Below are 70973 nucleotides of genomic sequence, written 5' to 3' on the forward strand. Positions count from 1 at the left end.
ACTAGCCTGGTCAGTAGCAACGGGGTCCTTTCACTCTCTGCTTCTTTGAGTTTGACGCTGTTTAAAGATTTCACATGTAAGTGTAATCATATAGCATACATCTGCATCTAGCTCATCTCACTACGCAAATTGTCTGCACATTCAACCAGCACAGCTGCAAGCAGCAGGTTTTTCAAAGTCTGGATAGCTTTTGGCTGTTTATGTACCACACTTTCTTTAACCATTGATCCATCCATCAACTCTGGGATGTTTCCGCATCTGAGTTATTGCGAATGCCTGAGTAGATGTGGGAGTGCAGATCTCTCCTCCTGATACTTCAGATGCATACCCAGAGGTAGGCGTGCTGGTTCATTTTGTTCTATTTTTTGTTTTTAAATCTTTGAGGACCCCTCTACGTTGTTTTCTATGATCGGTATACTAAGAAGAGTGCTGGCTAGTTTTATGTCAGCTTGACACAAGCAAGAGTTATCTGAAAGAAGGGAGCCTTAATTGAGAAAATATCACCATTAAGATAGGGCTTCAGGCAGCCTGTAGGGACATTTTCTTAATTAGTGACTGATAGGAGAGGGCACAGTCCACTGTGAGTGGTGCCACCCCAGGGATGGCTTCTTTCTGTAAGAAAGAAGGCAGAACAAGCCAAAAAGAGCAAGCCATTAAGCAGCACTCCTCCATGGCCTTTGGTTAGATCCTGCCTCCAGGTTTCTGCCCTGTTTGAGATCTTGTCCTGACTTCCTTCAATGATAGATTACAATGTAGAAGTATAAGCCAAAGAACCCTGCCCCCCCCCATTTGCTTTGGACCATGGTGCTTCATCTTGGTGATAGTAACCCTAACTTGGATCCCACCAGCATGATACAAGGCCAAACTTGTTTTCTTGTCTTTAGATTTTATTTTAAATGTGTATTTATCTGTATGCATATATGTGCATCTGTGTGAATCTATGTTCCACATCTATGGATGTTCACAAAGGCCAGAAGAGGGCATTGGATCCCCTGGAGCTGGAGTTATAGGCAGTTGTAAGCTTCCCAAAGTAGGTACCAGAAACAAAACATTGGTCCTCTGGAATAAAAGTAAGAGCTCTTCTTAACCCTGAGCCATCCCTCCAGCACTTTGTCTCTTTTAAAACAACAGTCATTCTAACAGGTGAGATTTCCACTTGCACTTTCCTAGTGAGTAGGATGGTTAGTGCCTTCACGTATATCCACGGCCATTGTACCTACCTTTTCTATGAAGAAAATTGTTTATCTAGACTCTTTAAAAAAAATCAATGTTTAATTTTTCTGTAGTTGTAGGAGTCCCTTATTCTGACACCAACTCTTTATCAGATATAGTTTCCTCGTCCTTTATCCCAATTTTGTTAGTTATTTCCATTGCTCTTTTTGGTTTACTGTAGCCAGTTTTGTTTGGTCTTTATTTTCCTACCTATGCGTTTGCTTTTGGTTGTTGTCAAGACTAACTCAGGTGCTCCCCTCCTTGTCTAAGCGTTTTCAGCCTTTGGCCCATTCTTCATTGGGTTTGGTGTCAGATAATGCTGTGAGATATATTGATATCTAGTTTTTCACTGACAGTTTTCTGAGGACTGATCTCATTGTGCATTTCTGGTGCTTGTATAAAACAAGGGCTTTCTAAAGTAACAGAACCGATAGGCTGAATATCAGTTCACGAGGCTGGATGTCTGAGCCGTCTCAACCTGCCCCTGAAGGAGGATTCCTCTGGTCTTCAGCCTAGGTTAGAAGCCAGCACAAGTTGTTTCTAATGTTGGTGAAGGAAGGATTTACCAGCAGTAGTGAAAGCAAACAGGCTGGACCCAGCTTTCTTACTTGTCTTTAGATCCCCTCTGCCACCAGAAGGCACCACCCACATTCAGGCTGGGGTTTTGTGCTTCAGGTTATCCAGTCCCATCCCTTACAGGATGCCGGATAAAAGCTCGTGCTTTCGTTGATTTTAAATGCAGTCAAGGATACAACCGAGCTTGGTTGTCACAGTATGGTTGTACATTTTAACTACCGGTGCTGTGTTCTATTTGTTTATGCCACTTCTGGGCTTTTATGACTTTTCTTTTTCCATATTTTTATCTTTCAGGTTTTTTTTTTTTTGTTTGTGTTTAAACACACTCAGGTGGCTGCGCTTTCTTACCTCCACCCCTGAGTGCAGGAAGAGGAGCATGCACCATTCCGCCCTGATGGTGATATTATTTGAAATCAGAATGTGTGATGTCATAGCTTTTATTTTATCCTAGGTTGCTTCAGCTATTTGGAGTCCCTTCTGGTTCCGTATGAATTTTAGGAATATTTTTCCTGTTTTTGTGATATGGTTTGCTTGGGATTTGTATGTTGTCTTTAGTAGCTCAGACATTTTAACAACAGAAATTCAGATCTTTATCCTTCTTGATTAAATTTCACTCCTAAGTACTTTATTCCTGTGGACACGATTGGGACTATTTCCTTTATTTTTTTTCTTGACTGTTGGTTGTTGGTGCCCAGAAATGCAGCTGAGTCTTTGAGTTAATTTATTAGTGTCAACAGTTTCTGTGGAAGACCGTGCCATCTACAAAGGGAGATAGCTCCACTCTTCCTTTGCTGACCTGGGTGCTTGTCTCACTTGCCACCTGCTCTGCTTAGAACTCCCACTCCTGTGTTGAGAAGTGAGGAGTATCAACAGGTTCTTCCTGACCCGAGAGATGCTGGCAGCTCTTCACCACTGAGCACACACTTAGCCGTGGAGCACCTCTCTTAAGTTATGTTCCTCCTACGCTTCTTGTGTTGAGACAATGTCTTGACATATAGCTCAAGACACCCCCAAGCTCCTTGTTTTCTTCTCTGCCTCTGGGTTTAGAGACAAGTAGTTTCAAAATAACTCCACTCATTTTATTTATAAAGATATTTTATTGTGCGCTTGTACGTGCATGGGGGTGTTGCATACACTATGCATATGCTTATACAAGAGCATGTATATGCATATGCACACCCATGTGAGTTAAATACCTTTAGAAGCCAGGAGAAGACATCAAATACCCTAGAGCTGAAATTAATTGGTGATTTGAGCCGCCCAATGTAGGTGATGGGAACATACCCTAGTATTCTGAAAGAGCAACCAGCACTCTTAACAACCAAACCATCTTTTCCCTTGAGAAATATTTTTAATACTGAAAGAATATGAAATTTTGTTCAATATTTTTGTTATATAAAAATGACCATAAGATCTTTGGCTTTCATTGTGCCGTGAGATATTCTATATGTGCTGGTTTACATATACTGAACAACTCTTACATACCTTGCATAAATCTCATTTCATTCTTGTATATCCAAAGACCCAAAGTCTCATCAAAGTGTAGTCTGGTCCCCAGTACATTAGCATGGACAGGTAATTCAGCCACAAAAGCTTGACCTCATCATCAGATCAACCCTCTGATTGACTTTATGGACTACTGAGAGCTGATCCAAATGGGAGGTGGGCTCCAGCTGAAGGCAGTGGTCCTCAGGGGATGTCCTTGCCCCTGAGCCCTTTGCTCTGTCCATCACATGCTCCTGCTCCTGACATTTTAACTCTCCAAAGACTAAAAGCAATGAGCCAAGAGATCATGAACCAAAGCCTTTGAAACTGTGAACCAAAATGAAACATTTTTTCTTTTTTTATTATTTATTTACTTATTATATATAAATACAGTGTAGCTGTCATCAGACACACCAGAAAAGGGCATCAGACCCCATTACAGATGGTTGTGAGCTCAGATTAGAATGTGGTTGCTGGGATTTGAACTCAGAACGTTTGGAAGAGCAGTCAGTGCTCTTAGGCACTGAGCCATCTCTCCAGCCTGCATTCTTTCTTTTATGTTGGTTCTCTTAGGTGTTTTGTCGCAGCAGTGGAAAGCCAGATAAACAACTAGGGTATAGGCTTCATCTACTGTGATATTGAATTAGGTCCATTAGTGTTTTATTTTACATATGTAGCCATGTATGGTATATATACATGCATGTGTAGGTAATGTGTGGACATGTGTGTGTGTGTGTGTGTGTGTGTATGTGCATATGTATATGTGTATGTATGTGGAGGACTAAAGTTGACATCAGACATCTTTCTTGATTGCCTTCTGTTTTATCTGATTGAAATAAGGCTTCTCTCTCTGAACCCAGAACTCAAGCATTCTGGCTAGGTTTGGCCTTGGCGTTAAGTGTGGCCTTGCTGTGGTAGGTGTGTCACTGTGGGCATGGGCTTTAATCTAGCTTTCTGGAAGACAGTCTTCTAGTGGTTTTGAGATGAAAATGTAGAACTCTCAGCTCCTCTTGCACCATGCCTGCCTGGACACTGCCTCTGGGATTATAGCTCTTGTAACTGAGTCTAGTTAGAGCTGGCACACGGGTACTACTTGGATTTATCATAATCTTCTGTGGATGCAGATCCTGTCTGACCCTCCCAAAGCTCTAAGTCAAATAACCCTTACGTTAGATATTATGTGTATTCTCTAATGGCAATGAAACAGACTGGTATAATGTTTGGATGAGGGGTTCTGTGTTTTATTTCACTCTGGCTTTTACAAAATCCTAGTCAAGTCAAGCCTGAGGCAAAAGCCGGCATCTGTAGTCCCTACCTGAGGAGCAGGTTATTTCTAACTAACTCCAGTAGAGCAAGTGGCCCAAGGCCCAGAAACAGGAGGACTCACTACCCAGGGCTCACAACTGAGCACAGGCCTGGGAGAAATTCAGCCATAGAAACAGCCCTGGCAACCGAAAGAAATCAGGGTCAATTCCATTCACCTTCTGGATCCCACTTTTATTACCTGAGAAACAGACGGATTATAACGTATGACTTCTGTAGTCCTATCTGCCCTAGCATTTAACATCTTTATGATTCTCTTGTCGATTCCAGCTCCCACGGCTCCTATTGTGTGGGGCTGGGCACTGAGGACTGCTGGGTTGTGAAGATGCTAAATTGGAGCAGCTTAGACAAGGCTTTTGCTTATCTTCTCTGCTATGAAGTTCATGAAATGAAAATACACACACACACACACACACACACACACACACACACACACACACACACACCCAATCACAGTCTATCCAAAGTCTGACAACCCAGCCCTCTGACTAGAAACATTAGGATTGCCAGGAACTGTCCTTGCCATCCTAGAAGCTATCTGATCCTTTCTTCCCAGAGTCTTCCTTAAGTGACAGTTTCAGGAGTAAAATTAATGCAATTGTGTGTAAACCCCACGTTTAAAAAATTGTTGTGTTTGTGTATATAAATATGTGCAGATGTACCTGTGGGTACAGTATGTATGGGGTAAACATCAGGTGTCTTTCTTCGATCTCTTTCTACCTTTGGGTTTTGCTGAATCTGAAGCTCATTGTTTAGGCTAGGCTGGTGGCCAGTGAGCTTCAAGGACTTCCCATCCCTGTCTTTCAGCATTGCGGTCACAGATGTGTGCCATCACACCTAGCCTGAGGTCCTCATGCTTTGTTTCAAAGACACATTGTCAACTGAGCCATCTACAGTTCATAAGCACTGCATCTTGGGGTGACTTGTTACACAGTTTCAACGACTGAAACACACAGCCAGCATTCTCCTCTCATTCATTAGTGAGCTAAGGCTGGTGTCACTCAAGGTAATCCATTAGTATGCAGCAGCATTGGGACTTAGATCCAGGCCTGTGTGAACCTTCCACAAGACTGTGATCACTCCACTTCCAGAAATCCTGGTTCTCAGAAAAGGACCTCAGCACATGGAAAGCTCAGAGATTTGGTTTGATACCAATTAGCCTGTCAGTCTTAGGCAAGTGATGAATTCTGATTTCTCCATCTATATAGTGGGTGAGAGTTGGTAATTAAGGGACCTAACAGGAGAGTATATCCAGTTAGCAGAGATGGAATTCATGAGCGCAGAACAGTTGACTGGGAGATACCTGTCTGTGAAGCCAAGCCCTGCACAGGATGAGAAGGGAAATGACAGGAATGGGCTAGCATGTTGAAAAATTACACTAACAGGAAATCGGATGTGTGCTGTGCTGGATGCAGCTTGCTCTTGGGGGCTTAATCAGCATGGGCAATACTGAACGGGTGTCAGAGTCTTTGATAAATATACAGTGGCATCAGCTGTCCTTGGAGATCCTAACATTCTGGCCTCCTGGTGTCCCTGTCTTCAAGTCACATTACATAGTGTATGTGCCTGGTATTCTGGCGTCTTAGGCCCGTTCTCCTTGGTGCTTGTCAGGGAAGAATTTCTGAACTCTTGGTGACCTAGACACTTGGTCAGAAGGCTGTTCTGCCCTAATTTGGTGTAGCTTTCTCATAAGGCCATGTCCCTAGAGCTGGGCACATTTAAGAAACTGTAAATGATGTACTGGAGCTGGGGGTGGGTGGGGAGGAAAATAGCTGTTCACTTGCTCTCAGAGCTGTGCCATTCCTTGCTGGCTGCCTGGCTGATGCCTGTGAATGGGGTTGCTATTTGTAAATACCCAAGTCCAGGCAGGCTGACAACCTAGTTTCTCTACCACTCTGAGGGAACAACACTCCCCACAACTAGGGAAGAGCAAGAACTGGTACCTGGAGACACCTGGTCATTACTAGAACAGTTTTTCATTTGCTATAATGAAACATCACATAGATAACATCACATAGATCCTTGAATATGTAGAGTCTAGATTTATGCATCACATGGAAGTAGAAAAGGTCCTATGTGAGAAGAAGTAGAGCTTTAATGGAAGGGAGGGGGGCAAAAGTGAAGAATGGGATATTTATGTCAGGAAAACAGAAGGGGGAACTTTTTGGTGGGGGCAGCAAGAAGTGGGGGAAAAGGAACAAAGGAAAAGAGGAAGCATGGGAAGGGGCACGCTGAATGTGGGTTAGGGTTCTGAACTGAATAAGAAGCAGAAGAGGAGGCAGTGATGTAAGTTCCAAAGCTCACCTCTCTGCTTCCTGACTGTGAAGAGCTAGACCGGCCACTCTGCGCTCTTGCTGCCTGGTGTCCCTCCATGCTGCCCCGTATGTCTCCTCAGAGTGTGAACCACAGTGAACCCAGCTTCCCTTATGTTTTGTCAAGTTACAACAATGAGAAAAGTAACACACACACACACACACACACACACACATGTATGTATGTATGTATGTATGAATGTATGTATGAAAACATCACAATAAAATTCATTTTGGGTATGTTAAACAAAAAAATAATGTAAAGGAAATCATTCTTTCCCATTATAAAAGTAATCTAGATTCCCATCAAACAATAAAAAATACAGATAATACAAATATTTAATCTAGAGATAATTGGATTAATTTGTAAAATCCTTTTTAGATCATTCTCTATGAATAGACATAAACTGTATCTATGTGTCTTATTCTATAGCTGCCTTCCTCCTTGCCCAGAACATAGACAGACAGACAAGTGCATGCACCTATATGCACACACATGTATATGAAAACAAGCTCAATCCATGTCAGCTCCCATGAATTTTCTTTCTACATGGTCTACATAGAGGACACTCATTTCTTATTCTTTCTCACTATTACTGAAAAATCTCGATCCTTTTCCATTTTCTATTTTTTTTGGCCTGATTTCCATTTTTGCCTGACTATTTTCTATTCTGTCATTAGAAGGTAAATATCACAAAGAATGCAGCCATTGCGGTGCAGATCACAGGCAGTCCTTGGGTGTGCTTCTGTCTGCAAGTGCCACATCCCCCAGTCCCTCCCTCCTTCATTCTCACCAGCTGGCAGGTAAAAATGCTATTTCAATTGTCTAAAATCCCCTCTCAGCACAGGGCTTTCACCTTCGCCCGCTGTCCAGACTGACTCTGTTACCGTGTGACCCGGGCTGTGCTTGGCACTGGGGATGTTTTATGTTGTGCTTGTTGCTTCCATAGTGTGTGTGCTTGTGTGAGTGTGCGTGCGCGTGTGTGCGCGCATGTCTGTACAAGCACTGCCTGATCCAAGAAAACTATAGAACATTAACACTAAAAAAAAAAAACTTTCGTTACATATCATATATTCTATATTATCATTTGAAGGAGGGGAAACTGAGGCACAGGATGATGCGAGGACACTTTCCCAGGGTGGAATTACAACTATGGAGGCAGGGTGTGAGACAGTGGACCATGCCAGGAAACTTGGTAAGGTTGAGTGGGTTCAGAGTCCCCAGCACCCAGACACCCACCTGAGACGGTAGGTGGCTCCCTGCTCCTTTCCAGATTCCTGGCCTGGAACACGTGTCTCACTTTCCACATAGGAAATGTGACCTGTGGTCATGTTGCCCAGTACAGAGTTCTCCATGCTAATGAGGTATCTAGAGGCCCTGAGGGTTTAGCCAATAAGCTTTCCTTCCCAGACATTCCTTCCTGCAAAAGGTATTTATTTTATCTCTGGTTTACCCTGAGGGGGGTAGTATGCGCCCATTTTCCTAAGTACTGTCTCTTTCATCAAGAACCTTTGTGGGGAGCATGGAGAAGGCCTTGGCCTACAGAGCCACACTGCCGAAGCCTCCCACAGAAGGGACATTTGTGTTCCCAACCACCACTAGACTAAGGAGTTCTCAGCTCTTCCACAACTTCCAGCAGTGTCTGGATGTCCAAGAGTCTGAGAACCCCCTATGCTGTGTTTTCCCACCCCCAGAGTGGTGTATGCCCAGTGCCAGACTGTGGCAGATCAAAGCTAAATGCAGTCTAATGTCTCTGTGTTCCACCTGTCCAAGTGGCTGTTGGTATACCCCAGAGGTGGGCTTTCTGATGGTTTTGGTTTTCATGGATACTGTGGATTGAACCTAGTTCAATGGGCTAGGCAAGCACAAACCACCAAGCCACATCACCGTGTTTCTTACCTAGCTTTAGAGCACTGGTTGGCCAAGTTCAATGCCAACGAGTGCTATAATTCAGGGGTAATTCTATTGAGTGCAGAATAAGTGTGTTGAACACATCTGTGGAACAGATGTTTATGCACGACAGTCAGAAAAATAAAACAAAACATTCTGTAAAGTCATGCTCTAGATCCCAGGAAGGCAGACATCGACAGGTGTCTATTTGGGGAGAAATATTTTTCTAAAACACGGACAGTTAGTGGGTTATGGGAGCCAGTGGAAGAGGGGAGCTAAGGTTGTCTGTTGCTGGAGACAGCATGTTTGGAACTGTCAGCCTGCAGGAATTCCCCACGAGCCTCTGCCTCCTCCCAGAGATGAGCAGATAAGCTGATGAGGAGGGGAGCTTTGTTTCTTTTGCATTCCTGGATGAATCAAGCCTGGCTGGGCCTCTGGTGGCTTCCAGGGAGTCTCTGAGTATTGCTGTCACTCCAGTGCCCATCACTCTATGTCCCCTGGTTCATTTGGTCCTAAAGAGTATTTACAGTTTTTAATCTCTAGAATAGTGTCAGTGCTCTGGGCCTTTCCTGACTCCATAGGTGGCTGGGTGGATAAAGCTTATGCTTGCAGCCTTGCTTCATTTCCAATGCCTGGGTAACATGGATAGGGGCCTACCCCGCCTGCCAATCACTGTACTGCTCTGCCCATACTAGCATCACTGTTGCCTGGGTGATAGGAGTAACTTCTTTTATTATTATTTTTTTGTAGTGTGTATGTACCTTACATGTATTTGTATGTGAATGAATGTGTGTGTGTGTGTGTGTGTGTGTGTGTGTGTTTAGGATAACACTGGTCTTATTTCTCAGTCACTGTCCCCTTTGACATGGGGTTTTTCACTGACCTGGAGCCCAACAATTTGGCTAGGCTGGATGGCCAGTAAGCCTCAGGAATAATCTTGTGTCTACCTGCTCAGCCCCGAGATTATAGGAGTACACCACCATGTGTAGCTTTTCACGTGGGTTCCAGGGGCCACAGTCAGGCCCTCAGTTTTGTGGAGAAAGTACTTTGGCCACCGAATTATGTCCTCAGCCTTGTGGCAGCTTTTGATTCTTCTGTGTCATTTGTCTCCTCCCAATCTGTGCCCCACTCTGGTGGAACACATCAACACAACCCCATCCTTTCTCCTCTTCATCCCCATCCCACAAAGCTTCCCAGGATTCTCAGAGAAGAGATCAAAGTCACTTGTCACATTGGCCTGGTACCTACTTATCTATGCTCTATGCCAGCCATGTTTGCTTTTCTGAGCCAGATGTGTGCCCTCGAGAAAGTGCCTTTCCATCTTTGAACCTTATTTTCCTCATCTGGAGGGCAGACATTGGAACCCCAAGCATCCTGCAGCTAATGAGGCCCTCAGCTGGGCCTATGCAGTTCTCACCTCTCCCAGCGTCTCCTCCTCCAAAGACAAACAGATTCCAAAGATCCTGATTCACAAGAAACCTTTTCTTCTGTGAAAGAACAGCCTGATTTTACTTTAAGCTCTCTGCTTCCCTAAGGAAGACTTCCTTTACCGCTTCTTCTCTGCTCTCTTAGACTGGGTCGCCATCGTCCACCTAGAGATGCACTCCTAAAGCCTCTTGTTAACGGGATTTGTGCTGTTACATCCAATGTGAAGCCTCCTGTCTTATCTCAGCCATCGGTTCCCCTTGGGAAGAATGGCACACACACACAAACGGCATCCTTTCTTACAAGGAGGCCTCCTTCAGCTTTGTTCCTGGAATCAAATTTCCAGGAAGCAAGGACCTGGCCCCAGTGGTTGATTTATTGAAGGATGTTCTCGGGAACCCACTGGTCCTTTTCTGGCCACATTTTTATTGATAGGCTCAGATGACGGGGAAAGTAATGGGGTCTATACAAAGGACAGGGAACTGGGACCAAATGGAGGCACTCATCAGCTGAATAGAGCATTCATGTTATAAGGAGAATCTGTGGCCACCTGCTGAGCCTCAGAAATTGGCATCTTCTCTGAGGGCTTAGGCGGTAAGGAAGGGCCCCCTTGAAGTGAGGGTTTGGTGTACCCAGCACACCAATTAGGTTAGAAGGAGCTACTGGCACAGTATTCCTCCGGCTCATATATTTTGTCACACTGAACTGAAAAGACATCTGAGCTCCATTGGCAATAAAGATGGAGGCTAATTTCTTGAGTATTTCCTCAGGGCATTCCTGGAGTTGGGATCTTCAGCATGGAGAATTCAAGTCACATAGGAATGTGGCCAGAAAATGACTGGTTCCCGAGAACATCTTTCAGTAAATCAACCACTGGGGCCAGGTCCTTGCTTCCTGGAAACTTGATTCCAGGAACAGAGCTGAAGGAAGCCTCCTAGTAAGACATTCCTCTTAGACACCAACTCTTGTTTGCTAGCACAGCCTCTGGAGGTCAACATTTGGGGAAACTGAGTCTTAGAGAGAGGTTCATTGAACTGGCAATTCACGCAAAAGGTGGTTAAACCTACAAAGTAATGCTTATCACTGTGAGTTCAGGGTTCTCTCTAATACAAAAGCATGTTTTTCTTTCTTCTTTCTTTTTTTTTTTCTTTTCTTTTCTTTTTTTTTTTTTTACACTCCAAGGAACACGGGAACGAAAACACAGGGCGAGGAGTCCAAAATGATGCTGGCTGGGAGAGTCATTCTAGTTACAGCTGCAAGCTGGCACCGGAACACAACCATCCCCTGAACATCACAGGCCAGGCTAGTCTACGTGTCCTGCTGTCCCTGGCCTCTTGCTGGCACTAGCAAATGAAGAAGGCGGAGGGCAAGGCTGCCAGCAGCAGGAAGATTGCAGCCAAGTGTTTACCACCACCCGGCTCGAGTGAATTACTGATCCCTCTCTCAAGCAGAAATGATGTCAGGGAGAGAAGGGACTGGAGACAGTGAGCACTCATTTCCTTACTGACTACAGAGAGACGAAATGTTCCGGAATGGGAAACCTACCAAGCTAGTAAACCCCAGGGATGCCTCAGGGGTCATTCTTCAGACAGATTGTCTGCCCTAGGTGGCGATCTTGCTCTCAGTCGAGTGGACCGACCATGGGAAATGCTTATTTCTCTTTCATTTCCTCCTCCACCACTCCATACTTAACAAGTGCACAGAGAGAGCCCACCCCGTTGTGTCCCGGGTGTTTCAGAGCACCAGTGTATGCCATACCCACCTTGCTCAGCCACCGAGGCAGGGGGGAGGTTTGCACAAGAGCCATGGTGAGATTTCTTGTGTGACATTTCGTTTTGGATCTCGGTTAACTGAGCCATGGTTGGAGGGCAGACATTATTCCGGATGCCTCTGTGGGAGTGAGAGAGTGTGTGTGGTTTGTTTTGTTTTGTCTTGGGATAAAATGAATACTTAAATTGAAAAATTTTTTGAGTGTAGTGGATTGCCTGATTGCTCCATAACAGGAATAAGCCTTGTTAAACCACTCGGGGGTCCTATGCTAACCCAAGCATGTCCTTCTTTGATCAAGAAGAAATTGTGCAGTAGATGCTTTTTGTCTTGATTGTAGCAGCATCTGTGCCCTTGAGTCCAGATGACCAACCAACCCTGCATATTTGGGGTTTGTCAGCCTCAACAACACAAAAGCCAATTCCTTAACTAAATAAGTTCCTTTGCACATATGGGTCTTACTCTTTTTTTAAACAGGGTTTTTACCATGTTGCTCTGGTTGACAAGGCTGGCCTTGAACTCCCAAAGATCTATCTGTTTATGCCTCCCAAGTACTGGGATTAAAGAATGTGTGTGTGTGTGTGTGTGTGTGTGTGTGTGTGTGTGTGTGTGTGTGTGTGTATGTGGGTACCCTAGTAGGCCAAAAGAGGGGATTTGATTTCCTGGAACTGAAGTTATAGAAGCTTGTAAGCACTCCATCATGGATGCAGGGAGTGGAACCTGTAGGAATACGAAAAGCTCTCAGCCACTGAGGCCTTCCCAGCCCTGCTTCTGTTTCTTCAGCAGACTCTGGTTGATGAACTTTCCAGTCTGGCCATCCCACACACACATGGGTGTAGCATCTGTCTGGGGCTACCAGAGACTTGATGCCAGTCTCTCCTGTTCCTTTTCTCTGTGGCTGTCCTCCTTCCATGCCTCCACCTGTTGTCCAGCCTCAGCTCCTCTTGCACCATCAGATTTGGGCTTCTATCATGGGATTGCTGCACACTAACTGACCTTGCCCCGGGAGCTCCTGGCTTGGTTTCTATCAGACTTTGTTCTTGTTGAGCCAAAAAGTGGGAGGCAGGAAAGAGAAAGAACTACATTTTCTGTCATTTTTAGTGTCACTCAGGGTTTACAAGTTGAGTGCCATCATGAAAGCATTTCCTCCAAGCTTGGGGAGACAGCTTTAGACCCTTCAGCATCATGTGTAGTTAGTGCTGGAGGTAGACCATGCTTCATCCCATTCACAAGGAATCACTAATGCTCATCCCACTCCACTGGTACTCAGGGAAGGGCGCCTGTCTTCTTTGATCCTGGGACAATGACTTCCTTGGTGAAACTGCCTGCTGAGAGCTCTCTAGGGCGAGTGCTTTGTCTATCTTCTGTTAGACTTCATCCTCACTACACTGAAAATAGACAAGCACCTATCTCTCTGGCTAGGGCTCAAGGATGCCAATGTGTGCCTTCCCCTTCACCAGGGACCTTCAGAGGGGGTCAATAGGTAAGCAGAGCCTCTCTTCATGGCTTGGTTTCCACACGTACTGAGAAAGAAAACAAAGAGGCTGTGAGTATCTCCCTGATGCGTTCGTTCAGATGCAGGCCAAGTTAGAGGACTTAGGTTTTGCCTGGGTTGAGTGGTCCTTAGCCACAAGGAGATAACATTATTTACTGCACAAGAGTACATGGGTCAGGGCCGGTAGGGAAGGGGAGCCAGTGCAGGCAAACTTGCCCTGGAACCCACTCTCGTCCAGGGGAAAAACAGGCTGCCTTCCACAAGCTCAATGCTTTCCTTCCAAGATGTCCTTCTCAGGGGCTCACCAGGCAGACCCCCGCCTCATCCAGCCACGGAGTGGAACAGGAATACTAGACCTGCTGGACTAACACCATACTCATTGCTCCTTAGGAAGAAATTGGGGCTGAGGGGATGGTTTGTGGGCAAAGTGAGTGGGTAACGTGAGAAGCCAAGTTCAAATCCCCAGCAACTATGTAAAAGCCAAGCCCGTTAGCCTCTTCCTGTCACCCCAGTGCCCCATGTGACAGGATGGGTGGCAGAGACAGGAGACTCTCCGGAAGCTTCCAGGCCAGCTAGCCTGGCGTGGGCAGCAGCAACCGACAATCTGTCTCAAACAAGGTGGAAAATTAAGACTAACCCTTGATACTCAGCCACCAGAAACAATGACTTAACCAAATTCTTAAGAAAATGGCTGCATCTAGAGAATATCATCCTGAGTGAGATAACCCAGTCACAAAAGAACAGACATAATATGCAGTCACTGATAGTGGGATGCTAACCCCAGAGGCTTGCACTCCCCCAGAGACAACTCACAGACTGTATGAAGTCCAAGAATTAAAGAAAACAAAAAAATATACATATATTTACAAAACAAGAAGACTTTGACTATTTCCATGTTGTGTTTTGTTTTGCATGTACTTTACGCTCATTGTAACTATTAAGTTTTCAATGCATACTGTCAAGCCCTTGAAAAAAATCAAGTACTGACTAAAAAAATATATTCACATGGTTTTATGTAAAAATTATTTTAATGTCTGAAAAAACAGTACTGACAAAAATGTATAATTTTAAGCAAAAAATGTTTAAAATCTGTACATTTATCTTTGTTTTGTAAAATAAAGTCGTTTAAAAAAAAAAAAAAAGACTAACCCTTGAGGGTGTGGCATGGCCTCCCAATGTGGGCATATGCCTCCCCTCCCCCACATATACCTGGAAAACAAGATGATGGGACCGGCCCCCTCATTTTACATATGGGGAGACTGGAGCCTCAAGTTTAGGCCTCTTCCGTCCTGAGCTTCTGTATCCTCAGGCTGACATTTTGTGACAGATACTTCTGGCGATACTGTGATACAATCCCAGAGCAAGAAGACAATAATAGCCTTTGCCTCCTGCCATTGACCAATGTTCAGGGAATCCCGAGCCACCTTGGCATGCTCTGGGGTAGAACCTGGGAGCAGAGCCCTGGAAGACTGTCCCCAGGAAATCTTGGCACAGCACCGTCACTGCGGATTGAGGAAACACTGTTCTTGGCTCACTTAAGTCTCTCCACATAATTGAAGAGGGAGAAATAAAATGTCAGTAGGAAATATGCATTTCATTCGTGTTAAAGAGCCCTGTTCATTTCTTGGTCTGGGCCCTATCTGCTCCTGCTTTGGTCCTTGGTCACTGTAAATCAGCTCAAAAAGTGATTTCAGAACAGAAGAGGACCAGGAAGTGGAGGGACAGCCCTTCACATTTACCCTTGCTCTGGCGCCAGTTAGAATTTTAATTTTGAAGTGTGGTAAGGAGGCAGAGGTGGCCTTTGACCCACTGAGAAGCAGAATAACCTTAAACACAGATGGATTGGAGGTGGGTTGGGGAAGGGATATAGGGTGTGTGTGTGTGTGTGTGTGTGTGTGTGTGTGTGTGTATGTGCGCGCGCGCGCTCGCGATTTCTATCCAAAACCACTTAAAGATTTATCTCAAGGCTGGTGGGAGGGGCAGACATCTCCAATTCCTTCTTAATGGGAATGTGAGCAAAGGCATTCCAAAGAATGAACTTAGCCAAGCTTTCTTAAAAAAGATGTAAAGAAAAAAAAAAAACGAAAAGGAAAAGGCAAAGAAATGCGAGTTTGTTAAAATTTACTCAGGGAAAAACAAACGTCACTATATCTCTGAGAACGTCAAGAGCCAAACCAAGAAGGAAAGGAGTTAGGTGGATTGTGAATTTTAAGCTACTATGAAATAAATCTGAACGTTTACCCGGCTCCCTGGGATCGCTGCGGACGGCTTGCTCTGCCCCCTAACGGACGTATATGGTGCCGCAGCTCCGGGAAAAGCTGGCCGCCTTCAGACAGCGCCACGTGCGGACGCGGTCGGCTCACAGCCTTGCTAGCGTTTTTCCCTCGCCTTCCTACCATCCAGACACGAGCAAAGCGGCGGGTTAGAGGATTGCAAAGAGGCCGAGATCTACCCGTGGTGGCACGGAGGGTGGCGCCAGCAGCTCTCCCATCCTGGTCGGAGAGTCCATGCATCTCTGAGGCCATCCACTGCGGTGCAACTTCCCCAGTGGCAAGCCAAATTTGGGCTAAGCTGCAGTCTCCCTTCAGGTGGCTGGGTCCTGCGCACTGTGGGGACAGGATGGCTAGGACCTACCTGTAGGCCCAGCAGGTTCGGAGGGAAGGATGTGGCTCGTCTCGCGCCTCTGGTTCCCGGAGGTGCTCAGGGTGTTCTGAGAGACTGAAAAGTGATAGCCAGGACGAAGATACAAAGTCCTTGACTGTCGGGGCTCCTGGACTGAGGGATTCCTGCGAAAGGCGTCCCCTGGGGTCTCTGTCATAGCAGTCTTGCGTTGCGCGGAGTGGGAGGTAAGGGCGGGGAAGCACTTAGCTTGCGGAGTCCCTCCGGAAGCAAGCGGCGTCGGGAAGTTCTGGGAGCCCTGGCTGAGTCTTGGAAGCAGGAGGTGAAGGATGGGATTGAGCTGGAGCTTTTAGGGGAATCCCAGGAAAATGTACCTGGAGTAAAGCTTACCAAAATGGGGGCTCGCTTCGGGGATCCCTTAGGAGGTGGGTGTAGGGTTGGGGGTTCCCTGCGGGAGGAGGCTGCTGGAGGTGTGTGTCCTTGTTCTTGGGGAAGGTGGTTAATCGCAAGCCTCCTCTCTCATCAGGCAGAGCGGCTGACCCTTTCCTGGGACCCAAGCGCAAGGGTATCTGTAGAGGCTCAAAGAGGGAACCTCAAACCGGGATTTTTACAGTCACCACCAGAAGTCGCCACCACTGAGCAGTCCCATGGCTGGGCTTATGCCCTGAGACTCAGGTAACTTCAGATTCCCAGGAAGGGGACTGCACGCCCCATACTCGCGTTCTAAGCGCAACGGTCTTGTCACGGCTTTTCTGGTTTGTTTCAGGGAGAGGACAGGCAGGTCAGTGCCCCGTGCTCCCGGTGACACCTGGACCGAGCACCGGGCCCCGCCCCACGTGCTACGCTTTAAAGAACCGTAAGGCCTGGTGCTCCCTGGCGGTCGCGGTCATGGAGGGCACACCCGCAGCCAACTGGAGTGTCGAGTTGGACCTCGGGAGTGGAGTGCCACCAGGGGCGGAGGGCAACCGCACGGCCGGGCCACCACGACGGAACGAGGCCCTGGCGCGCGTGGAGGTGGCGGTCCTGTGCCTCATTCTGTTCCTGGCCCTGAGTGGCAATGCGTGCGTGCTTCTGGCGCTGCGCACGACGCGCCACAAGCACTCACGCCTCTTCTTTTTCATGAAGCACCTGAGCATCGCCGACCTGGTGGTGGCTGTGTTCCAGGTTCTCCCGCAGCTGTTGTGGGACATCACCTTCCGCTTCTACGGGCCCGACCTCCTGTGTCGTCTGGTCAAGTACTTGCAGGTGGTGGGCATGTTCGCCTCCACCTACCTGCTGCTGCTGATGTCGCTCGACCGTTGCCTAGCCATCTGCCAGCCGCTGCGCTCTCTGCGCCGCCGAACCGACCGCCTGGCGGTGCTGGCGACTTGGCTTGGCTGCCTGGTGGCCAGTGCGCCGCAGGTGCACATCTTCTCGCTGCGCGAAGTGGCGGACGGCGTCTTCGATTGCTGGGCGGTCTTCATCCAGCCCTGGGGACCCAAGGCCTACGTCACATGGATCACGCTCGCCGTCTACATTGTACCGGTCATTGTGTTGGCCGCCTGCTATGGTCTCATCAGCTTCAAGATCTGGCAGAATCTCCGACTCAAGACAGCAGCGGCGGCGGCGGCTGCCGAGGGGAATGACGCGGCCGGTGGAGCCGGGCGTGCGGCGTTGGCTCGGGTCAGTAGTGTCAAACTTATCTCCAAGGCCAAAATCCGCACAGTGAAGATGACCTTCATCATCGTACTGGCCTTCATTGTGTGCTGGACGCCTTTCTTCTTCGTGCAGATGTGGAGCGTCTGGGACGTCAATGCGCCCAAGGAAGGTAGTGCGGGCGGAGAGGAAGAGGGTGGCAAGAGCAGTTCCTAGTTCCACTGTCTCTGTGCTCCCAAGGTTCTGGGGTCTTCCTGGGCTAGGAGCTGGTTTCACAGCACCAGCATTCTCTGGTCCATAGACTTTGAGGAGGTCACTTCTCTGAGTCTCCAGGTCCACAGCATAGAAATGCCCATGAAAAGCACAAACTCTTGCCAGAAGGCAAGCAAAACCTTGGGCAACTTTCAGTGTGAAAATTCTTATCGTGGAGGGGGAAACTGAAGCAGGTGACTGTCTTTCCTACAGAGAGACAGAACAGAGGTGGGTTTTCAACCTGAGCACAGGCCCAGGCTTCCTCTACTTTGAGATCACTTTATACTTTAAGTCCGTCTGAACACACTAAGTCGGAGGCAGACAGGGTCAACCTTCGGAAGGAACAGTTGGTCCTGAAAGCTGAACAGGTCTTCCAGGGCACCTCTGGGGAGGTAAAGACAATTCCAGAGTGTTTCATGTGGCAGAGGTAATGGAGAGGTGAGTAGGTTAGAGGGCAGGGACAGTGGTCAGCTTTGATGGGGAGGCTGTGTGATTGTGATGCAGGAGGGAAGAGCCATTCTCCCTGGAGGACCAGTGAAGTTGTAGGGTAGGATGGATAGTGACCTGCATGCATTAGAAGCCAAGTGGGGGTTGAAGGAGGGTCTGGGAACCAGAGAGCTGGGAACCATGTTGGGTCATGACTTGGTCTCCCTTCCCAGACCAGCCAGAAAGGACTTATCTGTTCTAGCCCTAGATGGTGCACAATCATATTATGAATGTAGACACTGATGCTCCCAAAACCAAATCGCTCTGCTTGGGAAGCCAGGATCTCAGTGCAGGGACCTGAGTTGCATTTTCTCTGCTTCTTGCTGGAAACCACAGAGTCCTGGGTTCATGGAACCATCCTGCCTTGGCTCACAGTGACCAGGACAGCTGTCAGTCAGTATTTACTGATAGCCTGTGGTCTGCAGGGCAAAGAGTGTGATGAGGACTCTGTCCATTGTGAGCTGTCTGGTCACACATTACAAAGGCCTTAAAAAAGTATGGCTCACACAGCAAGTTTGGCCAAGCAACAGCTCAATCTGGGGCTTCCTGAACCAGAAAATAAAGAGCGACAGCCAGAGAACTTTGAGAGGTACAAGGCTGAGATGGAAGTTTTTGAATAAGGCTCCAGGCCTAGCTCTTCCTCAGCAGGATTTAATGATCCTAGCCCATGGGGTACAGGGAGGCTCTAATACCAATGGTGGCAGATCCTAGATGGACACCTCTTAGGGCAAATCTGGGGGATACCTGCTATATTAGTAACTTCTCTTGTCCCTGTGACTAAAGTAACTTAGGTTTCTTTTGGCTCACAGTTTGAGGGTACAGTCTGTCATGGTGGGAAGGGGTAATAGCAGATATGAGGTAGCTGGTCACATTGAGGCCATCAGCAGAAAGCAGAGTGCTGTTGTTGGAATTCCCCTTGTCTAGGCCCCAGCTACAAATGGTGGCACCCACATTCAGGGTGGGTCTTTCTTCCCTAGGTAAACCTGTATAGAAATGTCACCCTGACAGACATGTCCAGGATGTATCTCCTAAGTGACTCTAAATCCTGTCAATCATTAGACCTGACCTCCAACCCCGTCTTCTACTCTAACTGGCTCTGAGATACTGGCTTGGGGCCTCTTTGTCCCTCCCTGACCCTCTGTGTCTAGATCTTAGGATAAGGAATGCTCCCTGTAGTGTCTGTAGTGGGGTCACCTTGGAGGGACTTGCTTTTCATTGAGCCCAGTGGAAAGCCATGGAGAGGGTGGGCACAGGGACACTGGGTAGGTTTCCGTTCTCGGCCCCGGAACACCCTCCAGTTTGATCCTGCAGGTTAAACATTTCAGTCAGGTGGGCAGTTTTCATCTGCTTTGGTTCCTGGAGGAGAAAGGATGTAAGCACTTATATAGAACTTTCACTGGGTTCTGTGGCAAGTGACTAGCTCTCCAGCTCCAAAGGTTTGACTAGTGTTGGATGAGGTTTGCTGCACAGCCTTTCCCATCTGATAGGTGTCGGAGTGTGCTGGGAGAAATGAGGGCGGAAAGGTAGCAGTAGGTCTTGGATCTGGAAGCTTAGCCGGCTGCCAGGGATGTCTTAGATTTGGGGAGCTAAGACTACTGCCTGGACCACAGCGTACTCTTTGCAGAGCCTGGGTTAGGGCTAGGAATGGAGCCTGCTTGCTTTCACCCCACCACCTTGTTCTGGCAAGTTAGAAGGCAAGAGCACCAAAAGGCACCTCCTAGGCACTAGGCTGTAAGACTCCTAGACTTCATTAGGCCCTGTTGCCGGAGCTCCTCATGCACAGGAGGGAGCAAGTCCGCATCAGAGACTTGTCGCTACCTGTAGGGTTGGGGCCTCTCAATAGCACTGGGGCTGCTCCTGTCTGAGAAAGGGGTACCAGCCATGATGGAGGGAGACTCCCTTTCCGGGTATCAGCCTGGGAAGGCAGACAAATGCTCACCTGTGTGTCACCTGTGTGTGCCCGGACTCTCTCCATTTCTCATCAAACTCAGCAAGTAGATAAGTTCAGCCTGAACGGGAAGAGACTGAAGCCAGGAGACAGAATCCACACTTCTTAACTTGGTCATAGTCCTTAGACCCCATGCAACCTCCCACAGGAGGTGGGCAGACTGAACGGTCCCTCACTGCACCCCTCTGAGGGAAACCTCAGCATCGGGATTTACTGGGCTCTTGTCAAAATGCTGGTTTGTGTGCCCCACTGAAGACCTGCAGGAACAGAGAAGACCCTTCCTCCCTGGCCTGATCATCCTGACATGTCAGGTTTTTCTGGACCTACTGTATGTGCCCCATCTCATCATGTCCCTGCCAACAACATGGTGCTCTCAGCATTCTAGGGCCCAAACCCCCATTGGTGGGATCCCTAAAACTATCTCTGCTGCCTTAGCCATGGCCTCCTTTATCTGTTCTCCCCTTTATCTTCCCATTGCCGCCCTGTGTGACTTTCTCACACTCTTGATGGTTTGGGATAGATCACTTTGTGTGTTCATTTTATAAATGTGTCTGCATCTATGTGTGTGTGTGTGTGTTGGTATACATCTCTGTGTATGCACATGTGTTCATGTGGGTATGGGTACACGTGTGTGTGTGTATGTGTGTGTATTTATGTGGGTGTAGGTTTGTGGTTGAACTTCTGTATATGTGTATTCATGTGTATGTGTTGTATGTTCATGTGTGTTCATATGGGTGTTGTATAATTGTGTTTGCCTTTGTGCATGCGTTTGCTTTCATGCTGGCTGGGTGCATGAGTGCCTGCACTGTGTTTGCTTGTGTAGGTGTTGGTTCATTTGAGTTTGGGCATACACATGTGTGTATATGTGCATGTTCATGTGTATGTGTCTGCACTGTTTATTTACTTGTGTGAATATTAGTTCATTTGCACATAGGCATGCATGTGTGTGCTTGCTATGTGTGTTTGTATGTTAGTCCATGTGGGATGCAGGGGGCATTAGTGGGACTGCATATATTGTATATGTGTGCTATGTTCATGTGAGAGTGGATGCATGTATATGAATGGCTGTGCATGTGTGTATACATGTGCACGTGGGAACTGGAGGTCCACCTTATCAGTGGCTCAGGTGCCACTTTGCTATTGAGTCTCTCACTGGCCTGGAAGCCACTGACTCAGCCAGGCTGCTTGGCCAGTGTGAGCCTTAGTCTCCATCTCCTCAGCAGTGGGAGGGCGAGCTCGCACTGTCATGCTGGCTTTTCAGCATGGCTGCTGTCGATCTAACTAGGTTCTCACGCACTTTCCCAGCTCAGTGGTCTCTTCAGCCTAATGTGGTGTCTGCTTTTGAAAAGTAAGAAGCAAATTTTAACAAATGCCAAGGCCTTAGGGACCCCCGGGGGGCGGGATGGTGAGTGGTTTTGAGAGCAGTAGCATGGTGGGCTGGGGCGGTGGTAGCAGACAGCTGATCTGGGGTGCTGAGAAGCAGGGTGAAAGGTGGAGGGGTGCCTAGCTCTGGATTTGGAAGTGTCCCTGCTAGACTGTTGGCGAGGGAGAGAAGAAGAGACCAGGTGTCCATAGTGCCCTTTCCCTTGGCTGCTTGCTCCTGGGTCCTGGTCACTGAGAGCAGCTTTTGCCCATTCTCGCTCAAGCAGTTCTTGGCCAGAAGATGGCGCTTCTGTGCTCTGTCCCTCTGGCCACACCTCATGCCTGAACAATCCCTCTGGTTTGTTCTCTCTCTCCCCACAGCACTATCTGGACGTAGACCTAATTTTCCCAGAGGGAACTGCATTTGAGTCCAGTCACCCAGTTAGCAGGCCATGTCCTGTCATCTAACAGGGAGATTGTCTTTTTGCCTTTCCGATGTGCTGGAGGAGGTGGCCGATTTATCAAGACTTCCTGTCTGCTAATTTCATGCTTCAATTCAGGTCATTCCCTTATCGACCTCTTCTTATTTTCCAGTCTCTGCTTGCAGCCAGGGACACAACATCAAATGGGACATAGTCTCCAGCCCAGGAGTTTATATAAAAAAAATAATGAGACCATGATGGGGTGACTCCAACACTAGACATATTCATTTCCTATGTAATGTGAATGTTTGTTGGAGGCAGGCAGTGGCTGATTCCATATCCCTGGGGGAAGGGGATATCAAGAGGGTTTCAGAGAGGAATCACTGTTTAAAAAGGTTTTTGATGGCTGAGCGAGAACTTGCTACACAGAGAAGCAGGCGCACATTGATAGTCAAAAGCCTTAGACGGTTTATTATTTTTTCCATTCTCTATCCATATGAGATAGTTGGGATAGTTTGAAAGAATTTAGTTGCACACAAATCACTGAGGTCCTGGTTAAAAGGCTGATCTGACTGGGCACATCGAGAGTGGAGCCTAGGAGCCTGCATCTTTGGCACATGTACAGGTGATGCTAAGTGGTACCCACAAGGCTGGCCCTCAACAACACTTTGAGTAGCAGATCTTCAAGATGTAGATGGTTAGCATTCTGTCTAAGTTCCACCCCACAGTTACCTGGCAACAGCCTGGTGTGCCTGGCATTATAAAAGGGGCTGCGTGTACCCCTCCTCACTTCCTCCTTACTCTCTTGCCTCTCTTGCCCTCTTGTTCTTATGTTGGTGAAAGTGGTCCTGATACACAGACTGTGACCTGAGCCTGTCCCCTACCTCCCACATGCTTCCGTATGAACTATTCTTTGAGAATGGAGTGACATAGATTATTCAGGAAGACTTGGCTTTTCCCTTGCAGCCCAACCTAATGGCCTCACATGCTGGCCAGATATAACCAGAGCTGGAACAAAGACTGTTTTAACCTCAGTAACCCTGAAATGCTTGCGACTAGTACACCTTAAAGAATTTTAGAACAACCGTAGTTGTAAAAGTTCAGTCTTTGCAAAGATCTATCCCTGTGGCATATCCCAGAACCCCATCTTTATGTACACATACTTTTAGAAGGAATATTTTTGAAAGGCTTGCCGGAGTCCTCCTGTAACCCCAGCACAAGTCCCTGTAGCAACAGGAGCTTTCTTTCACCTTTACATATTCTGGGGGAGGCCTTGCCCAGGAGGCCGGCTTCTTGACTAAGAATTTTCAGAAGTGGCTAGTATATGTGAGTCAGAGAGAGGGGCCATAAGCCTTTATTTGCACTGTGTGTGGATGCCTGGGTTGCCTCAGGAACAACACAGCCTGCAGGGCTGTGGCCAGCTGCCTACCAGCTGTTCTGGGTTAATTTGGGTCCTCAATGCAGGGTACAGTTAGTGCCCGGAAGTACAAAATGGGGAGTTCTAGGGACTTGAGAAAAGCTGGTCTGGTAGGAATGGAATGCTTGGTGCTATTCCCCACAGCCTTCTGCTTCTTTCCCCCATGAATGACAGCTATAAGGCAAAGGCACAGAAGGCACTCTCTCAGGTACATGGCACCCCAGCACCTGGTTAGCATCGGGCTAGCACTGGGCTGTTGCTCTTGCCCATGCTCCCTGGTAGTGGGAGCTCCCATTTGCAGGTGTCCCCACATCTCAACATCTCCAGCCTCTCCCCCAGATGCTGCCGCTCTCAGCTAGTTCAGGGCTGACCATTTCACCCAATGCATGAATCCCTGTGCCCAGGAACTTGATGAGTCTACACGGGTCCCCAGTGCCAGCTTAGATCTGACGAGGATAAATTCACTGAATTCAGAGGGTGGATGGATGTTTGATCTCCCCCACCCCCAGACAGCTTCTGGGCAAATAGATGGCTCGGCATGCCCACTCGTCACCCCTTTCTGGCAGGGAACAGCCATACCAGGTGGATAGCCTGGGCACCTGCCCAAGACCTCTCTGCTCATGGGGGAGGGTGCAATTTTTATTTCAGGAGAGTGGGAGACACGGTTTTATAGCTGACTCTTCTGGTGAGTCCCTGAAGGAGGAAGGTCTCATCCTACTGCAGAATCCCGCCCTGCTGGGATGATTACAGTACCGGCAGTGTAAGCTTCCCTAAATGGGGTTCTCTACAGTATACATCTGATCCCAGAGCTCCCTTCTCCTCCTCATCCTTCTTCTCCTTCTTCTTCTTTTTCTTTTTCTTCTTCTCCCCTGTCTCTTTCTCCCCTTCTGTCTTTCTTTCTTTCTTTCTTTCTTTCTTTCTTTCTTTCTTTCTTTCTTTCTTTCTTTCTTCCTGTTTTGAGAAATGCTAGAGGCAAAGAAATTAAGGAAAGTTTCTTTAACCTCTAATAAGAACCTTTTGGACTTAAATAAATAACAGCAGTTGGTCACATCTTTTATCCACAGCACAGGAAGTCCTTTCTGGCTTTCAGACCCTTTCTAATTTTCCACTCTCCTGTGTGGCCTTCAATGTCCAGATGAGGAAGGCCACACTTAGAGGGTAATGTGTCTTGGAGAGGGATGGGGGGTATTCAGACTTGGGGGTTTGGGAGGAATCCTATATTCCAGGTGTCCTTCCTTGGACTAGTTTTTCCTGGGATCAGATCTTCTGTGTCTTGGCGCTCTTCCCCAGGCGACTTTTGTGCATGCCTCCATTCTGGCTTCTGTATCTCTCTATCTCTGTCCTGACCATGATGGCTTTGTCTGGGAAATGTGACACAAGGCTAGGTTTACAAGGATCTTGCAGTCTGGGATGTCTCTGCAAGAAAGACAGATGAGCATCTTCACTGAGCATTCTTAAGAGGTGGTTACTCTTCTATCCAGAGAGGCAACCAGAGTCCCCCACTGTGAGCACTGGGCAGCTTGTGCTGACAGTTGAAGAGTGATCTCTGAGTCCTGAAGGGATGAGACCGCAGCCTCCACTACTTGAACCACAGCACCCTCTTTTTGAATGACTGGCACTACAGCATCCTCTTCCTGAAGGGGTGGGATTACAGCATCGTACAGCCTGTTGCACTTGCCTAAAGGTATAGACTAGGTCAGTTAATGTCCAACCCTTTGGCTTCTTTGATCAACACAGGACAAAGACAAAAGATTGTCTTGGGCTACATGTTTAGAGTTCAAGGATGTCCAATCTACAGCCTGCAGGTTTGGAGAACTTACATATGTGTCTTTTGTGTGACACTGGGACATGGTATTGTCATTGACAGAGCTCTTACTTGAGAACTGCACAGTCAAACTTCAAAAAAGAGTGTGATGTTTTAAGTAAGTTTACAACTTTATATCGGTTTGCATTTATGGCTTTCTTGGGATGTATATAACCTGTAGCCTGTAGCCTGGATGGTTGGCAAGCATTAGCCAACCAGTCTGCACATTGGGAGAGGAGATAAACACAGGAAGAGTCTCAGTGTGGATGACTGAGGGAGGGTGTAGCTCTGGACCTCCAGGCTGCAAGGCTGGTTAAGCAAGAGGTGAATGTATGTGCTCAGAGCAGGTGAATCCTGGCTTGTGCCCTAGCTGAAGCAAGTCTTAGCACTTCCCAGTAATATAGGTCTCCCACATCTGCAGTACAAGGTCAGCCATTGCCAGGATACTGAGAAAGACAACACAAGCCAAGGGTCCCTCCCTGTATCCATTTTGAGTTATTTGTTCCATGTTGGAGCTAAGCCCCCACCTAAAGTGCTCAAACCTACCAGGAGCTGACAGATGTGCCGTGGAGATGACAGTTTCACTGTGCAGGCCACAGGGTGTGGACCTTTTAAGCTGGCACAAGTGTCTACATGTCTGTTGGTCTTCTTGGCCCGACATCTATACTCTGGAAGCCGCCAGTGACAGACATAGCCATATGGTTGTGAAGCTTCCAGAAGTCCAGCCACAGGGTCTTGTATTTTCACCTCACCCAGTGTGTTCTATGTTCCCAGACACACCCCAGGCCAGGGGACACAAACATGCCCGTTTCCCATGGAGGGGGTAGCTCTATGGGGGTTGACAAGAGCAAACTGTGTATCAAATGCATCCCTGTCTTTGCAGCAGTGTTGGTGGTGACAATGAGGCCGTGGTTGCTGTCAAGAAATTTGGATTCTGAACCACCCTGGCCTGTCAGCCATGTCAGTCTCCCGACATTCCTGTGAGGAGCACTTTTGCTTCCCATCTCACAGATGAGGAATCACAGGCACAGAGAGGTTGAGTAACTTCCCTGAGAACACACAGCTCCAAAATAAAGAGCCAGATCCTTGCCTAGATCTGTGTGTCTTAGAAGCAAAGGCACAAGTCAATTCTGCTGACTGGGGCATGGGGGTGGCTTCTTTGTGTGGCTCAGGCTATTCTAAGTGCACTTGCTCTGTCTTCCAGAGTCCTCAGCAAGTACCCTTTAACTCCTGCTCCTCCTACAGGTACTCCATCAAAGACAGTCTGACTTTCCTTAAGGATAACAGATACTTAGGCTTGTGGCGTTCAAGGTCTTGTTCACAACTGTTCAGCTCTGCCCTTGAAGTGCAGAAGCAGCCATCGACAGCCTGTGAACGGGTGACCATAGATACAGTCTAATAAAACTTTATTGATAAAAACAGGGTGCGGACAGATTTTAGCCCACGAGCTGTAGTTTGCTGACTCTGGGTCTGTGCTTGAGGACTCATCTGTCCTTGAGAAGGATAGTGATCCCTTGGAAATCCTGAAGTCCTTTTTCAAGCACTCACCTCTAAGGACTCTAGATTTGTCGTAGGGATATTCTCTCTGTGGCCCACACTGCACTTGCTTAGCCAGCCTGTGCCTTGGCTCTGGGGCTGAGATTTGCTGACAGGAACCTACTCAGACCACGAGAATGAGAACCCATTTTCAGAAGGAGCCAGTTCTGTTACTTTTGGATGGGAAGGCACAGTGTGTACCCTCCAGGAGGCCACCTTCCTTCTCTGTAAACTGGGGTGCAGACCGCTCTGGGAACTGCATCATCTAGGACGTCTTGGACAGGCGTGCTGACGTCAGCCTGCCTGCACGGTCCCATGTATCTCTGGAAACATCACCATGGCATAGACCGAAGGTGTTCCCATCTTCACTCACTCTAAAGGCAAACCCCTGATGTCAGCCACCTAAGGTGACGCACTAATGCTATGCAGGGAGAGGATCCGTACCCCAAATACCCAGAGCCAGAGGTGTTTCTCTGGATTTTGGAATATTTGCACAAATGCAATATCTATCCTGGGGGTGGACCGGAGTCTCACCACCACATTCACACACACATGCTTTATGTGCACCATACGCGTACGTGCAGCCCAAAGGGAATTTTACTTGGAGTTTTTAGTGCGGTTGGGTTTTGACTGACGTATCACATGAGGTCTGCTGTGACACTTTCTAGCTGGGTAATCGTGTCAGCATACAAAGCCTTTCTAACCTGGGAGCACTTGGAATGCTGGGATTCCTCATCAGGTGTGCTCAGCCTGTTCTTAGGAACTGCACACTGCGGAGTAGCCGGCTATAATCTGGTGCCTTTGGGTCTGGCTCTGAGATTCCATCTCCTATTTCATCCCCGTCTCCTCTGGGGCTGACAGTTTGTTTCACTGTGCTTGGCCTTTAATGATTTTTGCCTCTTTTATGACTTTGCCCATATTCTATCTTTTAGTCTTGTGGGCGACTTTAACCTCACAGCGTCCCTTCAGTGTTTCTCATCTTCTCTTTTCCCAGCCAAACAAAACACAAACAGAAAACTCCCTTTAATAAAAAATAAGAAATCCGATCCTACTGGCTTTCCTTCCTCTGTTGTTCCCTATTTGTTACTGTGCTCGTTTTAGGAATTAGATGTCCCTGTTTGGATTTCTAAAAACTTGTTCGGCGAGGCTCATTTATTTAGTTTTTGTCCATTGTAGCTTGCTTCGGTGCCAGTTGGTATACTGATGAATGGTATGGGTAACTCCCAAACTCGGCTGCTCTGAGGGCCCTTTCTACCACTGGTGAGTCTCCTCCTCAGGCTCTTACAACTTGTATTTCCTCCAGGTCCTCAGGAGCTGCCCTGCCTGGGAGTGCCACTCTGAGAACCACCCAGGCCTCCCGGCTACTCGTCCATGGTTGCCGGGGACTTCACTAGCAAGCCTGTGTTCTCTGTACCCAGACTACCACCCCAGCATTTGACTTCTGTTTTTTTTTTTTTGTTTTTTTGTTTTTTTTTGTTTTTTTTCTGAAACATAGAAAGCTGGTAGGTTTGCCCGGCCCCAGAGAGGAATCTTCCTTCATGAGTGATGGCCAGGCAGAGATTCTTAATTCCACTGTCACTTTCCTCCGGCATTTCCAGAGAATCGCCTCTTGTCAGAAACAGTCTCCGGTCTTCAGACTTAAGGCCAGTGAAATGGGCCTAGATTTTGCTTTTATTCCTCCTGCTTGAAAGTACCTAGGAGTAAGTTTGTGTCTTCATTCTGGTGCCTACAGAGCCTGGTTGGTGCCTGGCATGTGTTGACAGCCATTACCTCTTACTGGGTGCTTCTGTGGTCCTGGTGCTCTTTGATCCTTGCTGACTTCAGGCAAGGATGAGATTCTCATTGTTTTGTGTAAAGATGAAGGGGCTGAAACTCCCAAGGGAGGTACGGCCATTAGATGTAGTGATTGGTACTGGCTGAGCTATGCAAATGAAGGCTGACATCTGCTGACACCCCCACCCACCCGTGTTCCTTATGGTCCAAGTAGCAGGCACTCAAGCATTTTCTGGATAAAGGATGAAGGAGCAAGTGGCTGTGATGCAGACAGGACCTGTGAAGGGCAGAGGCCTTCAGTGCCTGGGGAATCTGGAGTAAAGAATAGCTTTTAGGGCTGTGCTGTGCCCTGGTAAGATCAGGGAGTGAACCCTATACAAGGATGTGGGACGAAGACATACCATGTGTGGTTGGCACCTTGTCTTGTGATCCAGTCAGTGGTACCCGGGATGGCTGTTGCTGGGGCAACCATGGCTGAGTCAGGAAGGTGTGGGATGGCTCCAGAATGACCCCGTGTTCTCCTTTCCTCCCTCCCCATCCCACAGCTTCTGCCTTCATCATTGCCATGCTCTTGGCCAGCCTCAACAGCTGCTGCAACCCATGGATCTACATGCTCTTCACAGGCCACCTCTTCCATGAACTTGTGCAGCGCTTCCTCTGCTGTTCTGCTCGGCACCTGAAGGGCAGCCGGCCCGGGGAGACAAGCGTCAGCAAGAAAAGCAACTCATCCACCTTCGTCCTGAGTCGTCGCAGCTCCAGCCAGAGGAGCTGTTCTCAGCCATCCTCAGCATGAGCCGTAGGCCTGGCCCGCCATGCCAGCCGAAGGGTTGTGTGGACTCCGGTCTTCCCCCTGGTGGCCGTGCGTGGAGCTGTATAAGGGGCCTATTGGTTTGCATCCTCCTCTCTTTGAGTTGGCTGAAGTGTGTGCCATATTCTGACTTGGGGTGGGGAAATGTCTCTATGGGAGATGATGAGGTCACTCAGCCATCAGAGGGTCACCTGGACTCCCATCTGTGTTTCTACTACCCTGACCCAAGTGCTCCTGGGCCGTGGGTGGACTCTCCTGCACCTGGCTTTTGTCCCTGCCCCCCTTGTTTATCCTGGTATCTTGTGAGACAGCATGCCTAGGGTTGGTGACCAGTTACTTGAAACCCAGTGGGAAGGAGTGGGAAACGAGGCTGCGGAAACAGAGTGGTGCTAATTTCCTTCCGACCTGAGTTGTGCGGGCATCCCAGAAAGTATTCGGAACCGGAAACTGAGCTGTGAGGCCAGCTGGCTCTGAAGGGCAGTGAGAACAAGGGCTGAAATGTTGAAGATGCTGTTCTTGACAAACATTTGGGAAGGAAAAGGAAATGAGAGCCATCCAGGACAGATGAGGAAGGGGAGCTATTTGTACATGACATTGACCCATGCATATGAGATCTAGGAGCACTCATGTGTGTGTGTGTGTGTGTATGCGTGTGTACATGCACATACATGCAAGTAGCCCTTCCCCCACCTCCCTCACCCTCTTTCTTGCTCTCCCTCTCTTTTGCTCCTCTTTCCTTCTCCCATGTCTCCCCAGAGCTGACAGATGAATAGCAAGGTTAGTGCCAGATCAATGTTACAAAGTTTGTTCCTTACACTGCTGGTGACCAACGGGAATGTGAAGTAAGGAGCATCGACCCGTAAAAGTCCCAGAGTGAGTGAAGGAAGGCTAGGGTTAGCAGAGGAGATGTGAGTCTATGCTCCCAAAGCTGTAAACAAACACTGGAGAAAAATAAAGGAGAATAAACAAATGGGGCCACCTTGTGCTTATGAGTCAAAGATGTAATATTGTTGGACAGATTTGATGTAATCCTCACCAAAATCCTAGCTGGCTTCTATAGAAATTGATAAAGTGATCCTAAAATTCCCAAGGAGATGGGAAGTGGGGTAGTTAAGATGCTTTGGAATTTGTGGTGGGTGCACAGTTCTGAGAGTGTATTAAAAATTAATAAAACAACCCCCAGAGGCTGAGGAGAAGGCTCACTCGGAGAAGTGTGTGCTGAGCAAGTATGAGAATCCAGCTTCAGCATTCCAGCATCCGTGTAGAAGCCAGGCTCAGCGTGTCTGAACCTCAGCCCTGGGGTGCGGTGGGAGGGGTGTGGATCCCAGAGACTGGCAGGGCAGCCAGCCTAGCAGTATGACCAACTTCGAGTTCAGCAAAAGACTCTATCTCAAGATAAATAACTAAGTAAATAAAAATAAGGGGGTGGAGAAGAAAAAGCACCAGAAGTCAACCTTCAGTTTCTACATGTACCCATGGATAGACAACGTACCCATATGCACACATACACACACTCCCCATCCCCATTAAACTACATATAGTTAAAATGTGAAAAAAAAAGGTTTAAGAGCTGAGTTCTGGAAAAGCCAAAATGATGGATGAACTTCTTGGCCTGTTCTCCTGTGACTCACCACTTCCAAGTGTCTGTAGAGAGGCAGGCTCTAGTCTGACCTGAGAAAGCAGTGGCCTTTGTTAAAGCCAGAGAGGGATGCTCTGTAGTTTCGTGTCCTGTCTTCTTTAGAACAGCGTTTCCCCCAGAAGTCTTAAAGGTTTTGCTTATCGGATCCACATGCTCTCAAGTGTCATCTCAGCCTTGAGGGCAGGATGTAACTGTCTCTGAAATACCTTTGGCTATTTATTACACGTAGGACACAACTGAATAGTGGCTTTCTGTCTGTGGCTGGCCACTGGGCACTCTGGAGTCCCCTTGAAATACCCAGATGTAATTCTGGACTTACCAAAATGTATCAAGGGCGCTTCCAAAAAGCCTAGAATCTGTAGATCCACTTTGTTACCTGTCCCCACCCCCACCCACTTCTGAACACATTTTCTTCTGCTACACTGCAGTATTTGCCTATACCCATACATACACATACCTGTATATACATGCACACCTGAATATGAACCAGTGCAGTCCAACGTGCAGGTAGGAGGGAGGCATATGCCACAGTGCCCATGTTCAACATCCACAGTTTAGGACGAGCTGGTTGACACCAGCTGGAGACAGGAGGCAATGTCATCGGCTTTAGACCCAGGAACATTAATCCTCATTCACTCAGTATCATACCAGCCAGTCCCTGCTCTGTGAGAAGCTAGCAAGGGTCTGCTTTGGGGTGTCGGTACCTATGTTCCAGACCATCCTGCTTGCCTGGGTGCAGACATGGCAGTCAGGTGGGAGCCTGTTAGCATCCGTGTCTTGCAGATGTTCTGAGTCCATAGAGAAGTTGCTATACTTAGAGCCAACAGGTGTCACTAGGGGTCTAGGGAATCAGTGACTCAGATATTCTGACCACTGGCAGTGTTCCCGAGAGCCCCAGAGGACATAGAAACCGACTGGGGTGCAGCTGTCAGTCTACGTGAAAGCTCTAGCTGGTACCTTGAGTCTTGTCCTGACACCTGTAGTGATTACAAGTGACAATTGACTTCACCAGCAACATTGGATTGGCACTGTACTGCCCCTCTCATGGGAGAATATTTTTAACATTTCTCAGATTGTTACTTCCCTAATGAAAGCCAAGGATCTCTAGGGGTTCAAAGCACTCCCTCCCAATCCTGCAACCCGTATTCACCTCCCTTGAACCCCGTACTTGACATCTCCAACGTCTCTTCCTATTTTCCAACCTGCTTCCAATCCACGTGTAGGGTTGAAGGTTATATTAAATTGGAGCATGCTGAATGTTCTGGAATGGTTTTGCTGTTCTGACCATGAGGAGTCAGTGTGCCAACTGTGAGAGTTACTTACGCTCTGCAAGAAAAGAGTCTGCATTTAAAATATGTGGTCTCCTTTGGGGACAAATCTAAGCCATCACCTCAGGGAGCACAAGGGGATGTCAGTGTAGGCTGCTGGATGCAGGTCCTGGCTTTCAGCATGTAACCTTTGTATTCAATTGCAATGAGAAGCCCCTCAGCACACAGTGTGAATCCCTTGATATTGTTATTTCATGGACATTTGTGTGGTGCCCAGTGTCCCCTGCATCTGGTTAGTGACTCAGTCAATCCTGAATTGCCTGCTTTACCAGCTGCTTCATAAGTGGTGCACTTAATAAACATTTTTTTCCTGTATATTCCATTGCCTTTTTCCTTCCCCTCAACCCCCCACCATCCAAGAACAGTGGCATCTTCTATTAGTTTCCTGGAAGGCTCAGGGTCACCTTCTGCTGATGACAGCTGCATAGGCTATGGCAGGGGCCAGAGGGGGACCTGGTATTATTCTCTGGAGTCCTAGGTGTGCTCATTTGTTTGTGGAAAGATGCAAGGATCTTTCTTGAACCAAAAACCCCTTATGGGATTTGCAAACCACACTGCACGCTGACGTCTAGCTGGAAATCTGAAATTGTTTAGTGTCACCTTGAAGGGACCAGGTTCCCAAGTGGGAAGGTGGGGAAAACAGTCTAAGCACTGGGTCGCTGAGGTTTGGTGTGTGTGCCTGCTCTGGGGTGGAGGAGGTGTGGCAAGTTTACCCCATTACTTTTTTTTTTTTTGCCCATCTCACCCAGATGCACACACCCTGGGCGTCCGTGTTCATGATGTTCATTAGGGCTGACAGCGCACATAAGCCGCAGTGTGTTTCCCGCTCAGTGTCTTCTGAGCCAGAGGGGCGATTCTAAGAGGTCTGAGGTTGGGGCCTATTTTCAGCAATGCCGGGGATGCTCACCGGACCTTGACACTCCTTAATCTCCTTGTATGGGAGACCCTATTTATGCCCAGCAAACGGGCACAATCCTGAAGGAAACCAAACTTGGTTCTGGTTTTTAATTTGCCCAGAGGACCGGCTGAATTTTCTGGGTTTCAGAACTAGAAAAGGACACACAACCACTTTACAGACACAAACAAAGCATAGTGTTCCCCGGTGCAGCCGAAATCCTTTATTGCAGCACCTTCCTCATGCCGGCAGTCACGGCTGGCTCTCCCTAGCAGGAGGAGACGTGTCACCCCCCTAGAAGACTGGTGCCGGCTTGTGCTATTACAGTACATGTGACCGGAAAGCCTTGTGATAGCTGCCTCTTAAGGAACTCTCCACTTAGGCTGGGGCGCCGCTGGGGATCATGGGAGGCTGAACAGAGCAAGGGTGCCCGTGTTTCCACACTGGGCTGTCCTTTCCTTCTGGCTCCCCCGCACCGTGTATTCCCATCTTGAGGTGGAACTGAGAGGAACCTTGAAAGAATGAGCTCTCCAGCAGCCCATGTGGCGCAGAGCCAGGGGTGCTCAACTGGCCTTATTTCCCCTGCCCAGCCTTCCCCCACAGCCCAGCCAGGCGTTAGCCTTCCCTTCGCAGAACCACCTTAATGTTGCTGCAGACCTGACCCAGCGCAGCAAAGAGCGGGTTGCAGAAGGTGCGGATACACAGTGAATAGATGTGGCTGATGCACTGGATCTCGATCAGGTAGCTCTTGATGCAGGGCACCACGGCCCAGATGTGGCAGAAGGAGATACAGGCAAACAGGAATCCCCAGAGCAGGGCCAGTGGAACTCCCAGCAGGGTAGACAGCAGGCGGTAGCACCAGTACTTGGAGACAGTGAAAGTGGTGTAGCTCACCTTCCACACACCATCGAAGCTGTAGGTACCCTCAGGCTCTGCAATCACATCTTCAAAATCTACCTGCAGAAGCCAGAAGGGGACAGATCAACTCTTAGCATAGGCGGGCCTTCCTAGTATTTGCTTGCTTGCCTGCCTGCATCAGAAACCCTGGGGGTGAGGCCAGGGAGATGGTTTAGCAGCTAAGAGCACTTGTTGCTCTTGCAGAAGACCTGGGTTTGGTTCTTAGCATCTACAGAGTGGCTACAGTCACCCGTAATTCCAGTTCCAGGGAATCTAGCATCCTTCTCTGAATTCCTTTGGTCCTTATGAAGCTAATGCAGACATCGTCATTACAATACTAAATGCTGGGTTAGGTTGGGGATGGGGGATTTAACTCTGACCTCAGGACGAGGAAATTCCTGGGGAATCTGGAGTCTAAAGGCTACCAGGTAGGTGGAGGACTTGCAGGTTGGAAAAGAGGACCTGGGCTGAAGGAATAGAAACTGCTAGAAGGTGGTGGGCTGTACGTTGTGGTCTGCAGGAGATGCATTTGCTTTCCCAAGGGTGTATGTAAGCAAGAATGGTGTGATGCTGGAGAGGGGATGCAGGAGGCTTCACGGTTGTGGGCCTTTCTAAGGTGGTGGGCAGTGCTTAGCTGCATCTGGGTTTTGAGTAGCTTGTTTAGTTATTGCTTCTGGGAAGTGGAAGTGCTTGGGGTTACTGAGAATGGGTGCAGGGGAACTTGAGAACTTGGTGACACCCACATTGGGGATAGTATCTCTGAGTTGGAAAGATGCATGGGTCTGTTGCTACGTACACCCCAATCCAGAACTGGCAATCTTCACCTCTAGTTTATTGGAGCAAAAAAGAAGTTTTTATGTCTTCAGGGATCTCCCAAAGTTTAGAATCCTAGGTACTAGGCTGGAGGGCCCTTCCAACCTAAGCTGGGAGGAACCCTGTCTATTGAAAGGTTCTGACCTTAGAGCTCTTTACAACCTCCATGGTAGCATATATTTTTCCTTAGATGGCCTCCTGGGATAGCTTGTAGAGAGATCGTGGCCTCAGAAACTCTGACAGTAAAGAGAGTCCTTTGCATAGAGGCTTGCTTCTCTCTCATTGTCCCATCTGGCCCCTTTCCACTACCTTCCTTGCCCAACCTGTCCTGATCCTACCTCCTTTTCATGCAACAGAGAGTTTCCTGATGACAGGATTCCCATTCCTCTTCACAGTACTGGGCAACATGAGGGCTCAGAGGTAAGAGCTCTAGCCTGGACCAGGACCAGTCTCAATCCTGGCATCCTGACTACTCCACTGTCTGCCTGCTACCCTAACTGGGGCCAGATCCCAAGGTATATGTGGGCTATGCTACATCCCTCAGGAAGGACAGGGGCTCTCAGTGAGATCTAGCCCTTGGTAGGCAGATCAAACTATTCTAAGATAGAGTCATAGTTCTTTATTTTCACACATACCCAGGTTTGAGAGTCATTAATCACTGCAGCCTGCATTGCCCCTTTATTCTAGAAACTTCTATTTGATATAGTTTTCCTGTTTGTGCCTGGCTCTAAAGTCACTGGTGTGCTTTGGGTCCTGAGTAGCTACTTATTGGCTGGATAATGCAAGGTTACTGCATTTTTCTGGGTTGCATTTTTCTTGTCCGGTTTTGAGGAGTTGTCAGAGGATTACATAAATGGAGACATGCAAATACTCAGAAATCTTAATGGCATAGTTAGGAATGGTTAGCTGCTGCTAGAGTTTGGATCTGAAATGTCCTCTAAGGAAACAAATGTTAAAGCCTTGGTCCCCAGGGAGGCACTCCTAGGAGACCAAAGAACCTTTTTTGCTGGTGTCTAGTGGAACGTTGTTAGACCATAGGTGCCCTTCAAGAGAACTTTGTACCTTCCCTTTTTCTCTTTCATTTCCCTGCCATGAGGTGAGTAGCTTGCTCCAACCTGTGTTTTCAGCCACAATGAACTGTCTCATCATAGACTCAAAGCAACAGGGCCCTCTGTCATGGACTGAGACTTCCAAAACTGTGAGCCCAAACCAATCTACACTCTTCATAATTTGGATGTCTTGGTTACTTGATACACAGAAACTGACTGAAGAGCTGTTGCTGGAGGGGGAGACTCTAGTAGAGTGTGTTCCTCAGTAGAGAGCTAGCCATGCCTATAATCCCATCCCAAGGAGTTTGAGATGGGAAAATTGCTCTAAGTTTGATGAAAGCCTGCACTAGATAGTGAGAGGCAGGTCAGTCTGTTCATAGTGTGAAATCCTGTCTCAAACAAACAAATGAATAAACAAGCAAACCACCAACCAAGAACAAAAACCTAGAAAGCTAGAGTCCAAAGGCAAGCTTGAATGTCAGTGCAGCTGTTGATGAGATGTGTGGGTTTGGCATGACTTAACCTCAGTGACCCTTTAACCTTGTTCCCTCCTTTTAAAACTGGAATTGGTCAACCACAGAGGTTAGGTATAGAGCAAGAAACTGGGGGTAGGGGAGGCAGAACAAGCTCTCAAGGAAGAGAAAATAGAATATAGTTATGGACTGGTGATGGGAGGGGACAGGGCATGGTGTTTTATTGCAGCATAGAAACCATAACTAAGACATTAGATGTTATGGCTTCCTACTTTGCGTTTTTATGGGACTCTTTTTTTTTTTTTTTTTTAAATGGGACCCGTGGGTATGTGTCTTTGTCTGTGTGTGGCTCTTGTGATTTTTTTCCTTGAGTCTTTTGGGGTGTGTGTGTATGTGTGTGTTGTGCCTTTTTTGGTTGTCTGTTTATTTTTCAATAGTCGGGGGAAGTAGGAAGGATCAAGAAGGAGTTTGGAAAGGGAAAACTGTGATTAAAACATATTATTTGAAAACAAATTATTTTCAAATAAAAAAGAAAATAAATGTTAGAAAAAGGGGTTAGAATTTTTTATTGGTGTAAAGAGCAGAGATAATTTTTTTCTATTTACTCATGATCCACATATGTCTCACTGTCTATTTCTTTATCAACTATACATCATCTATCCATCTCCCTTTCTATCAATTTATTTACCCATCTATTCAGTCATTCTTCTAATAATTATTCTTCTAATAATGTATTATTTCTCCTTTTGTCTAACCATCTATTTTCCTACCCATCCATTCCCTCTTCTATCTATTTATCCACACATTTATAAATGCATCTTCAACCATGTATTACCTAATTACCTATTCTCTTCTCATCTATCTATTTATCTATCTATCTGATCTATCATATATCCATCCATCTGTCATCATCTTTTTATCTAACCACCCACTTTACCATCCCTTCTCCCATCTTCTACCCACACACCCATCTACCCACTCCTCTATCTCTTATCTATTCATTCATTTGCCCATTTGTCTATTCATATACTCACCTACCTATCCTCCCCTCTCTTCTATTCTATTCCTTATTCCTATGTGCATCCACAGAAACGAAAACTTACTGAGCACCTAGTGCTCAGTACTTAATACCTGCCACATGGTAGGTGCTCATTAATGACAAATACTAGTTCAAATGCTCCTAAATTCCTATAAAATACATTTTGGAAGTTCTGCTAACATTTCTGATCACGAATAGAAAAACTCTCTAGCTGACCTCATGCTACTGTGTGGACCTTTCATTGACAGCTGACAATAGATTAAATTCTTTCCTCTCTTTTCTGCTTATGATGCTTGTCTCTTCCATGAGGATTTCTCTGTTGTTGTTTTTTAAATTAACATTTCTTCTCAGAAATTATTGGTACCCACACTTGAGTTATTTCCTGGGATCATCTTTGAGAGCTGAATGTGTGGCAACTGTTTTTTTTTTTTTTTCTTTGAAGCAGCAACATGCTGTTGGAGGGTGTGCTGTGCTGGGAGGAGGCAGCTGCTCCCCTAAATTGAATCTGAGATGGGAGAGCACTTTGATCACAAATTCTGGCATGGAGAGACTGTCATAAAAGCCATCCACAAGAGCTACTCAGAGGAGCTAGGTGACCATGTAGTGCATCAAGTACACTGTGAATTCATTTCCTTTCTAGCAGTGGGAGAGAGAAGGATTTTTCTTGGAGGGTTGGGGCTCAGAAAGCCTCAGAGCCACTTATGTAGCTGAGGGGTTGGAGGGGAAGATGGTACTCTTTCAGCCCATGTCTTGTCTGACAGCTATTTTTGGAATAACAAGAAAGCCAGTTGTTTATTTGGCACAAGTTTGCACACTCCCTGCAGTCACTGAGAGGGTTGGCAAGGGGCAGGACCACTGGGTTGCCTAAGAGTGAGGTGGGAAGAAAATACCTACCCCTGTACCAAAAGTCTGTCCCCACCTAAAATCCCACACAACTCAGTCCTTGGTCATCCAGGGTTGGGATAATTTAGATAAGATATGTAGGAGTATGGGCAATGTTGCTAAGCTTCCACATCCACTTGGCTGGTGAGTTACTGAGTGCTATGCTTTTCCTCTAGTTATTTGTTGTGTTGAACTCCACAAAGAGAGGATGGAGATATGGTTGTCAGCATAGCTTCAATTTTGGAGTCTGAAGACAGGAGCAAGAAGCTTAGCATGGCTGGGTCCTGGTTTCCCGTCCTGCTGTCTTGCTATGTGAGGGGTGGGCCATTCAGTCCCAGAGGTTAGTACAGAAGCTGAGCTGATGTTAGAAATGGTCACAGAGAGTCGATGCAGTCATTTATGACTACTGAATAATAATATTAGTGGGGATTTATACTGCATACTCTCTTTTCATTCCTCTGATAAGTTTCACTATGTTTTACAGAAGTATTGCGGTCCAACAGACTGACCATTGCCCACAGTCTGAAAAGCACTGATGTATAAAATTACAAATTAAAATGAGATGATAGCTGCAAAGACAGTTTAGAAAAAGATGGATGAGATTTGTTTCTTTGGTTAGAAACGCTATCAGCAGACTTCTGTATGATCTGGGGTGACCATGGTAACACCCATAATGCATTTGGGCCCTGTAGATCATCACTGCCTACGCTTCTTCTACTAGTCATTTCATGAGGTATATAAGGGCCAAGCAGAGTGAGATTCAAGCCAAACAGCAAAGATTGTGCCCCAATCTCCTCTGCATGCTTCTTGCTCAGGGTTACCACATGGGTCAGCACTGCTTCATGGATGGACCTGAATGAGGTGGTAAAGGAGGGGAAAAAAGACAAACAGAGATAGATGTAGACAGAAAGCTGGGATCAGGTTGTCTGGGCTCTGTGATGGAGAAAACACAGTACCCCAGCATGTTTGTTATGCAGAGTGAACAGAGAGGTGGGGTTGTTGCATACAGCTAAACAAGGAGGCAGGGTTTATATTATAGAGTTAGATCAAGGAGGCAGATTTAGCTAATCTTTATAGGAGCAGTCTCTGTGGGTGAGCGGCCTTCAGGCTGGAAACATCCCCGGGGGAGAAAGCTATGTGGACATTACATTTTCTACACTCGTTTATCAACAACTACATATAGACCAGAAGGGAAGGTTTTGCCATTTGCCTCTGGCCCCCATCCCTGGGGAAAAGACTTTGCCATTACTCCATAGGCTTGAGCCTATGTCAATAGTCACTCAGAAGTCCAGTCCAGGCTTTCTTTACTCCCTGTAGCCAGGTATGCCAGTCCGAACTGAATCTCAGAAGGAGGTGGCCACTATTATCAGTAGTTCGGACTGAAAGCATTCTACAGGGCTACCTGGAAAGCCTTTGCCGAAATACAAAGGGACTTGTGTTTGTATGAAGTACTAGGGAAGAAGCCAAAAGAGTGCCACAGGAGGTGAGACTGGAACCCACCAGCAGGGCCCCACTGTCTTCCCAGTGCATTTTGGCTCTTAACTGCTTGCTGGCTTCTTCCTGGCATCTCTCTTGTCCTCTCAGCTAGTGCCTTTGGTGAAGACAGTGCTGGTGGGGTGGGGAGAGATAGAAATGCCTTGGCTGGAGTCTGAGACCGTGTACTAGCTTCTGGCTGCTGGCTAGCAAGTCTCCCCAAATAACCTTCAGTGAGTCACACCTCTTTGCATCTCTGATTGTGGGTGGTCTTGTCCCATTTCAAGTCTGAGGTTGCCATGTGACTCATTTTAACCACCAGAATGGGACAGAGAAAGTGCTGGGCCAGCTACAGCCTAAGCACAAGGAAATCCTGGCATCTTCTGCTTTGGGGACCCCTGGCAGAGTCACAGGTTTTAGAGATGTACTCCTCTACCGTGCTCTAGAGTGGTACTAAGTGTGTGCTACCACCTGCTCTTCTAGAAACATCCTGAAACTCTGAGTTGGAAGCTTAGCCATCCCAGCATCTCCACTGAGTCCTGTCCTCTGTGTCTACCCCTGTCCTAGAATAACAAAAATCCTCCTTGAATGTTCTAGCTCAGAAGAGTCCCCACGTGAGGTCAGCCCCAGGCTGACATCTGACTGCAGCGCAGGGGATGTCCCCAGGGAGAGTAGAACCACCCAGCCAGCTCCACAAAGCACAGAACTTCTGTGGATAGACTGCATAGCAGCTGGTTCCTGATAAAAGTGAGTCACTGGGGAAGGCACCGCACGCATGTGCACACACGTATGCACTGTGGCGAGAGGCCATCACTGAATCTCAGTCACTTCTTCACATTATTTCAAGACTGTCACTCACCAAGGCTAGAACTCATTGATTCAGCTAGCCTGGTTAACCCACCAGGCTCAGGGATATTTCATCTCCTCTAGTCACAGGGCTGGAGTTACAGCACATACCAGCCCTGCCTGGGTTTTTACCTGTGGGTTCTTGGAGGAGCTAAACTTATGCAGGTCCTTATGCAGCAAGCACTCTTCTGACTGAGCCATCACCCCAGGGCCCATGTAGCCATCTTGAGAAGAAGTTTACAGAAGGCAAGGCACTTAGAGAAAGGAGCTTCCAGTAAGGATCAGATGAACCCTGATCTGTTCCAAGTTCTCTGCCTGGCCTTTCTGCGTTCTCACCTGCACATTTTGTTTTGGATGCCCTGTGCTTTTCTCAGTGGGTAGTTCATCTCCAACAGCCAGAGTAGCAAAGAGGTTTTATTTGTGATACCAACTCTGACAAGCTGATGGGTCTTGGTAGTACTCTTCCTGGATAAGTACTGTGATCGATTAGTAATGTCTGCTGTGTATACAGAAAGGAGTGATGGTGGCACCTGCCCCTTCACATTTACTAACTCCATACAGCATTCTACCCAGAACTGTGAAAAGATTCCATAGAAGTGCTCATTCCACTTCCTGCTTTTAGAATGCCTGAACCTTATTTCATTTAAAGAAGTGTACCATGGGTATCATTTTGCCAGAAAGGTGGGTTCTGATTTTCCCAGGCACAAGTCCCTTTTCTCCCCTGCCTTTCTAGGACACTTCCTCTGACACCAGCTTATGGCATTTGGCACCTTCCCCTGGCCCGGCTCCTTATTCTGGTCTCAACTGCAAGGTTTAGATTCTTCTCAGGGAGAAGCACTGGGTCTATTCTATTATTGCAGTGTGTCACAGCTCCCCCAAAGCTAGAAGCGGGACTCCGAGGGTCGAGAGTCAACTTTCTGGTTGCTCTCAGTGCTTCATGGTCTTACTGACAAGCAGGAGGCACCATCGGGAGATGGAGGGTGTTTGGTGGCAGGTGTGAATTGGAAGTGGGTGGAGGATCCATGAACCAAGAAGAGTTCAGGCACATCTGTCTGCTTCTCTTTCTGTGGAGCTGAAAGTTGCTGCTTCAGGAGCAAGTGGCCACGTGTGAGCCAGTGAGGGAGGGACTTGAGGTCAGCTGCAAGCCTTCTCAGAAAGGACTCCGGTAGGATAGGCTGGGGTTTCTAGGCATGTCTGGGGGAGGGTGCTAGATTCTCTACAGTCAGAGTCACCAGGAGGGGCCCTTGCATGGGGCACAGGTACATTTTAGAGTCTCAAAGCCTGGTATGCAGTGTGCACACAGCTTTCACCATATTCTCTAGGCAGTGTGGTTGCCTGGTGTGCAGATGGTTCTCAGTAGCATGTTGGGGTCCACACGAGTAGCAAGGTTGGGTGAGGAAGAAAATAAGGTACCCTTTTCACAGTTCCTCAGTGGTCATCTCTCAAGACTCACCCTCAGCCAGGTGCCTGACCTGAGTGTCAGAGCCTAGTTTGGTGGGTATATGGGCTCCATTTTCACTGCGACTCTTGCTTTCCAGCCTGGGTTAAAGGGTAGCATGGATAGGAAGTACCTCCCTATGCTAGGTTCCCCAGGCTGCTCTGTCTCCTTTCTCTCTTGTGTCTTACTGCATAAAATCTGCAGTGGACTGTAGTGAGGACTATGTCCCTCTTCCCCACTCAGTTTCTTTCAATACCAGGGACTCTTGCTCACAGAGGGAAAAGGAGTTTTCAAGACACTCAGCAAGCTTGTTGTCCTAGCTGGGGACCTCAGCTGGTGCTTCCTGGATTCTGTCTCTGCTGTTGGTTCTATCCCATGAGGACCCTGCCGACATACGAGAACAGCCTGGCAAGGCTACCCAGCATGCCTCTGTGGCTTCTGTGCCTTCGCCTTGACCTCTGTCTTATCTTTGTCCCTCACCTGCCACTCATCCTTCTGTCTTGTTTCTTTCCCAGGTAATGACAGAAACCCAGGCTATAGAAGAAGGTCCTGTTCTGACAGCCTGCCCCACCCTCAGCCAGTCAGCTCTCTGAAACTGTGTGGTATTTATCTCCCCGATATTATCCCTCTTCTGTGTTTCTAAAGGTTTCATTTCTGGCTCATTAAAAGTAATGGAAAGAAAATGCCAGACACCTTCCCAAGGCCTAAAATGTCCAAACAATGCCAGTTAATTTCCTCTGAACAAAATTAATTGTGCACCTTTTTATTTAGTCTTTGGGAGATATTGGTATGGGGACGGGAGCTGCCAGAGAGGACACTTTTCTGTCTCAGAGAAGTGACAGAGAGCTGGAAACCTATACTGCTGTCACTGCCTCTTTCTTTGGGTCATATCCAGGGTCTGGCTCCCTCTTGGCTCAGTAGAACCTTATCAATTCCCTCTGCACTTGGCACCCATCACAGCATTCCCAAGAAACTGTGTTATCCCGTGCTCCTTGTCCCCAGCCCTAGTACCAACAATGACTTCAGAAGGCTCAGTTTTCCAATCTTCTGGACTCGAGGCTACTTGAGGGCTCTGTTCAACCCCAGGTGACCACATACTTCCTGGGAGTGGAGACTGCGTTATAAACCTTCGGTTCATACATGGCATTTCTGCTGCCTAGAGTTGTCTAGGACTCACGTACCTGCTGGAGGTAAATGGCACTCGTGTATTGTCCCAGGAGGAAATGAGGTTCAGATGCTTAGGTGACATAGCTAATGTCTTTGCCTTTGGGAGGAGTCTGGAGTTGAAACCAGACAGGGACCACGCTACGGACACCATGACCAGTGCAGGTCTCTAGTATTTTGGAGTTGGGGAATTTTGTTTTGTATGCATTCCACGAAGTTCCACCTCCACCATTAGTGATCTATGTCAGTGTACAATGGTGTGAGTTAGGTCAGACCCAGTGAAGGGGTACAGAGGTGTGGCTACCTGGAGGAACAGGGAAGGCTTTTTGGAGTAGGTGACCTTGGATGGCAGCCTTGAAGTCTGAGTTGGGTAGAGTGAAGGTTTCTTCTCAAGGCACAGGGGGCATGCTCTGGGGGGCTGGCATTGGGAGTCACCAGGCAGAGCAAACAGGTGGCACCAGCTTGTGTTGGGTGTGGAAAGTCTGGGAAGGCACAAAGGAGCCGTCTAGAAGGATGGCAGCCCTGGCTGTGCCTTTGACCTCTTGGCTGTGTTGCTAAAGCCTGTGGCTCACATGGCCCCGAGTTTCTAAATTCTGTGTCATAATAATCACAGTATAAAAACAGATATGCAGCCCCACTGTTAGGAAACTTAAGAATGTCCAGCACAATTTGAGCATGTGAATCAGTTTTCAGTGTTAAATTTTATGAACCAAGTATGGAACATGTATTTCTGAGGTGTGTCCTCAGTATAAGACATACAAAGTTCTAGGAACAGATGTCTACTCTTTTATGTGGCTTAGGTGTTAAAATGCTGCAATTCTGGATAGAGAATTAAGTAAAAGCATAAAAATTGATTTCTTTAAAAAAATTAGTGTGTATGTGCATATGTGTGTGTGTGTGTGTGTGTGTACATGTATGCTCTATTGTGCATACATGGAAGCCAGAGGCTTTGTGGGAGTCTGCTCTCTCTACCGCACAGGTTCTGGTATAGAACTCAGGTCATTAGATTTGGCAGTGGGCATCATTTCCCACTGAGCCATCTTTTTGGCCTCATAAAAGTCAATTTCAATTGTTGGATTCTTCCTTTTAAAAAGTAACTACTAGACAGATTCAAAGTTCACAGCAGGCAGGTACTCTGGTCATCTCTGTACTGTCTACTTTTTATTTTAACCCAGCACGGCTCCAGTTGAATCCTAACTAGATTCATGTAACGCTAAGCCATGGCAACTGTCATGCTGAGAACACAGTTCGTACAATCGCACACAGAGCACAGCAGCAGGAAGGAGTGACTGCCGTGCAGTAGATGGTTTTACAGTTTGCGGGGTGATTGTACAAGGGTCACACTGCACCTTGTTCTACCAGCAGCTCTGGCCTGTGACTCCCAGTCCTTAACCCTGGATGCCCAGCCACCCTGGGGACTCTGGAGCTGGTGGCTGGGACTTTGCTCTGAGGGGGATGCCTCTCGCATTTAGGCAGAGATCAAGTCATGGGTTCACAAGGCAACGTAAGTATTCCTTTCTGGGTGTCTGCTGAGAGGCCTTTGCCGGGTGCTGGCCACTAGGCCTGGGGTGAGGCAGGGAGCTAGGGAGTCAGGGAACAGGAAGGATGGATGGCCTGTAGGGCCCATTGTTCCAGAGAGACAAATACCAGGCAGGGCTGCAGGGCAGCTAGTGTCTTTTGCAGGGGCCACTGATGAAGCTGGCCTCAGATTCACCCCAAGCCCACTATGGAGACAGCCTAAGTGCTGCTGGCACAGTAAAGCAACTGACTTGGCCCGGTTTCTGAATCTTCCCAGTGATTCCTCTGGGGCCTGGGGCCGGAGCCAAGGGTAGGCACTTGGAGCTACTAGTAAGAAGACGTTTTTGTTGCCTTCCCCTTAACACCACCATGCAGGTGCTTAAAGTTGTTTATTTCTTTCTTGCCTTGCTAAGGCTTGTATAATTTTGCCTGTTTGCTGGGGTTTGAAGAAGACATCATCCAGGGGACTTTGGGGAGGCTGACCTCAAGTGCGTGAGGACCATGACGTCCTGCTTGGGCACCGAGCCTACCTTCACAATGTCCTCATTGATGTTCTTGGGGTCGCGGTTCACCAAGTCTATCTCCTTGCAGTGAATGTCCTTGATGATCCGTGCCTCCAGATCCGTGTGCTCCTCGGTCATCATTGTGAGGCTGGGGCGCCTTCAGGGGGAGGTCAGAGTCTTGTGGCTGGTATCGTTGACAGTCCTGGGGCAGAAGGACCAAGCTTAGGGTCTCCAGGCTGGTGCCCCTGCCGGCTAAATAGGCCCCACCCAGCATGCCGGCTGACAGCTGTCCTGCATAACTTCAGCCGGCCTCTAGTTAAAGCTGTTGGTGGCACGCCTCCAAGCTAAAATTAAGACTGGACAGCAGAGCGCTCCTTAAAGGGGGCTGTGCAGGCCATTGGCCTCACGCGAGAGGAGACCTGCCATTCTGTGCCAGGCACCAGGGCCTGGCCTTCCCGGTACTCTGTGGAGGCGGGCTGAGCAACCCCCTTGGAGTCCCTGGAATTCGCCACTCCATACTCAGGCTCCTCCCAGGAGCAGCTGCCCAAGAAGGGAGGTGGGCTCAGTCCCAGCTCTGTCTCTTGCTAGCTGCTAAGTGACCTTGGCACATGTCCCTTCTCTGGGCCACCATGACCCTATCTGTGACTAGGGGTACTATAAGGACCAGAAAAATAACCAAGACTCCTCCCACTCTGGGGAGAGGAGACTGGCTTCCTGGGGGATTTTATTGGAGTTGGAAATGTCTGGTAGATTCTCTTTACATTAGTGTGGTTAGCCGTGGTGGTTATCATGGTGTGCTTTATTATTAAAATTTTTAAAATTACATATTATTTATTATTATGTATTTTTGTGTGTGTGTGTGTGTGTGTATAAGTGAGCAGTACACAGCATACACGTGAGGTCAGAGGACAACCCAAGGGAATCTGTTCTCTCCTTCTGCCACATGGATCTTGGAGACTGAATTAAGGTCACTGGGCTTGGTGTCAGGCATCTTTACTTGCTGAGCCATCTCACCAGACCCACGTGGGGACCAGGTCCTCTGGTTACAGAGCAAGGACCTTATATACCAAGCCATCCCCCTACCCCCCTCGTTCCTGTGGACTGTCAGGTTAACTGGACCACGACACCTAGATTAAGAGAGCACACCTCTGCAGCTTCCTGTAAGGGTGTTTCTGCAGATGAATCCACTGATGGATTCCTAACTGAAGTGGATGATCTGGAGGGGTTAGAGTGGTGGAAGGCAGGCTGTAGTTGGAGGAAGTGGGTCACTGGGAGCTGCATGCCTCTGAAGAGCATCCCTCATTCTGGTTCCTTTTCCTCATCTGTTTCCTGTCTCCTGTGCTGTGAGTTATTCTGCTCTGATGGATTTGTCATGGGTCGGAGGGATGCTTTCTCCTGCATTCCTCTAACCCCAACACCCACAACATTTCTGCCCTGGAAGGAAGAATTTACACCAAGGCACAGGTAGGGCCAGCAAGTAGTAAAGGTTTACTTTTAGCACCCTAAGAGTTAAAAGGCTAAGTGCATCCTGCAGAGAGGCAGGAGGCCTGCCTCTGGTATCTGGATTTGTAACTCTTGTCCTGCCATTTTGTCACATGCCTTTCCTAGAATCAATAGAGGCTTTCTTAGCCATTCTTACCCACAATCCAATCTGTCACAGGGAAATCAGGCTGCTGTATGGAGGTTGTGAGGTTTACGAGAGAAAGGATATCAGTGTCTTATACATGCTCCTCAGAGCGGCTTTGAAAGCCACCTAACAGTTGTTTTAGGTGTAACAGACTATGGCAATCGAAAGTTAACTTTTCCTACCGGAAGCTGTCTTTGTTCACAGTGACACAGAAGAGACTAACACCTTGCCCTGCTCTCCTGTGCTGTGGAGCAGGTCTGTGGTTCCCTACAAGGGGCAGGGGGTCAGAGGACTCCAGGATGGGGTTGTCTTGGGATGAGACAGGAAGAGGAAACCACTGCAGGTGGGGGCCGCTTCACCCTCAATGTGTCTGGCAGTGCCATGTTGGCACCTTCCCATGGCTCTGGTTCCAGCTTTCAGAGTGTCCACAGGCAGCCTGCTGACCAGTGGGGTGCCCCCTTCTCCACTTTCTAAGGCCATCTTACAATGTATCTGTCTTTTGAAACTCCAGCCTAAGAAGGATGATGATGTTGAATCCTGAGGCCGAGGCCTGTGCGTCTGCTTATGTGCTCATCTACACACTCACTCAGGAGCTGAGTTTTGTCTCTGCCTCAAGGACTGGGGTGAGGACAGTGATCAGAAAGCGATGGATGCTTCTGCATTGCTGGGTTGGGGTTGGGGTTGGGGTTAGGGTTATGGTTATGGTTAGGGTTGGGGTTAGGGTTGGGTTAGGGTTATGGTTAGGGTTGGGGTTGGGTTAGGGTTGGGGTTAGGGTTATGGTTAGGGTTGGGGTTGGTGTTGGGTTAGGGTTATGGTTATGGTTAGGGTTGGGGTTAGGGTAGGGTTAGGGTTATGGTTAGGGTTGGGGTTGGGGTTAGGGTTGGGATTAGGGTTAGGGTTGGGCTGGGGTTTGGGTTGGGGTTAGGGTTATGGTTAGGGTTGGGGTTGGGGTTGGGGTTAGGGTTGGGTTAGGGTTGGGGTTTGGGTTGGGGTTAGGGTTATGGTTATGGTTAGGGTTGGGGTTGGGGTTGGGGTTAGGGTTATGGTTAGGGTTGGGGTTGGGGTTTGGGTTGGGGTTATGGTTATGGTTAGGGTTGGGGTTGGGGTTGGGGTTAGGGTTGCGATTGGGGTTGGGGTTGGGGTTAGGGTTGGGTTAGGGTTGGGTTAGGGTTGGGGTTGGTGTTGGGATTAGGGTTATGGTTAGGGTTAGGGTTGGGGTTGGTGTTGGGATTAGGGTTATGGTTAGGGTTGGGGTTGAGGTTGGGTTTGTGGTTGAGGTTGGGGTTGGGGTTAGGGTTGGGTTAGGGTTGGGGTTGGTGTTGGGATTACGGTTATGGTTAGGGTTGGGGTTGGTGTTGGGATTAGGGTTATGGTTAGGGTTGGGGTTGAGGTTGGGTTTGGGGTTGAGGTTGGGGTTGGGGTTGGGATTGGGGTTGGGGTTAGGGTTAGGGTTGGGTTAGGGTTGGGGTTGTTGTTGGGATTAGGGTTATGATTAGGGTTAGGGTTATGGTTAGTGTTTGGTTTATGGTTAGGGTTGGGGTTAGGGTTGGGGTTGGGGTTAGGGTTTGGGTTAAGGTTAGGGTAACAGGCTGTAGCCCCAGGGTGAAGCATTCCAGGAGTCATGCATAAGAGCACTCATTGTTATCTAGAGATGGATTATGTCTTGGATGTGAAACAGCTTCTATAACGGCCCACATGTAGAGGCCTAGTCCCCAGCTGATGGTTCTACTGTAAGGCGTTAGAGCATGAGGTTTCTAGCTCTGTCAGTGGGCTCATCCCCTGTTGAAATGAGGCAGTAGGCTCCAGGGAGCATGCTTTTGAAAGGTATATCACATCCTATGACCTAACCTTCTACTCTTCGGCTCCCTGGCTGCCATGAGGTGAGGCATGCTGCCCCGCCGAGCCCTTCCACATGGATGCTCTGTCGCATTATATGCAGGCCCAGAGGCAGTGTAGTCAAGTGACCATGGGTTGAAATGAAATGAGTCAAAATAAAATCCCCCCCCTTAGAATGTTCCCCACTGGCATTTTGTGACAGCATTGAAAACTGACTGCCACACAGTATTGGAAAACCACTAACGGCATTGTGGAGGCAGAGGATTATTATCAGGCTTGTGTGTGAGGAAGGTCACTGGTGCTCACATACATAGTAGATGGGAACTGGGTTAAGTCTGAGGTAAGAAAGGTGGTCAGAAAGCTGAAAGGGTGGGGCTGTGGCTCAGTTGTTAGACACGCTGAGCTCCATTCCCATCACTACATATGGTATGGTGTCTCAGCCTGCAGTTCCAGCACATAGCAGTAGGTGGGTGGAGATTCGAGTATCAGGAGTTCAAGGTCATCTTATCTACACAGAAAAAGGAAACTGAGGCCAGCCTGGAGGGAAGGGCTCATTTTGGCTTTCAGTGTGACAGTGCAGTTTATCATTGCAGGTAAGACACGGCAGCCAGAGCGGGAGGCAGCTGGCTACATCGTATCCACAGTGAGGACTCATGGAGGAATGGTTACTGGTGCTCAACTCAGTTTCTCTAATTTATCCACTGCAAGACCCTCCTCTCTCATGGGATGGAATCACCAACATTTAAGATGGGGCTTTCCACCTCAAGTAATCCAATCTAGAACCTCCTTCTCAGACTCACCCAGACCCTTATTGATCTCCTAGGTGATTCTAGCTCATGTGGGGCTGGCAATCAGTGTTAACTAGCACACCCTTCTTGCATGGAACCTGTCTTCATTCTTCTTTTCCATTCACCCCTATGAGCAGACACCTTGTTCTGGAAAAATCCACTCTCCTACCAGAACCTTTTTTCAGCTTCAGGGACCAATTGTGAAACACCTTGTTCAGAAGGCAGCATGCAGGAGTCAGCTGCTGGGAGGAGAGAGCTGTGCTGGCAAGCTTCCTGCTCTCTAGACGGAGACTAGCCTCCATGTCTAAGCAGTTAGAAGAGCAGAGGCATTCAGCACATCGGCAATGCCCAGGGAGACAAAACTGAGAAAGGGTTCTGTGCAGATTTCTTGGCGAACATAGTGGCTGACCCAGGGCCCATAAATGTCCCAAGACTGTGCAGTCAGATGTCCCCCTACACTGGCATGTCAAAAGCCTTATGCCTTTGTCATGTGAGGTGAAGACAGCAAGGAAAAGATGCCCATCTCTTCTCCTGTCTTTATGTACTCAGAACCCCAAGGGATCTTAGGCTCTCATTCAAAAAAACTAGCATCAATGCATTCAGCTAGACCTCTGAGCAGGAGCTATGCGGGAAGTCCCACAGAGCCACACACCACCATTCATATAGCTTTCCTTGTTCTGAGCTAGGCAGAAACCCCTGTGTGGAAAGAAGCATTTCCAGGGCCACAGTCTCCTTCAGCTTACTTTGACTTCATGCTGGTATTTGTTCTCAGCTCTGTAGGTGAGAAACCAAAATGAATAATGCCTTATTTCAACAAATAATAGGGCTGAGGAAATAACTCTGCAGAATGCTTGTCTACCATATATGAAGACATTGGTTCTGTTACCAGTAAGTAGTACATAAATGAGGTATGGTGATGCCTGACTGCAATCCCAGCACCCAGGAGGAAAGGGCAGGAATTAAATGTCATCCTCTTTGAGATCCTGTCTCAAAAGGAAAGAAAAAAAAAAACAATCAACAAAAATTTCTGGATGTGGTATAGAGCAGGCATTGAGCATAAAATGCTAAAAATGTGGATCCCCAACTTGGCAGGCAGCAGGCAGGGAGGTGAGAGAGAGGGAGAGAGAGAGAGAGAGAGAGAGAGAGAGAGAGAGAGAGAGAGAGAGAGAGGGGAACCCTATATACACAGAGAGGTGCAGCCCTTGGAGTGTGCCTTAGGATTCAGTCAGGCATGGCTCCTGCTTGGGGAACCTCATGTTCTCTCTCTGTCTCTGTCTCTGTGTCTCTCTGTCTTTGTCTCTGTCTCTGTTTGTCTTTGTCTCTGTCTCTTTCTGTGTCTGTCTCTGCCTCTCTGTGTCTCTGTCTCTCTCTCTCCTAGTAATGGAAAGGATTGTACCAAGGCCCTCATGTCTAAGTGCTCTACCATTGAGCTATATCCTCAGTCCTCTTTCATTTACTTCATGACAGGGTCTCACTAGGTTGTCCAGGCTAGCTTTAAATTCTCTCTGTAGTTGAGGCAAGTCTTGAACTTTCAATGACTCTGCTTCAGCCTCCTGAGTAGAGAGATTACTGGTCTACCTACCTTGGGAGTGGTTACCTCACAGTCTTTTAGGAAATAAGAGGGCCTTGGAGGGATTGCTAGATCTCTGAAGAAAGTCCTGAAGTCCCAAATGAGCCAGTATGAGGCTTCTTTCTCTTATCTTTGGACATCAGCTCTTGGGCTCCTGGAAAAGAATGGGGGAAGAACAGAGAGGGAAGGAGAGAGCCATGTGCTTCCCAATGTTTGTTTCCTGGGCTTTGTAAGGAAGACAGCAAGGAGCAGTGTTGTGTCAGGGGCTGGAGCTGCAAACTGCAGGACCTGGGAAAGAGATCTTATTGGAAAAGGGGATTTGACATTAGAACAGTCAACAGGGTGAGCTCTACTCCAAAATGACTGACATTTAAAAATAATAGTCCTCTTATTAATTATTTGAGAATGTCATACATGTGTACAATGTACAATCATAGTCATTACTCATACCGACACTTCCCTTTGTAATTCCTCCTAGATCTCTGTTCCCTGACCTTTTACTTCTTCCCAAAAATGTGTCTCTTCCTTCTTCTCCTCCTCTTTCTTCTTCTCCTTCACCAATTTGTGTTGCCCATTGCTTGTGGGTGTGGGCATCCACTGGCATGTGATTGAACTGCAAGGGGCCACACTCTTAGTGAAAACTGACTCCTCCTTCCCCAGAAGCCATCAACTGTCAATGGCTCCTGAGCTAAAGGTTCACAAGCCCCACCCCTTCTATCCTGGAAGGTCGACTGACTTGACATTGTACCTTTCTTATGTAGGGATCGGCAGCTGCTCTAAGCTTGAGAATGCAGTGGACTTCGACACAGAGCAGGCACACAGAGAGACCCTTATGTGAGTGTTAGAATTCTGTTGCCACAAGCCATGGAGTCCCTTCCCTGGCATCTTCAAAACTATAATGGCCCTGTCTATACCTCTGTCGTCACACCTTGTTAACTATGAGGTGCTGAATGTCTGTTCTGGGGCTCAAAAGCCCTGAAATTAAGGTGTCAGCAAGCCACCACTGCATTGGGGACCTAGGGAAGAGTCAGTTTCCTTACTATTGGAAGCTTCTAGAAGCTTCCTGTATCTCTTGTTTCATAGCACCCATTATCATCATTAAGTGCACTGCGCTCTAAAGCAAGGTCTGTGAACTAGATGCCTGCCTTTCCTCTGTCCTTCCTCTTCTTGCTTAGGTTCACTGTTAATGGCATATGATTGTTCCCAGGGACTTTTTCCTATTGGCTTGTAATCACTTAGCTTCTCCTCACCCATGGCTTCTGGCTCTGGAGGGATTTTCGGGATTCTCAATGAACAGTTTTCTCAGACTCTCTGACACTGCTGACCTCAACCAAGCAGAGTCAGTTGGTCGGCCAAATATACATATGATGATGATGAAAGACTCTACATCTCTCTCTTTCTACATGATTTTATGGGTGGACGAAGAGTCATTGGGCTCCCTGCAAGGAGAGTCTTTCCAACTTCTAAAGCTGTGTGAGTCAAACAGGGTGAGAGCCTGGGAGCTCACCCAGAGATGTCCTGTGACATATAGACCTTGAGGGCTCAGCGTTCTCCAGAGAGAGAGAAATTATATAATGAACCTGTCTGTCTATCTATCTATCTATCTATCTATCTATCTATCTATCTATCTATCATCTATCTATCTATCTATCTATCTATCTATCTATCTATCTATCTATCTATCTATCAACTATCTACATACCTACCTATCATCCAGCACCAATCAATAAAATAAATAAATAAATAAATAAATAAATAAATAAATAAATAAATACACAAATAGGGTTTATTAGAATGGAGTTTCAAGCATGGCTAATCCAGCTTGTTCAACAATGGCTGTCTATAAACAGAAGGTCAAAGAATTCAGTAGTTGTTCATTTCATGAGGCTAAATGTCTTGGCTGGTCTTAAGTATATGACAGAATCTTAAGGAAGTGGGCTCTATTCCCAGTGAAGACCTGGACTTGCCAGCAAGAGTGAGAGCAAGCAGGCAATGAAAGCAAGCCTTCTTCTTCCATGTCCTGTATGTAGGCAGCCAGTAGGACTTGTGGCCCAGATTAAAGTTGAGTCTTCTCTCCCCAAAACAGCTGGGTTTAAACGTGGGTCTTCTCACCTCACAATATCTACAGCAAAAGTAGGTATTCTTACTTCAAATGATTTAAAATTAGAAAAAAAAGTTCTACACAGAACTGTTCAGCTTCTTATGTATTTCAGATGGAGTCAAGTTGGCAACGAAGAAAACCCATCACAGTCAGTTAGAACAGAATGACTGGGTGAGAATTCATGCTGCTTTCAAAATTCCGTCCACTTTCATGATTGCATTCTTAGAACCCTGTGTGGTACTATAGGGGTGAAAGTTAAAGCCAGAGGTCAGGTGCTCCCTGGGGAACTGGGTGGGGAGGAGCAGAGATCCACATATGGAGTGAGTCTAGCTACTACATAATGCAAGCCCTCTCAAGATCTCCTCGTTACCTTCTTAAAACTTTACATATCACAACATGATTGTTGTCACTGATATGGTACAAGCACCTGAGTATTGTATTCTCACTGGGGATATGTCTTGAGAAATGCATTATGTCATTATACAATTCTGTGACTGTGCAAGCATCATAAATGGCATTTAAACAGACATTGAAGGTCCCGTCTACCCCACACCATGACATGTACTTCTTACTCTCCTTCTGATCTGTCGTTGATAGAAATAACATGCAAAACATGATTGTATCTCTCCCGAGAAGCCGCCTGGTAGTTCGCAACAGGAGAGACAGAACTCTGAGTAGCAAGCACCATTAAGATTAGATGTGCTGGGTCAGCTACTGTTCAGAATCCAAGGGGAATAAAATGTTCCAATAACCATGACAAGCTTGGTAGACACTAGCTAACATTGAGCTTTGCCTCAAAAAACAAAACAAAACAAAACAAAGCAAAACAAAACAAAAAATCACAAACAAAACAAAAACAAAACAAACAAGCCCCCAGCATGCTAGGCTGTGTAAAAAGAGGACTGTCAGAAGTTTAATCATGTGTTAAAAAATAGGACTTTGCTCATCTCTTGAAAAAAAATCCCTGAGCTGGGATCATTAAAAAGGCCACGAGGGAGCGCAGTTCATCAGATTGTGTTTATCTTGTGAATGTGGTGCTAATACCCGGTAATCACACATTTTATTGCAGTGGGACTTTTGTAGCTCATGACAGGTTGCTGTTTTGTTCTGATGCACGAACTCTTTGGTTTACCCAGACATACAGAGACATCACTGTAATATTTCATTTCAACCTAAAGGGCTGGCACAAACTTGTGAGGAGAGACTTAACTGTTGCACATGGACAGATTTTTTTTTTGTCATTGTATATTTATGCATTTTAGTGAGCAAGCATTAGGGTGTGGTGTGTGTGTGTGTGTGTGTGTGTGTGCACGCACACACACATGTACATTTTCAGGTGCCATGTGTGCTCATGCAGAACCCAGAGGTTGACATCGGGTGTTTTCCTTTGGCACTCTCTACCCTTTAGGAGATATGGTCTTTTACTGAAGCCAGGGCTTGCCATTTTGGTTAGATTGGCTAGACATTGATCTCTGAGCTCCTCCTGTTCTGACTTCCCAGAAACTGGTCTACGGATATATGTGCCACACACCTTGCTTTTATGGGTTCTACGGATGTCAGGTCCTCATGCTTGTACAACAGGGACTTTATCCTGTGAGCCCTCTTTGTAGACCCTCATGTTAGGGTTTGCATCTTTATGTTTGTGTGTATGTGTGTGTGTGGAGGGTGGAGAGGGTAACACTGGATATTGTCCTCAGTCATTCTCCACCTAACCTTTGAGGGAACAGCCTCTCTCACTATCTTAGACAGTGTCCTGTTTCTGTAGAGAGATTCCATGACCATGGCAACTCTTACATGTAGAAAAGTATTTAACTGGGGCTTGCTTGCATTTTAGAGGTTTAGGCCATTGCTTTCATAGCAGGAAGCATGGCAGCATGCAGGCAGACACAGTTCTGGATAAGAATATTCAGAGTTCTACATCCCAGATCCACAGGTTTCAGGAAAAGAGAGACACCAAGTCTGGCTTGAGTATTTAAAACCCAACAGCCTAGTGCTACATTTCTTCTTATAAGGCCATACTTCCTAATCCCCTCTACCTAATGACAAAGCACTCAAATATATAAGCCTATGGGGGACATTCTTATTCAAATCACCACAGCCACTGAGCCTAGAAGTCTTTATCCTGGGATTATATGCATACACTGTCACATTAAGCTTTTATGTGGATGCTGGGAATCAAACTCAGGCCCTCATGCTTATAGGAGAAGCACTTGGCTGACCAAACCACCTCCTCAGCTCTCAAGCATTCCTTTTGTAGTAAGGGAAATGAGGTATTGTTTTGGGAGACATCTATTTTATCTATTTAGTATACCTATTGTTGTTTCAGAGGTAGTTCAGGAAGGTGGGGAGGGAGAAAGCAGGGATGTGGGAGAGAAACAAAGTTTTAGGAACCTGCCCTTGGGCAGAAATTGGAAGTGCCTAATTACTATTCTACTGCTGTGAAGAGACACCAAGAAAACTGTTATAAAAGTAATGTTTAGTTAGGGGATAGTTTACAGTTTTAGGGGATTACTCTATGATCATCATGTTGGGGAGTAGGCATGGCACTGATGAAGCAGCTGAGAGATTTACATCATGATCCTCAGGTACACACACACACACACACACACACACACTGAGAGAAAGAGAGAGAGAGAGAGAGAGAGAGAGAGAGAGAGAGAGAGAGAGAGAGAGAGAGAGAGAGAGGAGATGGCTTTTTGAAACCTCAAAGGCCAACCCCAGTGATATATCTCCTCTAACAAGGCCACACCTCCTAATCCTTCCCAAACAGTTCTACTAGCTAGGGAACAAACATTAAAAAAAAAATAGAAGCCTATGAAGGTCATTCTTTTTTTTTCTTGTCTCAAGTTTATTTGTAAAAATAGCAGAGGACACTGGTCATCTGCAGTAGTGTGTAGGTGGGTGTGTCATGGCAGTCCGTCTGTCTGCACATTGGCAGGAGCCTTCTCTATGGGGCCTTCACAGGGGCCTGGGCACCTTTGGGTGTCTGAGGTGGAGCTGAAGCCTGGGCCTCAGCTGGAGCTTTGACCTCTGCCTTAGTTTGAACCTTGGGCTTTGGTTGGCAGAGACTACGACCCTTGGCCATGTAGCTTCGAATCCTCTTCCCAAGCTTGGGGTGAGCAATGAAAGCCAGACGGCTGAGTTTGCGGCTGGGGCCCTTTGGCATCTTGGGCTTGATGACCTCAGGCTTCACAAGGGCACTGAGGACCTCTGCACGTGTGCTCACTGTCTTTGCATTGTTGGTCTGCATCTTCTTCAGGCCTTTCTTGTGGTGCTTCTTGGCAAAACGCATGTTCCTCAGGAACTTGGGGTCAACCCCCTTAAGAGATTCATATCTTTGTGACCGGGGTTTCTTGGTGTCATTCCTGTGCCATTTGCGGGACTGGTTGTGTGTAGTGTGGTTCTTGGACTTGGCCATGTCTGCATGGTAACCCGCGGCTCCCACAGCACCTGGGACTGGAAGAGAAAGAGCATGGAGGTCATTCTTATTCAAACCACCACAGGGGGAAATACATATAGAATTATGCTCCTTAGGTTTTGTCAGCTTGACACAAACTGCAGTCACATGGCTGAAGCCATTCAGTAAAAAGTGTGGCTAGCAAGTGAACTTTCTGGTGGCCTACCATTTTTCATGACTAAGATGGGTGTGCCCAAAGAGGCATGAGCCCCAGGGATTTGGTCCAAAGATTGCTTCTTGCTGCTGCTATGCCTTCCTATGCTTGCCATTTCTCATATATCTGACATGGCATAGAACGACCCTCCCTGCCTGTTGTTTCCTGAGTACTAACCCACTCTGTTGAGCAGATGTCCTGCAGAATCATATAAAGATGCACTTTCATGCAATAATACTGTTTAGGTGAATTGATGATTTCATGATTGCTAATAATGATTTTATAGAACTCCTGAATTGATTTAAATAATTTTAAACTCCCCTTCCACACATGTAGAACAAGAAAGCTACAAAAGAGTTTTGTGAATCTTCATATGCCAAAAGCACAAAAATTGCACTAGGAGGAGAAATAGACTTAAGACATATCCATGATCAAATCAAAGCATACTAGGTCAGGTCTAAGGTTAAGGCCACAGGTGTGCACCATGATAATGTAAGCCCATGGACATGTAAAACTATTGTTCTGATTCTGAAGTTAAAATGAGCATATAGAATGAAAGAGAGATAAAATGACTGCTTTAAGCTTACAACCAATGACTGCTGTAACCCCCTCTTCTGTAACATCTTATTTGTTTTTGAATGAGGTAATATTTCTTCTGACATAGAGATTTGTCCTAGAAGATCTAAGAAGGCAAGAGAACAAAGGTGTGGGTTGTTGGAGCTCTGCTCCATCTACCAACTGCATGTATATATGTATATGTGTACATGTATATATGTATACGTGTATATGTGTGTACTGGCTGGTTTTGTGTGTCAACTTGACACAAGCTGAAGCTATCACAGAGAAAGAGGCTTCCCTCGAGGAAAGGCCTCCATGAGATCCAGCTGTAAGGCATTTCCTCAATTAGTGATCAAGAGTGGGAGGGCCCATTGTGGGTGGTGCCATTCCTAGGCTGATATTCCTGGGTTCTATAAAAACAAAAACAAAACAAAACAAACAAACAAACAAACAAACAAAAAACCCCAACAAGCTGAGCAAGCCAGGGGAAGCAAGCCAATAAGCAGCATCCTTTCATAGCCTCTGCGTCAGCTCCTGCTTCCAGGTTCCTGCTCTGTGTGAGTTCTTGTCCTGACTTCCTTTGGTGATGAACAGCAATGTGGAAGTATAAGCTGAGTAAACCCTTTCGTCCCCAACTTGCTTCTTGGTCATGATGTTTTGTGCAGAAATAAAAACCCTGACTATGACAATGTGTACATGTGTATATGTATATATGTGTAAGGTTGTGGGTTGTTGGAGTCAGCTCATTGGATCTTCTCTCTATCCACCCAATATGTGTGTGTGCGTGTGTGTGTGTGTGTGTGTGTGTGTGTGTGTAATTTTCTTTCTCATGTCCCCCTAAGAGTTTATAGAATTAAGAATTTCTCACTGGTCACAAAGAACACTGTCCCAAGTAATTTTCTTTTTCTAATCACCTTCTGTTATCAACAGGAGGCAATTGCTAGAAGCAATCAGCTCCTGCCCCAGAGTAAAAGTGTTCAGAATGTCTTGCCAGTTATAAGCAGTGCTAGTCTTGGACTGTCAGAGCCACTAGCTCTGGCTCCCTCCCCCAGTCCTTTCCCCACCTTGATTGCCTGCTATAATCAATGGGGGCCCGGATTGCTAGGAGCTACCAGCCTTTGGCCCAACCTCAGTTTATTTCTGATGTCAAAGTCAGACTTTGATAGTCACCTCTATCAGATTATCCTAGAGGCTTCTCTGTAGGACATTTTCTTGATTATTTGCTGATATGAGAGGGCCCATCCCACTGTGGACATGGGTTCTAAAAGGTATAAGACAGGCAGCTAAATGCTAATGTAAAAGCAAGCCAGTAGGTACCTCTTCTCAATGGTTCTTGCTTCTGTTCCTTCCAGAGGTCCTGCCCTGAATTTCTTCAGTAATGGACTGTAGTTGGGTTATATAAACCAAATAAACCCATTACTTCAACATTGCTTTTGGTCATGGTATTTACCACAGCAATAGAAAGAAAAGAGATACAGGAGCTGAGGCAGGGAGGTATTGATGTGAAAGGAGGAAGGCTTTGCATACCGAGAGATGGAGCTGGCAGAGACTGTCGAGTGGGTGGGTTTGAATAACATAGCACAGGAATAAGACGGTCTCTTCCTTCATAAAGCCAGCCTATCTGGGGAATAAATGAGTGTACAAACTCTTCAAGGTTTCTGACAATATGTACCAGGAACTATCTGTACTGGCCTTTCAGACTAAAAGAAACTCCTGCCAGAAACTGACTGATGGGAAACCATGAGAAGTTCTGAGCAGGTAGAGTTGAGCTTTCTAGAGAACTGGGTCTGCCTGGTTCTCATTTGGACACTATGGGGACCCAGGGAGAGAGCGCATGCAGGCAAAAGTACACAGAGGCAGCCTGAAAAGGCTGAGGGAGAAACTGAAATCGTGAATAGTAGAGCATCCATGTGAGTGGCTGAGTTGGGGACCATAGTGTTTCTGGCTGGTTTCCCATGATGCTTCAGCACTCAGAACTCTTGAGTGCCCACTCCTCTGGGGAAGCTAGGTGGTTATCTCTATGCACAGATGGTGAGACATGTCAGAGAAGAGCTGAAAGTAGAAGCTGCTCCCAGCTGGACTCTGAATGCTCTTAAAGGACATTGACGGCCACCAAGTTTAGGTTAAACTAGCAACATCCCGAGACTTATGGTTTTGAAAAGACAAAGTGTAAATCATATATAAGCTAATGTTCCTCGTGGATCTTCTGCACACATAGCGTGACTTCAGGGAAGTCACCTACTCTCACTGCACCTCAGTCTTCTCCTCTTCTGTACACAGGGTAGCCATTTCTTAGCTCATGGGGTTGAGTGAGTAAACCCATGGCTTATTGTGCAAAAAAATACACAATGTCTGACCTATGGCAACAGCTAGATAGGATGATGATGATAATGGTGATGATGATGATGGTAGTAGTGGTGGTGGTGGTGATGATGATGATGGTGTAGTGGTGGTGGTGGTGATGATGATGATGGTGTAGTGGTGGTGGTGGTGATGATGATGATGGTAGTAGTGGTGGTGGTGGTGATGATGATGATGGTAGTAGTGGTGGTGGTGGCGGCTGCGGCAGCAGCAATAATAATAGCATATAAGAGCAGAGGGAATGGTAAGCATAGTAGGCACTTTGTGTCCACGTTTACTGGGCCTCACAAGGTGGGTGCGACTGAGGTTCTGAGAAATGCAGTAAGATGGCTGAGACCACACAGCTGCTGAAGGGTGGTCCTTGGATGGCTCTTGGTGATGCTACTGATCTCACTGCCCTAGGGTGGTCCTGAAAGGGGTCAGGATGACCAGTGGCTCACAACTGACGATGGTCTTAGTGGGTAGTGCTAAGGCTGGGCTAATTAGCAGCTGGAAGCCATATCTGAGCTTCAACGGCCTCAACCTCACAGCTTCTGAAGCTTCTAGAGCACCTCCTAGGGGGCAGGACAGCAGCAGTGCTGGCCCACAGGTGGCTGATATGAAATCTTAACCTATCACAGAAACAACTAAACTGTATCCCCCAGGTTAGCTGATGCTAGTGTAGTTTTGAACCAGGTTCCCCAATAGGAATTCCCAGAAGTTTATCAGACTGGGAAGAAGAGCTGGCCCTACCAAAACCAGTAATGCCGGAGGGATGTAGTAAGTAAACAGTATTGTTCCTGTCACACAAATCCATAAGCAAGGGCTCAGAGAACTGACCTACCTGATAGTTTAAAGTCTTGGGAATTTGAATAGTTGATCCCCAGTTGTCGGTGGTTGAGGAGGCTTGGGGGTGTGGCCTTGTTGGCAGAAGTACGTCACTGGGGGAGGGTTTTGAGAGTTTACACCTTCATATATGCTTTGTGTTCAAGACCTTGCCTCCCTGCTGCTGCCACTATGGCTTTGTGACAGCATCACAGACTCTAATCTTCTGGGACTGTAAGCCCAAATAAACTCTTCTCTTATAAGCTGCCTTGGTTGTGTTTTATCACATCCACAGAAATGTAACCAGTACAACTTGCCTGCGGTCACGCTGGTGGGCTGTGGAAGAGCTTGCTAGATTGAAGTCAAGCCCTGTGTCCTTCCCACCTCTCTTGAGTTAGCAGGAGATCCCTTCAGCTCAGATTAATCTGTGGATCCAAGCAATGTGGAAGCAGATCCCTGCAAGATGGAGGGTTATATGCCATATGTTGCTACGATCTTTGGCAAGAAGCCTAACAGCTTTAGCAGGACAGGGAACTGGGGCCTTGGACTCAGGAGGTTGAAAGTTCAAATCTTCCTTCTCTCATCCCAAGAGGTAGGGGAGGGCCTGCGGCTCCCTTGTGAGAGGTTTGGCTCAGTCTCAGTCCCTCCGTTGCTATGACAGAAACACTCAGCCTGGGTAACTTGCACACACAGAAGAAACTGGTTTTGCTAGTGCAAGGGTTGGGGCTTCAGGTCAGTGCTGTTTCTGGTGTGGGTGGGCCTCAGACAGAATGATGACACAGAGGGAAATCAACAGAGTAAGGGAGTATGCAAAGGAGACAGAGGGGAGCCATATAGAACTGCTTGATGTCACTGTCACAGCGCCATCCATAACAACTAGCTACAGGACAAACGCAGGTGCACAACAGAGGAAAGGGTGACGAACACGAGCTTTCTATACACGGGGGCCCTTCTTAGCTGTAAGGAGTGAAATTGTGTTGTTTGTAGGGAAAACCGGCTCAGCTAGAGCCAAATAGATGAAGTTGGTCTCCGAAAGCAAAAATCGTGCTTTATTCTCTCATCCATGGGTCCTAGACTTTGTAGACCATAAAAGCACACATGTACTAATGGCTGGGGAAAAGAGGTGGCCGATGGGAGGGGAGGAGTAAGGAGGAGATGGGAGAGTATGCTCAGAATACATTACAAATGTGCATGAACATGGCTTTACATCAGAATGTTGTTTAACTATAATTAAACCCTATGTCCTTACTAACCTTAATAGTAAATTTTAGAAAATCCTGTTCTGATGATGATGACATTGATTTGTTAATGAGGGCAGAGCCTCAACACCACTCTTTTCTGTCTAGGTTCCACTTTCTAGCCCAGTTGCCTGGTAATGAAGTTTCTGTGCTATGAACTTTAGGAAGTTCTAGGCCAGAAAGTGGTATTTTATTTACAAATGACAGGAGCTTAACCTGGCTGGGGAAACAAATTGGTGGGAGAGAGGTCTTGGCATGCAGCTCAGGGACCTGAAGAGCCCTAGGTGACCAGGCTGTAGGCACATCTAGATCAAGGAATGACAGCAGGGCATTCCATCTCAGATAGGCTCTCTCTGTTTCTCTACATGATGTGAAGGTGCTTACCACATACTTACCAACTGCAGAGGGAAGAGAACACATCTGCAGCCTGGTGTCTTCCAGCAAGGTATAAAGACAGCCCTGACCAGCCTGGGTCACATGCAGGACCCTTCACAGTGACTGAGAACGAGGAAGAAGCAGAGGTCAGTCCCCTGTAGTCCACACAACCAGTGGCCCACTAGCAGGTTGGTTATTACAAGAGATGGAAGGGGAAGCAACAGGAAATCCAGTGGGATCATCCAGACTCAGGTTTCTGGCAAGATGAGCAAGTGGCTGGAGTCTGGGTGACAGACATGTTCAAGACCACGTTGTTTTTATCTGCAGGTGGGCCACCTTGTTTGGAAGAACACTAGCCAGGGATAGGGTAGGGGAGAGGTTGGCTCCAGTGGAAGGGTCCTAAGGCACGTCAGAAAGGCCCAGTATAGGCCTGGAGAAGCACAGCTTGATGAATTAAGTTGGAAGGCATTTGCCAACCACACAGTAGAAAGACTTTTTGCTGCAGTCACTCTTCTGCAAAACAAAGATGAATGGACACTCTTCTAAACCCGGCCTCTGGAGGAGTGCACTCTATTTTCAAAGCAGCATAGCTGAATCTGGGCAAGGAACGAGAAACATTCACTACAGGTAGGACCCTGTTTAATCACAAAGCTAGGTGAGACCTGACTCCCAACTTGCCTCATCTTGTGTATCAGGAAGTGAGGGTCAGCAAGGTCAAGGGTCATCGGGTTAACAGGTAATGTGGCATTTGTAAACATACTTCTGAGATTTAGAAGTTTAATAAGGCTACCTGTTGGCAGAGGATGGGCTGAGGGGGTCTGTCCTTTCAGCTAACCAAAATGGCTCTTCTCTGTGCTTCACCAGGCAATGCACTTGCATTAAGAACACATTTAAAGAAAACTTCCAACCTTGGAGACCAAGACAGTAAAGAGCATCCACGAGATGAGACCTGGATACAGGTATAGATGGTGAGCCCAACAGGCCCAGTGACAGTATCAGATACTGTCATGCCCTCAGAAGCTGGCTTATTCATCTCCTGCTGGAGGCATTGCCTTGTCCCTGGAGCCTGCTTTGGGGAGACATTGCCCCACGTAAGTAGTCTGTAACCACTAAGTATGTGGTGTTTAATGCTGCCACCTTGAGGCCTCCATTAGCATTACACTCTGGACATCAGCAACCAATGACAGGATAGCCCATGGTTGGCAATGTTCTTCTCTTGCATCCATTCCTTCCCTGATAGTAATTTTCTTTGTACCTTTCACATAATCAACATATTCTGGAAGAATCTCAGAATCTTCCCAGAGTTAAAACTCGGAATCCCTCTACATCTTAAGACCCAACCAGTGAGATGCCTCTCTGTGTGCTCTATATTGACAGCAGGCACACTGCAGCCTTCCCTGTCTGTCTTGGAGGCTTGGCTCACACATTCCTATTCATTCCTGGGCAGCCCTGCTGCAAGGCTGTACCAGTTTCCTCTGGCAGTGCAGTACATGAGGCACTGGCTATGCAACAACGGCTGTTCTGTCATCTAGAAGTATTAGGGGACAATTAGCTGTATCTAGGTCTTGGTATCTGGATTGCACAAGACATCTTAATGGTGAACATTCTGGATGTACAAGAGAGCCTCTGCCACAAAAGAATATATGACCATGAATTCTGTAGCATGAAGGTGAGATCGCTGGCCAGATAAAGAAAGTCAGTCACCTCAGCTTGGCTCATTGGCAGGAATCCCATGCCCAGAACCATACCACCCAGCGAAGAAACAGTTCTGGAGACCCATCCAATGACATGTTACAGGGCAGTCTAAATGAGTACCATTTCATGTTGAGGATATTTTGCCATCTTCAAGGTGGCCTGAAGTTAGACACTGTCAGAACCCAGACTGGAGGATGAAGCTCATGATCTTACAAAGTATGGAGAAAGAGCAATACTCTCACTGGCAGGTGAGGTAGAGACAGCACAGCAGTGAATGGGCAGGTCCACAGCTCCACACACAAGGGACCTCCAGCATTAGCTTTAGAAGATCTACAATGATTGTGGCCATGAATGCAGCCCTAGATAGGATGTCCTTAGCACCGAGTCTGTATTCTGGCCAACAGAGTCAAGACAAGGAACTTGACTGCCAGTCTGGAGAACTGGGATTTTACTGTTGCTTGATAGCAAACTGGTGTTGGTCTTGGTAGTAGGGACTCAGGTCACTAAGAGCAGTGCTGTCCCATGCCCAAGTCTCCTTTGGGCTCAGAGATTCTGGAAAGCCAGAATCCTTATCACAGGAGTTCAGTCAAAGGTGGAAGGGGTGTATATTGTCAGGATTGCCAGGAACCATGGAGAGAAATGGGACACAGGGGAGATGAGGACTCAGTATTCTGTGCTCCAGGCCGCTGGTCAGAAGCACACAGCAGACAAATGTTGACTCCTTGGTATCGAATTCTACAGGAGTGGAGAATTGGAGAAGTTTCTTGGCCTACGAGGAGTTCATTTCTCGGCTGCCTGAAGCCTCTAGCACATGGAACATTTAGAGTCTTGTTTGAGATAGTTCCATACTCTGTGTTTATTGAAAGATCAGATGGCAGGAAAAGTGAGCCAGGTCGCTTTCAGAAATAGGCTATACCATAGCCCTTGGGGAATAGCTTTAGGCTTGGGGGTCTCATGTTCCAGGTTAAAATCAGGGGTCCTATTGCTTTGGGGCTGTATGAAATGCAAAGCTGTGTGTTTCATTGCTTGCTTGGTAAGTGCTGCGGCCACACCTAAGCCATCAAGAGCAGAGGTTTGAGGCCCTGACTCAAGAGCTTAGCACCGGGCCTCAAATCAACCTTTGCCATTTAGCAAGGGCTGTTAGTCTTTCTGTTACCACGTAGGACACCAGAGGAAAACCACTTAAAGGAAGAAAGGTTTATTAAAGGAAGAAAGGTTTATTAAAGGAAGAAAGGTTTATTTTGGCTCACGGTTTCAGAGTTCATCATGCCTGGGAGGGTGTGGAGGAGTAGTGTCTCCTGTGGGGCAGTGGGCTGTGAAAAGTATCCTGGTTCCTGGTAGAGATGAGGCTTGAGACCCTGATGACCCTGAAAGGGACTGTAGGAATCTCACTTTACTCCCCAAACCAGGCGCCATCACTACCCACAACCCTCCATAGATTTGTGGCCACCAGTCACGTAAGGGTAACAACACCTCAAGCCCCTCCACAGGTGAGGATGTGTGGGCACTTAGACTCAAGACAGATCTTCATTACAATGAGGTTCCTAAAATACCTTAACCAATTAGCCTTTCTTCCCAGACACTCCCCCCTGTAAAAGGCATTTAATCTCAGGCCCACCCTGAGAAGTCGGATTATGGTTGTACTTATCCACCTTCTTTCATGACAATAAATTACTTTAAACCATGGACTGTCTCTTTGCATCTGAACCAGCCACTGGGAGCTGTAGAGAAGGCCTTTGCCTACTGAGTGCCACCTAATCTCCTGTAGAAAGCCTCTCTGCACTTCCAGTGTCAGCCATCACCAAACCAAGCCTACAGCCCACTGCAGAAAAGACAAGGACCCCCACTGAGGGACCAGTTGGAGCTCCCCCTTTTCCCCCTCATCCTGGGCTAGATCCCATCCATGGGCCTCTACTTCATTTTCAGCTCTTCTGAGGCATCCAACAGTGCCTGGGTGTCAAGAGCTTGGGAACAAGATGCCATCCCCCAGCTTTGTTGCTGGCCCGGGGACCCCCAAGTGAGCTCCAGTCCTCTGTCCTGCCCCTCAGACCATGCTCTTCCCCCAGCAGTGCTCTATGGCTTCCTTCCACTTGCGGCCTGAGCCCTGTGGTGGAGTAGATGCAGGAGGGAAAAAGCCCTACCAATAACTTACAACTGGTGCCAGTTATTAACCTACAATCTCATCATAGTGGACAAGAAACAGAGAAGGAAGAAGGGACTGGGGACCAAATAAAGTCTTTAAAGTACAAGCCTAGGGATATGCTTCTTCTGATTACAACCTCCTCTAAAGTTTCCAGATCCTCTTAAAAGAGTATCCCCAGCTAGAGACTAAGAAAGAATTCAATACATGAGCCCATGAAGGACATTTCATGTTCAAATTGTAGCAGCTATGCAATCATTTCTTTATTTAAAAGACGAAATGGGACATCAGATCTAAAGAGTGGGTGAGGTCAAAGGAGTCCTTGATATGACTAGGGAAACCTGAGACTTCACCATGCCAGGGCTGATTCGCTGCGGCATCTCAGTGTTGGATGAGTGTGCAGCCTTGCTCACACAGTAGGTCCAGCTCTGTGGGCTGGCCTTTGTTTCCCAAATCCACGTACTGAAGCTCTCTCTCTCAGTGTATTGAAACTGGGGAGGGGGTAGTTGAGATTCAGTGAGATCATCTACTAGAATCAGGGTCTTTCTAAGAAGAGACAACATACCCCATCCCCCTTTGTTATTGAACTTGGAATCACATCTGCACCCCAAGAAGCCAAATTCAGGTACCTGTTCTCTATAAAGCAATTAAAACAGACACATTGAGAATAGAGAGCAGTAAAAAGATTTATTCAGTGTGGCCACACCGAGAAGAGGTACATACAGAGCCACTGACCTCTTCAAGTCCGTCTCCGGGGTCCTGAAGTTTAGGTATAGGGCCAGGGATATGCATATCTAAGTTGTCCTGGTAAAGGTGTGGTCCTGCCCACCCCACATCCATCTTTGTCTGGGATTCAGTCTCCTTCTGCAAGATGGTCTGACAGGGTGTGGGACCCTGTGAAATCTTATTCTGGGTGACAATTTCCCCTTTGATGCTAGGATTTCCCCCCCTTTTTTTCTTCCTCAGGAGACTTCTGGGGAAAATCAGTTTCTTGGGATGCGTTGTTTGATGGTCTGATAGGTGAGAGACACAAGTGTCTCTTTAGAATATCTTCATTCACAAGCTGGGGATGGTGTGACACACCTTCAATCCCAGCAGCTGGGAGGCAGAGGCAGGTGGATCTCTATGAGTTTGAGGCCAGCCTGGTCTAAAATGTAGGTTTCAGGTCAGCTATATAGTAAGACTCTCTAGAAAAAAAATGTCATTCCTGCTGGGTGTATTACACTTTCTCTCAGCAGTTTTAGCCCAGATGTGTAGAGTTATGGGGTCCTGTGTCTGCTCTGCCACAGGGCACAGCCCCTGGGAAGGCGGGACATGGGGAGTTACCATGCTTACCCCATGCTGTCTCCTGGGTGTGTGTTGGGCTGTAGCGAAGCCTTAGGACACCGTTCTGGGTGGGGAAGCACAGTCTGAGGTACAGGACAGGTGGAGCTGGATGCTGTGGAGGAGCTGAGAACAGTGGGGCCCGTGGACTGGATCTAATCCGGGGTTGGGGGTGGGGAAAAGAGGAGCTCTGGATGGTCCAATGGGGGGAGTCCTTGGTTTGAAAATGGTTGGCTTGACCTTGGACTTGGCTTGGTGGCAGTTGTGGCTGGGAGTGCAGAGAGGCCTTCTACGGGAGATTAGACAGCGGCAATATAGGCGAAGGCCTGCAGCATGGCTTCCCATGGTGGATACTGATGAAAAGAGGCAGTCCATGTGTTTAAGGCATTTATTGTCATGGTGGGAAGTGGATGTATAAAACCAAACCATGCCCCTCTCCCCTTCTCAGGGTGGGCCTGTAGAGAGCAGTGTCTGGGAAGGAAAGCTTATTGACTGTGTCTCCAGGCCTTTAGGTACCTCATTAAAATGGAGATGTTTTTGAGCCAATGGCATGTCCTCTACATGTGGAGGGGCTTGGGGTGTTGCCCTTACATGATTGATAGCTATAAATCTATGGGGCGGGTGCTGTGCCTAGTGACAGGGGCTGGTACCCGAAACAGGCAAAACTCCTACTGTCTTAGTTAATGTTTCTATTCCTGCACAAAACATCATGACCAAGAAGCAAGTTGGGGAGGAAAGGGTTTATTCAGCTTACAGTTCTACATTGCTGTTTATCACCAAAGGAAGTCAGAACTGGAACTCAAGCAGGAGCTGATGCAGAGGCCATGGAGGGATGTTACTTACTTGCTTGCTTCCCCCTGGCTTGCTCAGTCTGCTTTCTTATAGAACCCAGGTCTGCCAGCCCAGGGATGGCACCACCCATAATGGGCTGGGCCCTCCCCACTTGATTACTAGTTGAGAAAATGCCTTACAGCTGGATTTATTTATTTTTTAACCATGATATAATAACCTTTAATGAATGAATATTGCAAAGAAGAAACAAATAAATAGAAATGAAATTATAACTAATGAATCAAAAATACACATTTCTACATATGACCAAAATAATTATAGGTTTACTAATTCAACTTTTTTTTTGTTTTGTTTTTTTCTTGGACTTCATACAGTCTGTGAGTTGTTTCTGGGACAGTGCGAGCCTCTGGGGTTAGCATCCCACTATCAGTGACTGCATATTATGTCTGTTCTTTTGTGACTGGGTTATCTCACTCAGGATGATATTCTCTAGATGCAGCCATTTTCTTAAGAATTTGGTTAAGTCATTGTTTCTGGTGGCTGAGTAGTATTCCATTGTGTAAATGTACCACAATTTTTGTATCCATTCATCTACTGAAGGACATCTGGGTTCTTTCCAGCTTCTGGCTATTATAAATAGAGCTGCTATGAACATTGTGGTGCATGTATCTTTGTTGTATATTAAAGTGTCTCTGGGGTATATGCCTAGAAGTGGAATAGCTGGGTTTCAGGTAGTAAGTACTATGTCCAATTTTCTGAGGTATCGCCAGACTGATTTCCAGAGTGGTTGTATCAGTTTACAACCCCACCAACAGTGGAGAAGTGTTCCTCTTTCTCCGCAACCTTGCCAGCAAATGCTGTCATCTGAGTTTTGGATCTTGGCCAATCTGACTGGTGTGAGGTGGAATCTCAGGGTTGTTTTGATTTGCATTTCCCTGATGGCTAAGGATGTGGAGCACTTCCTCAGATGTTTCTCAGCCATTCGATATTCCTCAATTGAGACTGTTTTGTTTAGCTCTGTACCCCATTTTTTAATAGGGTTGTTTGATTCTCTGGTGTCTAGCTTTTTGAGTTCTTTGTATACCTTGGATATTAGGCCTCTATCTGATGTGGAGTTGGTAAAGATCTTTTCCCATTCTGTTGGCTGCCGTTTTGTTTTCTTGACAATGTCCTTAGCCTTACAGAAACTTTGCAATCTCATTAAGTCCCATTTGTTAATCTTTGACCTTAGAGCTTGAGCCATTGGTGTTTTGTTCAGAAAATTTTCTCCTGTACCTATGTGTTCTAAGGTTTTCCCTACTTTCTCATCTAATAGTTTCAGTGTATCTGGTTTAATGTGGAGATCTTTGATCCACTTACAAAGATCTTTGATCTTTGTACAAGGAGATAAGAAAGGGTCTATTTTCATTCTTTTGCATGCTGAGTGCCAGTTGGTCCAGCACCATTTGTTGAATAGGTTGTCTTTTTTCCATTGAATGTTTACGGCTCCTTTGTCAAAAATCAGGTGACCATATACATGAGGTCTCATTTCTGGATCTTCTATTCTATTCCATTGATCCATGTGCCTATTTCTGTACCAGTACCATGCAGTTTTCAGCACAATTGCCTTGTAATATAGCTTGAGGTCAGGGATAATGATTCCTGCAGATGTTTTCTTGTTGTTGAGGATGGATTTCACTATTCTAGGTCTTTTGTTATTCCATATGAAATTGCACATTGATCTTTCCAACTCAATGAAGAACTGGGTTGGAATTTTGATGGGGATTGCATTGAATCTGTAGATTGCTTTTGGTAGGATGGCCACTTTTAAAATGTTGATCCTTCCAATCCATGAGCATGGGAGATCTTTCCATTTTCTGAGATCTTCCTCGATTTCCTTCTTTAGAGGTTTGAAGTTCTTGTCATGCAGGTCCTTCACTTGCTTAGTTAGAGTCACACCAAGGTATTTCATAGTTTTTGTGACTATTGCGAAGGGCATCTTTTCCCTAATTTCTTTCTCCACATGTTTGTCCTTTGAGTATAGGAAGGCTACTGATTTGTTCGAGTTAATTTTGTATCCAGCCACTTTGCTGAACTTGTTTATCAGCTGTAGGAGTTCTCCGGTGGAATTTTTGGGGTCACTTAAGTACACTATCATGTCATCTGCAAAGAGTGATGTTTTTACCTCTTCCTTTCCGATTTTTATCCCCTTGATCTCCTTTTGCTGTCTAATTGCTCCAGCCAGGACTTCCAGTACTATGTTGAATAGGTAAGGGGAGAGTGGGCAGCCTTGTCGAGTCCCTTACAGCTGGATTGAATGGAGGCATTTCCTAAACTGCAGCTCCTCTTTCTGTGATAACTCCATCTTGTGTCAAGTTGACACAAAACCAGCCAGTACACCTACCTACTGTCCTTTTATGAAGTCGGGGTTTCTAGCCTTAGCTCAACCAGGAAGTAGGCTGCCTTTCATGGTCCCACACAGATGAGTCCAGGTAATAGAATATCTGTATATGGAAGGCTGGACAGTAGGGACTTACTAGATGACCAGTAGTAAAAAATGGGAGGAAGGGAGGGAAAGAAGAATGGAAGGAAGGAGGAAAGAAGGAAGGAAGGGAGGGACACACACACACACTCACACACACACACACACACACACACACACACACACA

The 70973-nt window shown here is 47.1% G+C and overlaps 2 protein-coding genes and 1 pseudogene across 3 annotated transcripts in view; 2 read left to right on the forward strand and 1 right to left on the reverse strand.

Annotated features, from left to right (window-relative positions):
• The first annotated feature begins 16645 nt into the window (after nucleotides 1–16645).
• On the forward strand, nucleotides 16646–30446 carry OXTR (oxytocin receptor). The gene is made up of 3 exons (XM_080914092.1): nucleotides 16646–16780; nucleotides 16872–17912; nucleotides 29286–30446. Exons 2-3 carry the CDS (start codon nucleotides 16994–16996, stop codon nucleotides 29531–29533), a joined length of 1167 nt encoding a protein of 388 aa, XP_080770218.1. The 5' UTR covers nucleotides 16646–16780; nucleotides 16872–16993; the 3' UTR covers nucleotides 29534–30446.
• A 3172-nt stretch (nucleotides 30447–33618) lies between these two features.
• Nucleotides 33619–45941, reverse strand: CAV3 (caveolin 3). Its single transcript, XM_080913668.1, has 2 exons — nucleotides 45533–45941; nucleotides 33619–34367 (listed from the first exon to the last, which is right to left on the reverse strand). The coding sequence occupies exons 1-2, from the start codon at nucleotides 45644–45646 to the stop codon at nucleotides 34026–34028; spliced, it is 456 nt and encodes a 151-aa protein (XP_080769794.1). The 5' UTR covers nucleotides 45647–45941; the 3' UTR covers nucleotides 33619–34025.
• Nucleotides 45942–63437: 17496 nt separating this feature from the next.
• Nucleotides 63438–70973, forward strand: part of LOC308419232 (chromobox protein homolog 3-like) — a 24966-nt pseudogene continuing 17430 nt past the window's right edge. Inside the window, exon 1 of the transcript in view lies at nucleotides 63438–63466. The product of the transcript in view is annotated as a chromobox protein homolog 3-like (transcript). The remainder of the gene's footprint in view (nucleotides 63467–70973) is intronic.

The sequence above is a fragment of the Micromys minutus genome (genome assembly GCF_963924665.1).
Source record: "Micromys minutus genome assembly, chromosome: 3".
Lineage (NCBI taxonomy): Eukaryota > Metazoa > Chordata > Mammalia > Rodentia > Muridae > Micromys > Micromys minutus.

Excerpts from the sequence above, each read along its gene's own strand:
- OXTR (XM_080914092.1), top strand. The coding sequence starts at position 16,994 with ATGGAGGGCACACCCGCAGCCAACTGGAGTGTCGAGTTGGACCTCGGG. Across the intron at positions 17,913-29,285 it reads CGTCAATGCGCCCAAGGAAG|CTTCTGCCTTCATCATTGCC; the intron begins GTAGTGCGGGCG and ends CCCATCCCACAG.
- CAV3 (XM_080913668.1), bottom strand. The coding sequence starts at position 45,646 with ATGATGACCGAGGAGCACACGGATCTGGAGGCACGGATCATCAAGGAC. Across the intron at positions 34,368-45,532 it reads TCAATGAGGACATTGTGAAG|GTAGATTTTGAAGATGTGAT; the intron begins GTAGGCTCGGTG and ends TGGCTTCTGCAG.